General features: G+C 36.8%; 2 long non-coding RNA genes and 1 pseudogene across 2 annotated transcripts in view; 2 read left to right on the top strand and 1 right to left on the bottom strand.

Annotated features, from left to right (window-relative positions):
* The first annotated feature begins 13589 nt into the window (after positions 1-13589).
* LOC140525463 (uncharacterized) lies at positions 13590-36551 on the top strand. Its single transcript, XR_011974043.1, has 3 exons — positions 13590-13877; positions 14411-14481; positions 36085-36551. It is a non-coding gene; the product is annotated as an uncharacterized lncRNA (long non-coding RNA).
* A 19370-nt stretch (positions 36552-55921) lies between these two features.
* Positions 55922-58796, top strand: LOC140517936 (transcription factor SPT20 homolog pseudogene; annotated as a pseudogene).
* Positions 58797-65446: 6650 nt separating this feature from the next.
* Positions 65447-72089, bottom strand: part of LOC140517941 (uncharacterized) — a 20789-nt gene continuing 14146 nt past the window's right edge. Inside the window, exons 3-4 of the long non-coding RNA XR_011971790.1 lie at positions 68090-68303; positions 65447-66192 (exon numbers count right to left, since the gene is read on the bottom strand). This is a non-coding gene — a long non-coding RNA (uncharacterized lncRNA). The remainder of the gene's footprint in view (positions 66193-68089; positions 68304-72089) is intronic.

Raw genomic sequence — 72089 nt, 5'->3', positions numbered from 1 at the left:
TGGCATTAAAGGGCCAGGTTCCTGAATAAATGAGGGACTGTTTTAGAGAACATGACAACAAAAAGAAATGAATACTGTCATTAAAATCATCAATCTTGTTCCTGAAGAAGGTTAAAAAATAGACCTTTCCCTTTGCTGGAAAAGTAGAGCTATAGCTTTGGTACATTCTGTGTTTATGTGTTATTTCATTGTGCTGAACTGCATTTTCACCTTCTCCTTTATACACATGTGCATATATGTATGTAGTGCCATAGACATAGAGTTATATCATATCTATATAGATATATATCAATATACACATAGCCACATGGAGACATGTCTATAGACATATACATATAATATATATACACACATTTATACATGTGCAAATATATATGTTTTTATATACATATATACACATTTGTATTTGTATATATGTATATATTTGTATTGCTGAGTAGGGGAGAGTAGAAAAACATTTTCAAAAATGATGTGAAACCAAAAGTCATCAATAAAAATTATGGAGATAAAATAAATTGAAAGTCTCTACTATCTTCAGTAAATTCACTTTGGAATATTTAGGGCAAGACAAAGAATATTAGGTTGTGTCCTTTCAGTTTTAGTGGAGAAAATACTCGTATCAACAACATCCTTAGTCCACTAACACGTTTTGTTTTGCATTCCACTATCATATTCCACAGCCTTCCTTTACGGTACGAATAGGGGGGAAATTTCTGACTTTTTTTTAACATTGTTGGCTTTTAAATTTGTTATATTCAGATACAACAGATTTAAAACAGCCTTTTCATTCTCCATTTTTGTGTTTTCATGTGTCCTTTTATCAAATACCTTTTTATTGATATTTTGTCATCTATATTACCTATTATATTCCACTCATTCTTTCTCACAGGGTCATTTCTAATGAAATATCAAGGAAAGGAAACAAATTTTGCAAAGCTAAAGAACATATCAAAAAAATTATGTTATATGCTGTAAGCTATACCCATAGTCCCTCCTTTATATAATGAAGTAAGGAGATTCACTTGTATTTTTAATGATTTGGTTTTTTTAATTCTTTTAATATTTACTCATGTATCTATTCTATGCTATAGCTAGAAATAGGATAATTCTTGGAGTTCAGGTGCATTGAAATATCCTATATGAAATTCAGAGAATTAAATAGGAATCTATTTCATCTTTACATCGTTTTTCTTTAAACACTTCTGACTTCTACCTTTTCAAACTATTAAGGATCATTTATATGTGGAGCACTATACTGGGAATACAATAATAAAGCAAAACCAAAACTAAACAAAAAAAAAACCCTGACTTTATGGGTCTCATATTTCATATACATAATAAAATGAAGTAAGTTTATATAGCTATTTGAGGTTTACCAAATACTTTCCTCACAATGATTCTATATTATGAATGCAAGTTACCACCAAGTTACCAGCTAGTAAATGTTTAACTACTGGCTCTCCAAACAAACAAACAAAAATGAATATGAACTCTTTTAGCTTCAATTTGCATTATAGTCCTGCTTTGCATCAATTTCTTAAGTCTAGACAGTCACCGACCAAGAAACCAAGACCTGATTTATCTGCAGCATTTGCTCATTTCTGAAATGTATATGCTCACAATCAGATCACCCTGGTTCTAATCCTAGTCTTGGCACATTCTAGTTATGTGAACATATTCAAGGTATTTAATCTCTTTAATTCTCAATATGCTCATGAAAAAAGCATGAATCACAGTTGTACTGGAACCACTTCAAATTGGCTTATACTAACCAGTCTTTTAAGTTTTCAGTGTGAAATCGTTGTAGCAAAATACCTTCCTACTCTATCTTGGATAAAACCAGATCTGAAAATGTGATGTAGAAGATACATGTCTAGTCTTTCTCTGTTGCACAGAATACTTTATGAAATGCCCCCGTGAAAACTACCATTAAGTGAACTATTAATGCTGTATTTCTCCAATATGAATCAGTTGATATAAAGCCATTTGTCTTGACTTTTCCAAAAGCACATCTATTCTTTGTGTCCACACTTATCTCAGATGAACTAAAACCTTGCCACAGTCATCACAGAGAATAAAGAAAAAGAGTCAAGTAAATTCACAATGAATTCTAGTAATAGTTTCCTTATTGTGTTTTAAAATATTTTTTTCTTTTTTTCCCTAATGATTTTTTTTGCCACTAGAGAGATAATGAAAAGGAAAGTTAATGGGAACAGTTGTAACAGCCCCACTATGAACTGGCCACCCTCAAAGAAAGATTCTCAGTTCCGTGTTGTCTGCAGTGATTATGCTTCTGGTTACAACTATGGTGTGAGGTCATGTGAAGGACGTAAGGCATTCTTTCTTAAATTTTTTATTTTATTTTTTTATTTTAAGTTTTCAACATTCATTTCCACAAAACTTTGAGTTTCAAATTTTCTCCCCATCTCTCCCCTCCCTCCACCCCAAAATGCCTTGCATTCTGATTGTGCCTTCCACTAATTTGCCCTCTTTTCTAACACCACTCCCTTCCCTTATCCCCATCTTCTCTCTTGTCCTGTAGGGCAAGATAAATTTCTTTACCTCATAACCTGTATTTCTTATTTCCCAGTTGTATGCAAAAGCAATTCTTAACATTTGTTCCTAAAACTTTGAGTTCCAACTTCTCTTCCTTCCACCCTCCCCACCCATCCCCACTGAGAAGGCAAGCAATTCAATATAGGCTATGTATGTGTAGTTTTGCAAATGACTTCCATAATTGTCATGTTGTGTAAGACTAACTATATTTTACTCCATCCAATGCTGCCCCTTATTTCTTCTGTTCTCTCTTTTGACCTTGTCCCTCCCCAAGAGTGCTTACTTCTAATTGCTACCTCTTCCCATTTTCCCTCCCTTCCATCATCCCCCCACCCTGCTTATCCTCTTCTCCCCTAATTTCATGTAGTGTAAGATAGATTTTCATACCAAACTGAGTGTGCATGTTATTCCTTCCTTGAGCCAAAGGTGATGAGAGTAAGCTTCACTTATTCCCTCTCATCTCCCCCCCTTTCCCCTACATTGTAAAAGCTTTTTTTTCCCTCTTCTATGAGAGATAATTTGACCCATTCCATTTCTCCCTTCCTCCTCCCAATATATTCTTCTCTTATGCCTTAATTTTATTTTTTTAGATATGATCCCTTCCTATTCAACTCACCCTGTGTTCTCTGTCTGTCTGTCTGTCTGTCTGTTTGTCTGTCTGTCTGTCTGTCTATCTGTCTCTCTCTCTATATATATATATATGTGTGTGTATATATATATATGTATATATATATATACATATATATATATATATACATGTATGTGTATAATCCCTCCAACTACCCAGATACTGAGAAAAGTTTCAAGAGTTACACATATTATCTCACATTATCTTTCCATGTAGGAATGTAAACAGTTCAACTTTAGTAAGTTCCTTATGATTTCTCTTTCCTGTTTACCTTTTCAGGCTTCTCTTGATTCTTATGTTTGAAAGTCAAATTTTCTATTCAGCTCTGGTCTTTTCATCAGGAATGCTTGAAAGTCCTCTATTTCATTGAATGATCATTTTTTCCCCTGAAGTATTATACTCAGTTTTGCTGGGTAGGTGATTCTTGGTTTTAATCCTAGTTCCTTTGACTTCTGGAATATCATTTCCCAAGTCCTTTGATCCCTTAATGTAGAAGCTGCTAGATTTTGTGTCATCCTGATTGTATTTCCACAATACTCACATTGTTTCTTTCTGACTGCCTGCTATATTTTCTCCTTGACCTGGGAACTCTGGAATTTGGCTACAATATTCCTAGGAGTTTCTCTTTTTGGATGTCTTTCAGGAGGTGATCAGTGGATTGTTTCAATATTTATTTTGCCCTCTGGTTCTAGAATATCAGGGCAGTTAAGTCATTCTTTCAAGGGAGCATTCAAGGTAGGAAAGTGTCATTGGCTACATATTTTTTTGTTTTGGTTTTGTTCACTTTTTTTTTTGCAGAATTTGCCTAAAGTTTTGCAGAGGTGATGTCATAAAATCTTTGAAATAAGTCTTTATGGACCAGAAAAGCAAGAGATGGAGTTTAGTAAGTTTCAGCTCAGGCTGGTCAGATTTGATATTATGTTATGTCAAAAGAGGTGTTTAATGTGAAAGATGAAAAATATCTGCAATTTTGATGCTGAGATATGACAATTATAGAGGTAATTTTTCCTCCTAGGAAAATGAAATATAATCTGCAAAAAGAAAGCTTTATTTCAAATCTGAGTCAAAGAGAGTTAGGCTCATTTTCTTTGGGATGCCCTGATTTGAGGAAGGAAGAAAACAAGAATTTATGAAATACTGTTTTGTGCCTTGTAAATACACTAGTATATTTTCCCACATGATTGTGATTTTGTGACAATTTTTGCCCAAAATGTGGGGTGCAACCATTCTGTGAAACATTTAAAAATGTGCCAGTATTACTGGAGGAACTCAGAAATGGTTGGGGATGGGGTGAGCCCTGTGGAAGAATATTTCCTGGTGAGCAGGTAACAGAGGTGATAAGATGTTGCTGAGTGAAGAGTTCCCAGTCACTAAGTAAACTTCCAGGATGGAAAAGCAGAGCTATTATTTTCATGCCCAGAAGACCATGAACAAGGCCAAGAGGATCTGAAAACATAGCATGATTCTCCTTGAGGCAATTTTTAGAATAATAAACAAGAATTAGACCCATAAATTTCATCCTAACAGAATACTTATAGGAAATGTTCATTTTTTTGGAAATAAAGTCAGAGTTTCCACAAACAGGGCAGCATTCAGTGCTTTAAAAGGAAAATATTTAGCCAAGAAAAATTTTGGCCATTGGGTAGAGATATTTTGCTCCATTTTCCAGATTACCATTTACTAATTCTTCCTTTACTATCTTTATTATTTACATCTGCCTCACCTATCTGCTTGTTTTTGAGACACCATTTGTTCCCCTCAAAATCCAGGGGCAGTCCTTCTAGCATTTTTATTTCAACTTTAAACATTGTACAGCTGTTTTCAATCTTAGTGCCAGTCATCTTCTATATCATCTATCTATTCCTTTTTTATTTAATATGTTCATTTATTTTTAGTTTTCACCATTCATTACCGTAAGATTTTGAATTCTAAATTTTTTCCCACTTACTTCCCTCTCTCCACCCCAAAATGGCACATAATCTGACATAGGTTCTACATATACATTCACATTAATTATATTTTCACATTAGTCATGTTGTAAAGAGGAATTAGAACTAATGGGAGAAACCACAAGAAAGAAGAAACAAAAAACAGAGAGAATAAATAGTATGCGTTAATCTGTATTCAAACGCCGTAGTTGCTTTTATTTTTGCTCGATGTTGATAGCATTTTTCATCATGAATCTTTTGAAGTTGTCTTAGAAGAGCTAAATTTGTCAAAGTTAGTCATCTTGAAATGTGATTTTTACTGTGTCTAGTGTTCTCCTGGTTCTTCTAGCTTCACATAGCATTAGTTGATGTAAGTTTTTCCAGAATTTTCTGAAGCTTGAATTCTCATTATTTTTAAAAAATTTTATATTACTCATGTTGTAAAGAAGAATTAGAATCAATGTGAGTAACCATGAGAAGGAGCACCCTCCCACCCCAAAAAGAGAGAGAGAAAGAGTGCAAATAGTATACTTTGATCAGCGTTCAGACACCCTAGATCTTTTTCTGGATGTGGATAGCACTTTCTGTCATGAGTCTTTTGGAGTTGTCTTAGACTTTTATATTACTAAAAAGAGGCAAGTCCAACCAAAGGACAAATGAAGGTTAAGATCTGAATATAGAAAAAAGCTGATCTGACACATGGAAAAAGCCAAATTGAAATATTAAACTATTTATTTTCTTTGCTTAGAAACCTAAGATTTTTAAAAGAACTGTTTATGTGCACACAGAATTTACAAGGAAATGTAAAAAGGTAAAAATCATAAAGACTTACTTTATGAACAAAACATAATAAAATAGGAAACATAATGCAGAAAGTATAGTAGACTTAAATGGAAACTAAATGATGATTATTTAAATAATGAATGGTTAAAAATAAACCATAATGATAACGAAAATATAGCATAATGACAATAATTTTTACATATCAAAAAGTGATGGTTTGCCACTGAAACTTTTCTCAGAGGCAGATTTATATCTGTTAATGTATGTGTGTTTGTGTGTGTATGTGTATATATACATATATATATTTAAAAAGTGAAAGAGAAGATAAATTAACTGAATATACAGTTTAACAAATTAGAAAAGCAACAAATTATCCCAAAACAAATGCAAAAAAGAGAAAGTTTGAAATTAAAGTTGATATAAACACAATTGAAAACACAAAATAAAACCCTGATCAACACTTAACAACACTTGCTGAATTGTCTTCCCACTTTGCACTTGCTATTTGTTTTTCATCTGTTTTTCCTATATTTTGAGGTAGCAAAGAATTAAGAAAAGAGCTTGAAAGTAATGTAAAGATAAGTACAATGCACAGAAGTTAGTGGTACTTTTAAAAGGAATCTCTCATTCTCTTTTTCTCTTTTCCTGTCTCTCTTTCTTTGTCTCTGTCTCTATCTTTGTTTCTCTCTGTCTCTGTCTCTCTCTGTTTCTGTCTTTCTGCGTCCTTCTGTATCTACTCTCTCTCATATGTAACACAATAGAAAAGTATTATATACCAATACCAAGTAGAGTAGAGGGGAAAGAAGTTAATTGACAGAACTCAAGCAGGGGTTTTCCCTGGAAGGAGACCATGTGCTCAAGTAACAGTCCTTCCTTTAAGCAGCAAATTGTGGAAGCCAAGAAAGTTGACCCCATCCCCTTATCTTTGAGACAAACTTTCCTGGGGGGCTGCAGGAATGTTTTGATGTAAAATTGGAAGTCTACCTCTGACTTCAAGGCAAAACCTGCTCAACTGAATCATCTCTGGATGATTTCAGGGATTATATTTGTTCAATATTCTTTTCCTTCTGCAGATAAATAAATTGCTTCTTCTGAACTGTTGAGTGATGTGAATGTCTCATTTTGTTCTAGTATTGAACTGAAACCACCAAAGGACTTGTTCAAATCAAGCACAGCCCAAAACAACACTCAACTCTTTCTATGAAATAAGTGTGATCTTGAGGTCAAATTCAGGGTGGATAAGGTCAAGGAAAAGAATTACAGATAATATCACTAATGAACATTGATGAAAAGCTACTAAAATGTACATTATATCAATGTCTTTAAAAGATTACTTATTTTGACCAAAGTGCATTAATTCAGTAATATAAAAACAATAAGGTTAGTAGTAAATGGTCCAACAATAATAAAACTATTAATACTGGAAACAATATCAATAAGAAAAATCTCAGTAAAATTCTCATTTGTATTAAAAATACTAAAATGTATAAGAATGGATGGATTTTACTTAACACTGATAAAAACATTAATTAAAAGAAAAAAGCTAATTTTGTTCATCATGAAAAAATACTAGTCATTTTCCCCAAAAAATCAACTGTGAATGAAGCAAGGATGACCACTCTCACAACAATTATTTGACATCACTCCAAAAATGTTGCCTCTGACTCTAGCAACAAAATAATAAAAATAGGGGCAGGGCCAAGATGGCGGAGTAGAAAGACACACATACGCTAGCTCCGAACCCGCAGCCCATAAAAATATGTGTAAAAAAGAACTCCCAACAAATTCTGGAGCAGCAGAAGCCACAGAACAACAGAGCAGATGAGATTTCTGTTCCAGAGAGCCCTAAAAACCTCTCGCAAAAGGTCCTTTGCACTGCGGACCCGGAGCCCAGCCCTGCCTTGGCTGCTCGGCACTGAGAGGAGCAGATCCGAGCAGGCTTCAGGGACAAAATCTCCAGCGGCCACACGGGTCCCTCCACCCACAAGTGACAAGGGTCAGTGAGAGGGTCTCTTTGGCAGGTTGAGAGGGGAGTGGGGAGCCCCCATAACTCAGGCCCCCTCGGGAGGCAGCAGCAGAAGCAGCAGCAGACAAGGGCTCCCAAAGCAGGCAGGAGCTCAAATCCATTGTTGAAGGTCTCCAAGTAAACCCCCTGAGAGAACTGAGCCCCTGAGAGGCAGCCCTGCCCCCACCTGAGCAGCTGAACTTAATCTCACACTGAATAGCAGCCCCGCCCCCACCGAAGCCCTGAGGCTGGGAAGCTGCATTTGAATCTCAGACCCCAAGTGCTGGCTGGGAGGATCTGGAGGCAAAGTGGGTGTGAAGATAATACCTAGAAGTCAAGTCACTGGCTGGGAAAATGCCCAGAAAAGGGGAAAAAAATAAGACTATAGGAAGTCACTTTCTTGGTGAACAGGTATTTCCTCCCTTTCTTTCTGATGAGGAAGAACAATGCTTACCATCAGGGAAAGACACAGAAGTCAAGGCTTCTGTATCCCAGCCCACTCAATGGGCTCAGACCATGGAAGAGCTCAAAAAGGATTTTGAAAATCAAGTAAGAGAGGTGGAGGAAAAACTGGGAGAGAAATGAGACCGATGCAAGAAAAGCATGAAAAGCAGGTTCACACCCTGCTAAAGGAGACCCAAAAAAATGCTGAAGAAAATAACACCTTGAAAAATAGGCTAACTCAATTGGCAAAAGAGGTTCAAAAAGCCAATGAGGAGAAGAATGCTTTCAAAAGCAGAATTAGCCAAATGGAAAAGGAGGTTCAAAAGCTCACTGAAGAAAATAGTTCTTTCAAAATTAGAATGGAACAGATGGAGGCTAATGACTTTATGAGAAACCAAGAAATCACATAACAAAACCAAAAGAATGAAAAAATGGAAGATAATGTAAAATATTTCATTGGAAAAACAACTGACCTGGAAAATAGATCCAGGAGAGACAATTTAAAAATTATGGGACTACCTGAAAGCCATGATCAAAAAAAGAGCCTAGACATCATCTTTAATGAAATTATCAAGAAAACTGCCCTGATATTCTAGAACCAAGGGGCAAAATAAATATTGAAAGAATCCACCCATCACCTCCTGAAAGATATCCAAAAAGAGAAACTCCTAGGAACATTGTGGCCAAATTCCAGAGTTCCCAGGTCAAGGAGAAAATATTGCAAGCAGCTAGAAAGAAACAATTCAAGTATTGTGGAAATACAATCAGGATAACACAAGATCTAGCAGCTGCTACATTAAGGGATAGAAGGGCATGGAATAGGATATTCCAGAAGTCAAAGGAACTAGGACTAAAACCAAGAATCACCTACCCAGAAAAACTGAGTATAATACTTCAGGGGAAAAATTGGTCTTTCAATGAAATAGAGGACTTTCAAGCATTCTTGATGAAAAGACCAGAGCTGAAAAGAAAATTTGACTTTCAAACACAAGAATGAAGAGAAGCATGCAAAGGTAAACAGCAAAGAGAAGTCATAAGGGACTTATAAAAGTTGAACTGTTTACATTCCTACATGGAAAGACAATATTTGTAACTCTTGAAACTATTCAGTATCTGGGTACTGGGTGGGATTACACACACACACATGCACACGCACACGCACACACATAGAGACAGAGTGCACAGAGTGAATTGAAGAAGATGGGATCATATCTTAAAAAAATGAAATCAAGCAGTGAGAGAGAAATATATTGGGAGGAGAAAGGGAGAAATGGAATGGGGCAAATTATCTCTCATAAAAGAGGGAAGCAAAAGACTTATTAGTGGAGGGATAAAGAGGGGAGGTGAGAGAAAAACATGAAGTTTACTCTCATCACATTCCACTAAAGGAAGGAATATAATGCACACTCATTTTGGTATGAAAACCTTTCTTACAATACAGGAAAGTGGGGGATAAGGGGATAAGCAGGGTTGGGGGGAAGATGGAAGGGAGGGCATGGGGAGGAGAGAGCAATTTGAGGTCGACACTCATGGGGAGGGACAGGATCAAAAGAGAGAATAGAAGTAATGGGGGACAGGATAGGATGGAGGGAAATATAGTTAGTCTTATACAACACGACTATTATGGAAGTCATTTGCAAAACTACACAGATTTGGCTTATATTGAATTGCTTGCCTTCCAAAGGGAAGGGGTGGGGAGGGAGGGATGAAGAGAAGTTGGAACTCAAAGTTTTAGAAACAACTGTCGCGTACTGTTCTTGTCACTAGGAAATAAGAAATACAGGTAAAGGGGTATAGAAAGTTATTTGGCCCTACAGGACAAAAGAGAAGATGGAGACAAGGGTAGAGAGGGATGATAGAAGAGAGGGCAGATTGGTGATAGGGGCAATTAGAATGCTTGGTGTTTTGGGGTGGGGGGAGGGGACAAAAGGGGAGAAAATTTGGAACCCAAAATTTTGTGAAAATGAATGCTAAAAGTTTAATTAATTAATTAATTTAAAAAATAAAATAATAAAAATAAATTACATGAAAAAATACTAGGAAAGAAGATATTAAAATATAGCAACAGATGATAGGATGGTCTATGTGAAAAACACAAGAATCAACAAGAAAAGCTAATGCAGTAATGAATAGTATGAGAACAAGATATAAAATAGAGTTAAATATTTAAAAATTAATCAACATACAGAGAAACAAATGATTATGGAAATATCATCTCAATTTTTTTTTGCAAAACTGAATCAAGATGTAAATGACTGGAGAGGTATTCAATGTTAATGGCTTAGCCAGGATATATTATAGTAAAAGTGGCAAAAGATAAGTAGGATAATATCAATACATATGTAAATGGGATATTTTATGGAAGTAGACCAAATAATAAAAAAAATTAATATGGAAAAATATCAAGGATTTCAATGAATTTAATGCAAAAAAATATGAAGTTAGAATGGCAATGACAGATCCCAAGTAATACAAAACAGTTGTAATTATCAAAAAAGTTCTGTTATTAAAATAAAAATATGAGAATGGCCAGAGGGATAGATTAGATAATGAAAATGTAGAACAAAATGTACTGAAAAGTGCAACTTTCAATAAATCCTCAAACATACTACTTCTGAACAAAATTCATTATTCAACCAAAACTGAGGGTAAACTTGGGTTGCAGTTTGATGAAAAATGTAATTGACCCCACATCTGATTCTCTATGGGATAGTTACAACCCTGCTTTACTGAAGTCTTTGGTTTCTCTTCACTAGGTGAGATACCACTCAGTGAAGAAACAAGACCTGAAATACTTAATCCCTGCATGGCTATAGGCACTGTGTACTCAGTGGTTGTTTAAATGGCTCCCTACATCTAGGTCTGGCTCCAGACATGCTCTACTTGAATTTTCAGTCATCTCACCACCTGTAAATGATGTTAAGTGGAGTGATTTCTGCAAAATGTTCTCAGGCAGTCATTCAGTTAGCAAGCATTTATGAAGCACCTAATAAATGTTAGGCACTGTCCTAAGCAATGATAGAAAGAAAAACAAAAGACAATCTCTGCCCTCAAGGAGTTCACACTCTTATGGAAGAAATAATATGCAAACTATTACATACAAATGAGATATAAACAGGATAAATTGAAGACAATCAACAGAGGAAGGGCATTAGAATTAAGGGCAGCCAGCAAAGGAAGATTAAGAAAGACTTTCTGTAGAAGTTGAGGTTTTATCTAAGACTTGAAGGAAGACAAGAGATACATACAGAGATGAAGGAGAAGAGAATTATAGTCAGTGAAAATGCCATATATTGGAAGAAAGGCTGATTAGCATGGTGGGTCTGTTAAAGGAGAGAAGGGGATCTATAGGAGATGTTTCAGAAGTAGAACCACCAGGTTGTGGCAACTGGTTACATATGGAAGTGTGAGTGAAAGAGAATTAAGAGCATGGGTTTCAAAATTGGATGAGTAGAAGGATAGTGTTGACTGTATCTTTATTTCTTTAAGTATTGAAATGGCAATTAAGTACAGTATTGTTATTTGGAAATGTATGTATAATTGCTATGAAGTATATTATTGCTTATGATGTGTGATGCAATCATATTTAAATATAAATGTGACACAGTCTATACTTTATGATAGGGCTTCAGCAGAGAGAGGGAATGAATTCAATTCTGTACATTTTAAATTTAAGATGTCTTTGGGACAGAGAATCTGAGGTGTCCAGTTGATGGCTGAGTCTGAATCTTGAGAGAGAAGTTGTGGATGTCCTTGTGAAGGAGGTTAGCAGCAAAAGAGAGGAGAGATATATGATATTAACTAGGGGGAATGGAGGTATCAGGGCACTATCCCCAGAAGCATTCTATGTCTGAAGGGGACACAAGAGTCATACCTGGTAGTACAGAAATTTTAAACTTCATTGCTCAGAGACTTGAGATCTGAAATATCTGTTGCTTAGTTTCATAGTTATCTTTAATTCCTTTGGAGTAAATTAGATGTCATGACGTTGTCTCCTATATTAATTATCTGTTAATATTCAATTTTTAATCTTATTGTTTCTAAGCATTTGCTTTGTGGTGGAGGAAAGCAAAATCTGTCTTGTATTTTATAACTGCTTCTCACATTAAGTGTCTTTCCTAGATGGAACCATTCCCTTGAGGAAACAGTAGACAATGCCATATTTAAGAATCGAGATTTTCAAAGTTGATGGCGTGATGAGCCACAGAGAATGAGGAAAAGTCTAATGATTTCTCTTGGCCTCAGATCTCCCCCAGAAAAGGATAAAAGAGTGATTGTACACTGATGCCTACTAAATAAAAGGAGAAAATACTAAACAGCTTCAATAACAGTATTCAATAACCAAACAGCTTCCTAATAACAAGGGAGAATATTAGTGCTTCCTTGTTAATTTGTGTGCTCTTCATTTCTTTTGTTATTTTATAAATAATGCAACAGTGAGTGCTCATGTACAACAATTTGTAGTTTGTTGCACTAAGGGCTCGGGTGTATTGTTCTTTATATTATTTTATTTGTTTTTTATGGAAAAATATTTTAGGAAAGATAGAAATATCCAGAATATAATTTTCACCTTTTCTTATGTTTCAATTTTAATTTGTTAGTTAGATGCTTTTTTAAAGGAACAGTTTATTGAGATGTGTTTAATTTCATTACATGAAAAGCCATTGTATCTGACTGATATTCTTCCCATCCTTCCAAATTCAAATTCCACTTCCTCTTAGAAGACTTCCTTGATCCCCTCTAAGTTGACATAATCCCTCTCTTCTTTAAACAAGTGTAGCACCTCGTTTTTAACTGTCTTTGGCACATTATATTATATGTTATAGACATTTGTGTATTGATCTTATTTTACCTTACTTGATTGCAGTTCCCTTGACGGGAAAGAGAGTTAAGTACAGAACCTGAAGCTAGAAGAGGTTCCAAGCATATTCTACTCTGTTCTCATTTTACAGATGAAGAAAACTCAGAGGAAAAAGTAATGCAGTAACATGTTCCTGTTCACACATGTAACAGTCAGCCATAGTTCGAATCCAGATCCTAAGTGCTTTCTTCAATTTGGTATGCCTAGCCACAGAATAGGCAGTCAATTAATATTTGCTGGATTGAATTGAGTTGAAATTGTTACAAGTTTCCTGACCATTGATCCTTGTGATGTCATCACTCAGCTACCATGCCTTTAAAATGCCAACATTCTACTGGCATAACAGTGATGTCATCACTCAGCAACCATTTCTTTGAAATGTATCATTCTACTGGCAAAGCAGCATAGCCATTTAATAAGACAGGATCTTTCTAGGGATTGGTGTTGGATTTGCATTTTTGTCTTTTACAGGATAGGGTAAAATTGTCGAACTTTATCTTCTCGATAAATTATTATACATCATATACTTCTACTTACATCTCTTTACAACATTTTAAGACTACATTGGAAGAAGAAAAGAGACATATAACCATCAAAATTACAACTGAGTGGTCTGATCTTCTAGCAGCTTCCTCTTTTATAGTACTTACAATCAGTTCTATAAGAATATAGGTGTGTGTGTGTGTCTGTGTGATAGGATGTGTTTTTGTGTATGTATTTGTCCATTGTGAATATATGTATGTATTTATTTCTGTAACACGTACTTGTTTATGTGTTTTATGTGTATATGTATATTATGAGTGTTTATATATATTTATATATGTATGTTTATGCTTTTTATATATAATTTGTTTGTGTACACAAACAAATAATGAACTACAATTTGAATCCATATCCTAAGTGTTTTACTTATTTCTCTATCCCAAGCTGCCTACTAGTCAATTAATAAATATTTGTCCCTTTGAATTGAGTTGAAATCACTGCAAGTGAACTGACTGTTGGTACTTGTGATATCATCACACAGAAGCACTCAACAGGCAGAGCAGTGATGTCATCAATCAGCAACCATTTTTGGAAATATCAACATTCTACTGGCGTATCAGTGCAGCCATTTAGTAAGACACAGAATCTTTCTGGTTGGTTTTAGATTTGCATTTTTCTCTTTTACTGGATAGGGTAAAAACTTTGACTTCTTTATCTTCTAGATACAGCATAGTATGTCATATACTTCTACTTACAAGACATCATATCATTTGTAAGACTACACTGGAAAAAGGTAAGAGATGTATCCATCAAAATCACACCTGGGTGATCTGATCTTAAAGCAACTTTTTAGTTTATAGTTCTTATAGTAAGTCACATTATATGTGTGTATGTGTGTATATATGTGTGTAGTTGTATACATACAAACATATATGTGTACATATGTATATGTGTATGAATATATATGCATATTTTCCCAAGTTAATTGCAACCTTCTTCCATGTGAGATGGGGAGAAATGAGGAAAAAAGATAAAGTAAAATGTGCACAGCAGAGAATAAAAGAAAACTAAGAAGAAAAGATATACTGGCCTCAGCACAAAGAGCAATATTTATTGTATGCATTTTCTTTAAATGGAAATTTATTTCTGTATATTTTGAATGCTCTCCCATATCGTAGGTTGCACATGACTAGTTTTTTTTGTTTTGTTTTGTTATTTTTGTATTATTTTAGTTTTATTATTTAAGTTTATTTCTTTTTGGTTTTCTTATTTTGTATTTAAGTTTAATTATTAAAAATATCACAACTGAAAATAGTCACAGTAGTATGTTCTAGATATTATATTTCAAAGGCTACAAAAAATGTTCAGTTACAATTTTGTGAACATTTTATAGAGATAGGACTAAAACCTGTCATATAAGACAACAGAGTTACACTGAGACTTTTCTGATATATTCAATATATTTTACTGGACATAATATATCCACATCTTGGTTTTTTTTCTTTTTCAGAAAAAAAAATCAATGACATTCTCATTAAGAAAGTTTTCCCTTTGCACCAGAAATATTCATAAAATGAGAACATAGAAAACATCACCATCTATAGAGTCAGAGCTAAATAGACAGGTTAGGAAAATGTGTGATATGATTAAATAATCTTGGGGAATGTAATAACTTTTGAGGCCCAGTTTCCTCAGCCAAACAAATGAGAAGTAAAAATTGCTTTCATCTCTGAATCACAACAGTATGATGAGGATCAAATTGGACAAGATGATAATAACTTTGAAGGGATTCTGTGAACATCAAAAGATTAAACACTAGAAAGGTATTTTTATTATTAAGTTATCAGTATTTGAGGGGCAGGCACCAGAAGACCACACATGTCTCAGTCTATCACACCTCCCATACCCTTCACTCACTGAAGAGTACTTGAATCATCCCTGTTGGGTTCATCTTGCAAATTCCTTAGGTTGAGAACAGTAATGCATTAATAGTCATTAGGATACTATTAGACTCACATTGCTTTTGGTTACAGCAGGGATCTATTAGAACCTATGAGTCTGAGCAAGGTTTTGAGTAAAAGTTGGAAGGGACATAATTTGGAGAGAGTAGGACAAACTGGGGCCTGGCAATGAGGGTATTCTGGGGCACTTGGTACCCCTGGGAAGTATGGTAAAAGGGAAATAAGAGGGCACCGAAAACATACATTCCTTAATTACAGCACAAAATTTCCTAGGGATAATCTACTCTTTTGTCCTCTTTGAAGTCAGTCCCATTAAAGGAACACAAACTTTCACACTTCTCAATTTTACCTTAATCAAGAATGTCCACTTAAAGGAACACTTAGAACAAAGAATCTTTCTTGGGACCATCCCAAGGGGGCAGCACAAAGTCCTCTCCAGAATTAAAATGAGATGTCTCAGTTGGTGCAATCTTATCCTGAAATATAAATGAGTACTCACATTTTAAACACAGATGGTCCTGTTCTAAGTTGTGAGGGAGGTAAAGTTTGTTTTCAGGAAACCTCTTCTTTCTGTTCCTTCCTCCCACCTACATTACTTTGTCATCTTCCTTCTTTTTGAAAGTGATAGTCAGTTGTTCTCTACCAACCAGCTCAGGGACTGCTATTAGCTTCATACCCAAGTCTGCCCTCCTAGACCAAAACCCATTCTAGATTATATAATCCCCAGACTGGATTATACATTTCTCCCTTCTCATCCTGCATATTTTATGTGACTTGCAAAATTTTGTTCTCAGAAACTGATTAATTAGAACAAAGATATGAATGACCAAAGGGTTGTGGCCAGACATTCTGAGAGTCATCTCCACCCAAGTTGGATTCTTTTTTGAAGGCATAGTGGGCCATCTTTTGCCTCACTGCTTAACTAGCCTTAATGACTGAATTGAGGTTGCCTTAGAGAAACTGAGACCAAGGAGTACCTTAACTTAAAAAGGTCAACATCTCCCACTGGATCAGGGGCCACCTATAGGGATCCTAACCTATGTCTTGCCTGGAATTCTGATGACTCTGGAGCAGGGAGTGGGATTGATGACTTTGCACAGCTCTGTCTCACTTTAATTCAATTCACTTGCAAGTCAAAACATCAGACTCCTGATATCACTGTTCCTCTTTGATAATGAAGGATGAACAACACTCAATGCCTATAGCACAATTGCATAGGATAATATAGCAATTTAATATATATGATTCATATATTATATATTTTATATCTTTTGACATGTGCAGGTAGATGGCACAGTATATATATATATACACACCTATACATATACACATACATATGTAAATATGCATACACGATATACACACATATATATGTTATATATGTGTATGTGTATAAACATAAGTTACTGGAACAGTTACAATCTACAAATTGTCTTTTGATCATCTTTTTAGATACAAAGCCCACTTTCTTGGCTCTTAGCACCATAGGTAGCAAAGTTCAACTGGGACAACTCCTGGGAGAACTTACTAAATAGTGAGAAGGATATTGAAGTGGAACCTCTCTGAATACTTTGCTGTCATCTCTACATGGACCTTGTGGCATCCTCCCTATTGATATAGATATTGTCTCCTCAGATAACCAGCTGCATCAATGATAGATCCATTTCAGGCTTCTTCAACCTCTGGCATGGTAGACAGGTTGAAAAGTCAATCAGAATCCAAGAAAACTGTTGGTAAACAACGAAAAGTGCTATATCACACCTTCATCTCAAAAATGAGGTGCCTCTTCTCTGGCAAATCACAGAGAAACAGCTCAGCAGTGGGTCAGGTATTCTGGCATTTTTTCCACCTACTTTCTACACCTATGCAAGATATAACATTATGCAATAGTTTTCTACAAACTTGGTTTGGGTTTTAGTATATGATCTCATTGAAAATGAAAAGAAAATATTCTGTTGGATGTCCATCTCCCCATAACTGAAGAGACAGTGGGTTTCACAACCCTTTTCCTTCATACTTACTAGTAAAAACCATGAGAGTTAAGATTCTTTGAATCATTTCCCCCAATATAATCCTTGATTTCCTTACTTACAACTCTGATGCAATTAATAATGAAATATTTTCTTCCAATGAAAATTAGAGATTTAATTTTGTTTCAATAATGATGACTCATTTTATGACTGCCTCTAACTAGAGATATATTCAGTTAATACTGATTTAATTCACCCCACCAATGTATTTTATAGTTCATATTCTAAAAAACATGGCCTACAACTGAATAACAAAATGGCCCCTTGGATAAGACAGTGAACATCCTACTTTAAAGTTACCATTTTATCTGATATACTGTGTACATGTATTCGTTTACAAAAATTTTAAGTCAACCTAAAGTATTTTACTCCTCTTATTAAATCAAGGACTGTTTTAGAAGGAAGCATATTAGGTATTAATCTTAGTGACCAGGTAGAGATATCATACAAATTTTATTCCTTACCTCTTGAAAAAGGATTGGGTTAAGATTCAAGAAGACTGAGGTTTAAGTTCTGGTCCTGTTAGTAACTTTCTGTGTGACTTTGAATACTTGCTTCCAGAAGAGACAATTTAGGAGTGATTTTTTTGTTGGCTAATTCAAATATTTCAATGTTGTCATAATAAACAGATGTTCTACTTAGTGTCAAAGGGAAGAATTAGGTAGGTGCAAGAAAATATATTTTTGACCCACTGTAAAGAGGTATTTCCTGATAATCAGAGCTTTCAAAAGAATAATGGGCTGCCTTTAAGGTAGCAAGCTCTCCGGCATTAGAAATTTTCAGGCAAAGTATAGATGAACCTTTGGCAAGAATCTTCTTAAAGGAATTCATGCTTGAAATAGGAATTAGACTTAATACCCTCTGAGGTCTGAATAATTTAATGTTTTTGGATGGTTCTTCACTTCACTACTAATGTCAAGGAAAGAAAACATTCCCGTCTTACTGGTACAAGACCTAGTTTCACAGTTCTGCTACTGTGTGACTGTTTCTTTGTCCACAGCATAATGATCTCTAAGATTCCCAAATATCTACTCTTCAGTGACATTTGTTCAGGGTCATATATGAAGCATTTTTCAATTCTCTCTCTCTCTCTCTCTCTCTCTCTCTCTCTCTCTCTCTCTCTCTCTCTCTCTCTCTCTCTTTCTTTCTCTCTCTCTCTTCCTCCCTCCCTCCCTCCCTCTCTCTCTTTCTCTCATGTTGATATAAGAACCTAGGTATAAACAGGTTAGATTTAGGATATGTTTGAAACAACCAATAGAAGGAATGCACTAGAATTAGGGAAATTACAGGAGATTTTTGGTGAATGTAGAAATGTAGGTGGGAATTTAAGAGATCAAGGAAAACCAGGATATGATACGAGGAGTAGGGAATTCTGACCATGTGATGCAATGAGTGAAATTGCCTGGAACTGAGGGATAAAGTTTCTTGTCTGAGGATCAATAAGGAGGCCAATGTCATAAGAACTCAGAATACAGGGAGAACCCTCCATAGTAACTTCTTTTCTTCCTTCCTCTCTTCCTCCCTTCCTCCCTCCCTCCTCCTCTCATCTCTAAAATGAGGATACACTGAAGAAGGAAATAACAAGCCACTCTAGCATCTTTGTCAAGAGATCTCCATGGACAAAGTCCATGGAGTCAATTAGTATTGGACATGACTGAATGAGTAAACACCAGCTGCAGCACCCAAAACAGATGACTGAGTTTTCTAAGAAGTTGGGGTAATTCAGGTCAGAGTGTTACAAAGAGCACTTAGAGCATTCCAGATTGATTTGTAACAAACAAAACTATTTAAGGTAAATCAACCATAACTGCAACCAATCTGATAATACAATCTCTACTCTGTTTTTGTGCTACCTTACCTGCCTAAGACAATTATTGATTTTCTGTTTTCTGGTGCCAATGTTTGTCATTACAATTTCATTAGGTTTTAATAGGACTGCAATTTGAAAAGTGATTACTGTACTGAAATATATTTTGGAGTTTGAAATTTTTGTTTCACCAAGTTTCTTATGATCAATTTATCTTCTTCTGATGGCTATTTAACTGAGAGTAGAATATATTTTCTTGTTGCATTTTAGTTACAAAAACATTCATTCAAAAAATATTATTGTGACACTTTAGAAATTGTTCTTCTCTTTATTTGACACTAGAGGGAGCTCTTGTAATAAAGGAAAAATAAGTATCTCAGCAACTTAGAGAAATACAAAACTGTGGATCATAACAATGATGGCAGTGGTGGTGGTGGTGGTGATGATGATGATGATGATAACCAAGACCTAAAGTAAATATTCCCAATTAAAATAGATGTAAATTGAACAACATGAGCAAGCCACTTCATGTCTCTGGGACTCAGTTTTCTCACAGATTCTCCCACTTTTTCCCTTCCTAAAGTCCTCTTCAGTTTCAGAGCCTATCATGCTCTGGAATTAAATGAGATATGTCCTAGTAACCAATAGTATAAGAAATCTTGTGTCAGTGAACACGTGGCTTAATGTTATTGCAAAATTTTATTGGATATTAGACAAATTTTCCTTATAAATATTTTACTGAAATTTTCATTTCCGTTGTTCCTCATAGATCTATCAAGGTAGACAATTTCACTTGTAGGTCATATTAAGTCAAGCAGTGGTCATTAAGTGTCAACTATTTGTCAGTCACTTACTAAGCATGGGAGATTTAAAGAAAGGAATAATACAGTCCCTGCCCTCAAGGAGCTCTCATTTTAATGGAGGCTAAAACAAGCAAATAACCATTTACATATAAAATAAATGTTCAATAGTGTTTCTCAAAAAGAAAGTAAGGACTGTTTGCTAAAAGTTATGATAGGGCTGTTTTGGGGGACTGTTAATAATGTGTGCTAGGTTAGTAAGAATATTGATGTTACTTGCTTCCCATCTGAGTGGCAGTGGTGGAATGGTTGTTTTTTAGTTCTGTACAACAGGCTTGTGCTAAAGGCTGAAATACTTAGGCTGCAGTTTCTCTTTTCAGTCTCCTTTTGACCCACCTCTTGAGGCAGTTTCCTCTCCAAAACATATGGAGCACTTCCAAAGGGGAGCCGACCCAGTCCATACAGACCACGTAGACCTGCTAGAGAAAGATAAGAAAACATATCAGATAGAGGTTTGTGGATCATTTACAGAGTTCTCAGGGGAAATTCTTTCTCAGTAAGTGGGGAGGAAAAACAAGCTGGTTATTGGCTGTCCCACAACGTACTAATCATTTATTTATTCTGCTACCTGCAGTGATGGTGGTGATGATGATAACAATAAAAACAAAAATAGTAACAACAATAACAATAAATCCATATAACTCAAGTCTCACTTTGTAATCCAAAGAATTTGAATTTTGTGAATGGCAAGGTGTCCTTCAGGCAGGATACCACATGCTGGACAATGAGGAAGTTGCTTCTTGGCAGGCATGAACCAAATACAACCAACAATTGCATTTGGCTTTAATTTTTTAGGGTGTCCCCCAAACTATTAAAATTTAAAACAGCATTAAGTCTTTTGGGACATCCTGTATGAAACACTTTATAACTGTCAGAGTGATCACTTCATCTGACAACAGAAGTCATAAAAGTATTGCTTCAGCTGCCAAATGAAGTAGTTGAAACACCCCAACATCAACTAAGTAAAAGGTTGGTTTCATGCTCACAAGACCTACTGTTAGGTGCCTTTAACAAATTAAAGCAAAAATATCAACCATAAAAAGTTATGGCTTAGATGGAAATATGACTTTTCTGCTACAAAGTCCTTCACCTATATTATACAATCTGTTCTTCACAATATCTCTGTGGGGAGTACATGGGTTTTGATTCCAATTTTAGAGAAGAGGAAACTGAGGGCTAGAAAATTGAGATGAACCATGGACTCAAAACCCAGGCCTTCTTATCCCTTGTCTATTGCTCTACATAGTTTAAATCTGAATTTGATGCAGATTATACTTGTTAATGATTTTAACTTGGATTTAAAAGAGTGACTTAGTAATCAAACATGGCTTGGGTATGGGTAAACCCAGAACCTTTAAGTATTAACCATTGATCTTCTCCCCATCCCCCAGTTTATTAATTAATTTATTTTTAGTTGTTTTTTATTATTACATTTTCATTATCAACAATTATATTAATTTATTTATATTTAGTTTTCAACATTCACTTCCATAAGTTTTTAATTTTCTCCCTCTCCTTCATCACTCCATCTCCAAGACGGCATGCAATCTTATATGGGTTTTACACATTCATTCCTATTCCACACACTTTCACATTAGTCCTTTTACCTGAGACAATTATAACCAATGGGAGAAACCAGGAGAAACAAAATAATACAAAAAAAAAGAAAAGAAAATAGTCTGCTTTACTCTATATTCAGAGTCCATGGTTCTTTCTCTAGATGTGGATGATATTTTCCATCATGAGTCCTTTGAATAGTTTTTGTCCTTGCATTGTTGAGAAGGGTTAAGTCTATCAAAATCAGTCATCATGGGGGTGCAGCCAAGATGACAGAGTAGAAGCATGAATCTGCTTGAGTTTTCCCCTCAAACCCTTAAAATATCTGTAAAAGTTGATTTTAACCAAATTCTAAAGCAGTAGAAACCTCAAAACGACGGAGTAAAACAGATTTCCAAACCAAGATAACCTGGAAGGCTGACAGGAAGGATCTATTGCACTGGACTTGGAATGAAGCACAGCCCAGTGTGGGATACACCTGTACAGACAGGAATTCATGGTGCTGAATCAAGGGCAGCTGTTGTGATTTCCAGATTTCTCAACCCACAAATGCCAAAGACATCTTCAAAGATCAGTGAGCAAGCTTTTTCACCTGAATAAAAGGGGACTATGGGTGGTGGCAGCTGCTGCCTCAGCAGCAGACTTTTCTGGAGCTCTCAGCCTAGAGATGGTGGGGGAATCTTGAAGCTGATTGGGCTCTCAGTACTGAGTGACAGTCCTAGAGTTAGGAGGAGTGCTGTTGTGGCAGAGCAGTTGGCATCCATGAAAAAGGAATCTTACTCGCAGTTCAAGAACAGAAAAGAATATTTGCAGTTGCTCACAGATCAGAGTGGAGGGCAGAAGAGGAGTAAACAACTCTTCCATGACTATATCACTTTGGAGGAACTGAGAATTTACAGTTGCCTGGAGATATATCAGAGAACAGCTGCACAAAACCTCTGAAGCCTGAGGTAGTATGCCTTCCACTTGACAAAGCACTCAAAAGCGAAGTAATTGACTGAGAAAATTCTAAAAAGGAGGAAAAAAATAAGATGATAGAAAGTTAGTTTCATGAAGAAAAGGTATTTTTGTCCATCCTTTCAGATGAGTGAAATCAAAGCAGACAACCAGAGGAAGACCAAAGCATACAACTAGAAGAAGACAGCAAGTTCAAGACTCCTACATCCAAAGCCTCCAAAAAACATGACAAATGGTTTCAGATCATGGAAGGGTGCAAAAAAGATTTTGAAAATCAAGTAAGTGAGGTGGTGGAAAAACTGGGAAGAGAAATGAGAGTGATACAAGAAAATCATGACAAATGAGTCAACAGCTTGCAAAATGGTACCAAAAATAATGCTGAAGAAAATAGCACCTATAAAAATAGACTAACTAAAATGGCAAATAAAGTCCAAAAAGCCCATGAGAAGAAGAATGTCTTAAATGCCAGAATGGACCAAATGGAAAAGGAGGTCCAAAAGCTCACTAAACAAAATGCTTCTTTAAAAATTAGAATAGAGCAGATGGAAGTTAATGACTTTATGAGAAATCAAGAAATTATAAAGCAAACCAAAAGAGTGATCAAATAGGAGAAAATGTAAAGTATCTCATTGGAAAAACATTTGACCTGGAAAATAGATCCAGAAGATATAACTTAAAAATTATTGGTTTACTTGAAAGCCATGATCAAAAAAAAGAATAAAGACATCATCTTTCAAGAAAATATCAAGGAAAACTGCCCTGATATTCTAGAACCAGAGGGTAAAATGCAAGTGGAAAGAATTCACCCATAACCTCCTGAAAGAGACCCCAAAAGGAAAACTCCTAGGAATGTTGCAGCTTGGATTTATAGTCGCCAAGTCAAGGAGAAAATATTTAGGGCAGCCAGAAAGAAACAATTCAAGTATTATGGAAATACAATCAGAATACCATAGTTTTTAGCAGCTTCTACACTAATGGACAGAAGGGCTTGGAATATGGTATTCCAGAGGTCAAAGAAGGTAGGATTAAAACCCAGAATCATTTACCCAGCAAAACTGAGTATAATACTTCAAGTGAAAAAAATAGAATTTCGAAGAAATACAGGATTTCCAAGCATCCTTGTTCAAAAGACCTTAGCTAAATAGAAAACTTGACTTTCAAATAGAAGAATCAAGAGAAGCATGAAAAGGTTAACAGGAAAGAATTCTTAAGGAGCTTATTAACATTGAACTGTTTACATTCCAACATGGAAAGATGATATTTGTAACTCATGAAACAATTTTCAGTATTAGGGTAATTAGGGGAATACATATATATATATATATATATGTATGCATGTATATATATATGTATGTATGTATGTATGTATATATATGTATACACACATATATACATACATATGTTTATATGCCTACACATACATATATATGTACATACATATATGTGTGTGTATGTATGTATAGTATGTATGTAGACATAGGGCACAGAGTGAGTTGAATATGGAGAGAAAATACCTAAAAAATAAAATTTACTGTTGAATGGAATGTACTAAGAGTAAGAGAATGGGAGAGGTAGCATGTAGCAAATCATTTCACATAAAAGAGGCAAGAAAGAACTTTTACAATGGAGAGGGAAAGGAGGAAGATAAAAGGAAATAAGAGCATTACTCTCATGGGATTTGGGTTAAGGAAGGAATAACACACTCAGTTGGATGTACAAATCTATTTTACTCTTCAGGAATATGGGGGAAAGGGAACAGGAGAGGGAAGGTAATAGAAGGGACAGCAAATCTGGTAAAGGGACAATGAGAAGGAAACACTATTATGGGAGGACAGGTCAATGCAGAGAATGAAATAAATGGAGGGCAGGATGGTACAGAGGGAAATATAGTTAGTCTTACACAACATAACTATTACGGAAAAGTTTTGCATTGCTACACAAGCATGACCTATATTGAACTGCTTGCTTTCATAATGAGGGGGGTTGAGAGGGAGGAAGGGAGAGAATACTGAACTCAAAGCTTTAATAATGAATGTTAAAAACTATTTTGCATCCCCCTGGGAACTAAAATGTGGAGACAATGGGGTATAGAAATGGATTTTGCCCTGCAGAAAAATAGAAGGGAGCAGAATGGAATAAGCAGGGTAATAACAGGGAGGACAGACTGGAGGAAGGGGTGAATGGAGTGCATGCTGTTCTGGGGTGGAGGTAGAGAGAGATGAGGGAAAATTTTCTAATTCAAATTCTTGTGGAAGTGAATGTTAAAAACTGAAAAGTAAATAAAATATATATCTGAAAAAATATCATCTTCCCATGTAGGGATGTAAATGGTTTGTATTATTGAGCAAAATTTTTTAATTGATTTTTTCTGTTCACCATTTTATGCATTTCTTGAGTATTTTATTTGAATATCAAATTTTACATTGAGCTCTGGCCTTTTTTTTTCATTTTTTTATTATTTTATTTGTTTTCAGTGTTCTACAATCACTTCCTTATAACTTAGATTTTTTCCCTTCCCTCTCCCTCCTTCCCCCCTACCTTCCCACTCCCTCCCTGAGATAGCATACAATTTTATATAGGTTCTACACATCCATTCCTATTAAATACATTTTCACCTTAGTCATGTTGCATAGAAGAATTAAAATGAATGGGAGAAATCATAAAACAAACCAAAATGTAATATAAAAGAAAATGATTTGCTACATTCTGAGATCAAATTCCATAGTTCTTTATCTGGATATGGAAGGCATTTTGCCTTAAGAGACCATTGGGAATTTTTTAAGTCCTTGAATTGCAATGAAGTACTAAGTCGACCAGAAAAAAATTCTACCACACTGTGGTTGCTGCTGTGTTACAAAGTTCTCCTGGTCTGCTCCTTTCTCTCAGCATCAGTTTATATAAGTCTTTCCAGGCCTCTCTGAAGTCTTCCTGTTCATCATTTCTTATAGTACAATAGTATTCCATTGCATTCATATACCACAATTTATTCAGCCATTCCCCAATTGATGGTCATCCTCTTGATTTCCAGTTTTTGGCCACCACAAAGAGAGCTGCTATAAATATTTTTGTGCTTGTGGAATCTTTTCCCATTTTTATGATCTCTTGGGTATACAGTCCTAGAAGCAATATTGCTGAGTCAAAGGGTATGCACATTTTTGCAGCCCTTTGGGCATAGTTCCAAACTGCTCTCCAGAATGGTTGGATCAGCTCACAGCTCCATCTGTTCACACAGCCAGGGCAATCAGCAGACACTAGTGTGGATAGGCATTGACCAGAGGCTGAGCCTACCCATGCTCTAATACAGCCCTCAGGGAGGAGGAGACCTCCAGCAGTCAGCCCACCCTTCCCCTACACTGCACCCTGAGAGCTTCAGTATATCCCCAGGGAAACACAGAAAGAATGCTACTGGTCTCCACAGATACTAGCCAGCCCTAGTTCTGGTGAACACCAGGTAAGCTACATCATTTTACAGCTTCCAGCAGCCAGAACCAGAGAACAAAACACACTAAGCCAATAGGCAGGTCCCTAGTCCCTAGCACAAGAAGCCTGGGAAAGAGCCTCCAGTACTCCAGAAGCAGATACTCTTTTTTAAGAAATGTTTATTTATTTATTTTTCATTTTCAACATTCATTTCCACATAGTTTTGAGTTCCAAATTTTCTCCAAATCTTCTCTCTCCTGCCTCCACCCCAAAATGCCACGCATTCTGATTACCCCTTCCCCCAATCTACCCTCCCTTCTATCATGTCGCTCTCTTCCCTTATCCCAATCTTCTCTCTTGTCTTGTGGGGCAAGATAAATTTCTATACCCCATTACCTATATTTCTTATTTCCCAGTTGTATGCAAAAACAATTCTCAACATTTGTTCCTAAAACTTTGAGTTCCAACTTCTCTTCCCTCCTCCCTCCCCACCCATCCCCACTGTGAAGGCAAGAAATTCAATATAGGTTATACATGTGTAGTGATGGAAAAGACTTCCATAATAGTCATGTTGTGAAAGATTAACTATATTTCTCTCCATCCTATCATGCCCCCCATTTATTCTATTCTTTCTTTTGACCTTGTCCCTCCCCAAAAATGTTTATTTTTAATTACTACCTTCTCCCATTTGTTCTCCCTTCTATTATCTCACACACACACACACACACACACACACACACACACACACACACACACCTCACTTATCCCCTTGATTTTCATACCAAATTGAGTATGCATGTTATTCCCTCCATAAGTCAAATGTGATGAGAGGAAGCTTCACTTTTTCCCTCTCACCTCCCTCTTTTTTCCTCCATTGAAAAAGTTTTTTCTTGCCTCTTTTATGAGAGATAATTTGTCCCATTCCATTTCTGCCTTTCTCCTCCCAATATATTCCTCTCTCACCCCTTAATTTTATTTCTTTAGATGTGTGTGTATGTTCATCCTTTGTTACCTAAGAAGACCATGCCATCAGAGAAATAATGACATGACTTGCATTTGACTTTTTTGTTTTTGAGTGAGGACTGTGCAGGTCACCAGCCTCACTTCTCCTCCAGAGCCATCTGAATCCAGTGACCAGATATTCATCAGGATGACTGGAGATGACCCAGCATGAGGCAATTGGGGTTAAGTGACTTGCTCAAGGTCATATAGCTAGTGAGTGTCAAGTGTCCAAGGTGACATTTGAACTTAGATCCTCCTGACTCCTGCACTGGTGCTCTATCCATTGTACCACCCAGCTGCCCCTATTTCTTTAAATATCATTCCTTCCTATTCAACTCACCCTGTGCTCTCTGTCTATACATATATACATACATACATATACATATAAATATATATACATATATGTATATATTTATGCTTATGTATATATAACATTATATATAACATATATATTTATATGTGTATGTATGTATGTATATATATGTATGTGTATAATCCCTCCAACTACCCAAACTCTTTTTCCAATTGAGTTAACCTATTTTTAAAGGTGCTATTTTCTTCAGCATTTTTTTGAATCTCCTTTCCAAGCTGCTGACTCAATTTTTATGATTTTCTTGTATCACTCTTCATTTCTCTTCCCAGTTTTTTTTCCACCTCTTTTGATTTTCAAAATCCTTTTTGAGGTCTTCCATGGCCTGAGGTGACTGCAGATTTATTTTTGAGGCTTTGGATGTAGAAGACTTGACTTTTGTGTCTGATGGTACTCTTATGGTAAGCATTTTCTTTCCTCATCTGAAAGGATGGAAGAAAATACCTGTTCACCAAGAAAATTACCTTCTATAATTCTATTGTAGTTCTCTTTTCTGGCCTTTTTTCCTAGCCAGTTACTTGACTTTTGAAACCTTTTTCAAGAGGGAGGTATACTCTGGGGACCTGCAAGTTCTCAGCTCCTCCAAAGTGGCACAATCAAGGGAAAGGAGTTTACTCCTCTCCTGACTTGCACTGTGGTCTGGGAACTACCAAAGCTTTTCTGCCCAGGATCTGCAATTAGAATTCCCTTTCCAGAGCCTTCACTAGCTCCAACACACCAACCATCACTCTTCCTCAGCCCAGGGCCACCACTCAGAATTGAGACCCAAGATCAGCAGCTCAATTCCCCCAGGGGCTTTTGACTGAGTGCTCCAAAAATGGGTGCTGCTGCTGCTGACACCGCTACCTGGGGCCAATGCTAGAGGAGGACCCTGCTCCCTTCTCACCCAGGTGAAAAAGCTTTCTCACTGACCTTTGGAGCTGTCTCTGGCATTTGTGGGTTGAGGGATCTGAGAACTGCACCTGCTGCCGGGGATTCCACCCTTCAGGCCTGTTATGGTCCTGTTCCTGCTGGTGTCGTATGGTCAAGGCTAAGCTGGGCTCCATGGACCACACTCCACTCTGCGCCTCATGCAATAGACATTTCCTGTTGGCCTTCCAGGCTACCTTGGCCTAGAAATCTCTTTCGCTCTGTTGTTTTGTGGCTTCTGCTGCCTAGAATTTGTTTAGAGTCATCTTTTACAGGTATTTTATGGGCTATAGGGAAAGATCTAGAGTATGTGCATCTTTCTACTCCACCATCTTGGCTCTGCCCTGTAGACATCTACTTTAAAAGCAATGAAAAAGGCAATCACAATGAGCAAGAAACAAATGAGAAGAGCCATAGATTCCTACTAGGGGGAAGATTAAAATATAAATTCAGAAGAAAACTATATTGACAGTATATCCATACATGAAAACTCAAAAGGGAATAAGAACTGGTTTCAAGCCCAAAAAGCATTCTTGGAAGAATTCAAGAAGGATTTTCAAAATGAAATTAGAGAGGTAGAAGAAAAACTGATCAATTCTTATAAAAATATAATAGGCAAAATGAAAAAAAAATCATGGAAGAAAACTACTTTTTTGAAAAGCAAAATGGACCAAATGGATAAAGATATACAAAACCAAACTGGAGAAAATAACTCCTTAAAAAGTAAAATTCACCAAATAGAAAGGGAGGTACAAAAGCTAACTGAAGAAAACAATTACTAAAAAAAATTAGAATTGGGAGAGTGGAAGCTAATGACTACATGAGAAATCAGAAAACAGTCAAATAAAATCTGAAGAATGAAGAAATAGAAGAAAATGTAAATTACCTCACTGGAAAAAAATGAATTGGAAAATAAATACAGAAAAGTTAATTTCAGAGTTAGTGGTCTGCTGGAAATTATTAGTGATGAAGAAAAAAAGAGCCTGAAAAGTATCTTGAAGAAATTATCAAGGAAATCTACCTTGAGGTCCTGGAACTAGAGGATAAACTGGTCACCAAAAGAATCCTCAGATCATCTCCTGAAAGAGATCTCAAATAGAAAACATCAAGGAATATTGTAGTCAAATTTCAAAATTTTCAAGTCAAGGAGGAAATACTGCAAGTAGACAGAAAGAAACAATTCAAATATCATGGAAGTAGAGTAAGGATCACACATAAACCTTGTAGCAACTTCTACAAGGTTTGGAAGAATTGAAATATGATATTCTGTAAGGCAAAGAAGCTGCAAAACTGAGCATAAAATTTCAGGCAAGGAGATGGATATTGAATGAAATAAGGGATTTCCAGCTATTCCTGATAAAAAGGCCAGAGCTCACACCAAGTGGTTTTGATAATTGCTGCTTTATACCAGTTTGAGATCCGGTAGGGCTAGGCCACCTTCCCTAGCATTTCTTTTCATTAGTTCCTTTGATGTTCTGACCTTTTGTTCTTCCAGATAAATTTTGATAAACCCAAGGATTTCAGCTTCTGGGATAAGAACTCACTGTTCAACAAAAATTGCTGGAAAACTGTGGCAGACAGCCTGCATCCCCATGTGGCTCAGTGACAGTGGTGAAGAAGAAAGACACATGGGCAGATGGGAGAAGATAGACCAACTCCGTTTATTGATCTGCGGGTCAGAGTATATATAGACAGAAACTGCAAGTCCACGTGACATTCTTCTCCTCTCCTGTCCTAGTGATTTGGCCAGTCTTATTGTCTTAAAGACTGTTAGCCTAGAGGGCATCTATTTTACATATCTCTTGTATTCTGTAGTTCTCTTGTTTGTCTCATGGAGACAGCAACATCCAAGGGGCATGGAGAGCCATTCCAGATGATAGTGAGCACAGTCTCAAAGAACAGTTTTCCCAAAGGTCTATCCTGAACTTGTCAACTGCACTCCATCCTGGCCCTCAACAGGAAACTGGATAACAGTGTGGAGGAAACTAGGCATAGACCAATCCCTGACATTATACATAAGAATAAAGTCCAAATGGGTACATGATCTAGGCATAAAGATTGATTTTATAAACATATTAGTGGAGCAAGGAATCATGTACTTATCAGATTTATGGAGAAGGGAAGAATTTTTGACTAAACAAGACATAGAAAACATTATGAAGTGCAAAATGGATAGTTTTGATGACATTAAACTAAAATCTTTTGCACAACCAAACCCAATGCAACCAGGATTAGGAGGGAAGCAGAAAACTGGGAAAGAATTTTTGCAGCTAGTGTCTGTGATGAACATCTCATTTCTAAAATGAGTAGTGAATCAAATGTACAAGAACACAAGTCACTCCCCTACTGATAAATGATCAAAGGATATGAACAGACAGTTTTCAGAGGAAGAAATCAAAGCTATCTATAGTCATATGAAAAAATGCTTTAAATCACTATTGATTAGATAAACACAAATCAAAACAGCTCTGAGATATTACATCAAACCTATCAGATTGACTAACGTGACAAACAGAATGATGAAAAATGGTGAAGATGTGAGAGTTGGAACACTAATTCATTATTGGCGGAGCCATGAGCTGATCCAACTATTCTGGAGAGCAATTTGGAATTATGCCCAAAATGCTACAAAAATGTGTATACCCTTTGACCCAGCACTATCACTTCTAGGTCTATGTCCCCAAGAAATCCTAAAAATGGGAAAAGGTCTCACATGTACAAAAATATTTATAGCACCTCTTTTTGTGGTGACTGAGAACTGGAAATTGAGGGAATACCCATCAATTGAGTAATGGCTGAACAAGTTGTGGTAAACAAATGAAATGAAATACTATTGTGCTATTAAAAATGATGAACAGGTGGACTTCAGAAAATCTTGGAAGACATATGAACTGATGCTGAGTGAAATGAGCAGAACCAGGAGAACATTACACACAGTAACAGCCACATTGTTCAAGGACTATTTCTGCTGGACTTAACCCTTCACAGTAATGCAAGGACCTAAAACAATCTCAAAGGACTCTTGATGCAAAATGCTATCCACATCCACTAAAGAACTATAGAATCAGAACATAGAATGAAAGAGTATTTTCTCTTCGGTTATGTTTTGTTTTGTTTTTTCTCATGGTTTTTCCCATTTTAATTCTTCAATGCCACAGGGCTAATGTTTTTACATTAGTCACATGTGTTTAATAAGAATGTATGTGTAGAACCCATATAAGATTGTATGCCATCTCAGGGAGTGAGGGGAAGAAAATTTAAAACTTATGGAAGTGGTTGTTGAAAAGTGAAAACAAATTAATTAAATAAAAAAAGAAAGTGGCACACTCTGGAGATACTGTCCACATATGACATGGAAGGGCTATCTATAAATGTGTGGACTACTTTAAAAAAATCAGAGCATTATTTAGGGATTTAGCACCTTATCCCATACCCCATTACTCCCAGGGATTTTGAGGACACGTATAATATGCACTTGTATAGTGGGTAGAAATCTGGTAAGCTCTTCTAGGCTGTAATCCTTATAGATGATCTTGTGTGGATTAGGCCCATAGAATCTCAAGGGGGGGAGAGGTCTTTAGACTAGACCTTAGACGAATAGCAAGTGAAAGAAAACATTTTTTTTATATTCATTGTGCTTTTAAATTAGGGACTAAACCTAAAAAGTCAGATGGTAATTGGAGTGGCCATAGAAAAGGAAATTAATTGGGAGAAGTAAAAGTAATTATTTCTGAAGATCAAATATTTTAATGACAGAGATTTAAAAAATGACTGAATTGAGCAAGAAAAAGAGAGAAGGGTAGAAATAAAAGAGAAAGAAAAGGAAGGTAAGAAAGGAAAAGGAAAAAGGATCTAGTAAGAAACATTTGAGGAGAGGTGTACAGGAAATTCAGGTCTGACTAATAATGACTAACATGGGATGTCCAGTCATCTCTGGGTTAGGAAGGTGGCTAATTCCTTAGTTGTGTTCAAAGTTCATAGTCCTCTTTATGTAAGGATCATAGAATGCCATAGCATGGCTGGGTTAACTTATACTTTAAGCTTACATTATGGAAGTCATCTGTAAGTCTAGTATCAGTATTCTTTTATCTCTTTATATAGCCATTGTGACATAGTGGTCATTGATGTAAACTCACTGTGTTTAAGGATTGGTCCAATCAACTATGCCCAAAGGTCTACAAAAATGTGCAAATGCACAAAATGTGCAAAAAATTTGACTCAGCAATATCATTTCTAGATCTGTGTCCCCAAGAGATCATTAAAAAGGGAAAAGTTCCCACATGTATAAAAATATTTATAACAGCTCTATTTGTGATGGCCAAGAACTGGAAACAGAGGGAATGCCTATCAATTGAGAAATGGTTGAATGAGTTGTGGTATATGAATGTAATGGAATACTATTGTGCTATAAGAAATGATTTACAATTGGACTTCAGAAAAACCTGGAAAGACGTATTTGAACTGATGTTGAGTGAAATGAGCAGAACCAAGAAAACATTATTCATAATAATAACCACAGTGTGCGAGGACTGTTTCTGATAGACTTAGTTAGCCCTTCTCAACAATGCAAGAACCTAAAACAATACCAAAGGACTCTTCATGCAAAATGCTATCCATATCCAAAGAAAGAAGTGTGGAATTGGAATGGAGAATGAAGCAGACCATTTTCTCTTGCTTTATATATTATGGTTTTGTCTGTTTTTTCTCATGGTCTCTCCTATTCATTTTAATTCTTCTGTGCAAAATGTCTAATGTGAAAATGTGTTTAATAAGAATACACATGCGGAACACATATAAGGTTATATGCCTTCTCAGGAAGTGAGGGGGAGAAAATGTAAAACTTATGGAAGTGATTGTTGAAAACTGAAAACAAATGGATTAATTAAATTTATATATAAAGGATGTTCCAAACTTTGTTCCTAGTACGCTCAGTGCCAAGCACGTATCTGACAATTAATAAATACTTTTTTGATTGATTTATTCATCTTGAAGTTAAAAAAAAAGACCTAGGTCAAAGTCTTATTTCTGAAAAATAGTAGTTCTGTGACAACCTTATGTGTTACAGGCAAGTTGAAGAGAAGGTATTGATCTTCACTGGTAGATAAAATGTCTTGCTGTGAATTCCTAATATCAATGAAGTTACAGGTTTGGCAAAACAAATGTAACTAATAATTCCTAGACATTTATTAACTACTTCTCGTTGTTTAAATGGATTGTGAGAGCAGTAGTCTGAGTCTATGTCCATTTGAACATATTTAATAACTGTACGTATTTTACTATAGACAGTGTTTCATAAAATTTATTTCTGAATACATTTTGGGATTATACTTACACAGCACACAACTACTAAGGATTTTAAGGCAATTCATTTGTGTAATATTGAGTTTAGGAATGAAAAAAGCACCTACTTAGCTTGAGTACTAGTTATATCAAGCTATAATTTTTCATGATGAATCTCTTACTGTTACCAAAGTGAGATTATAGTCAATACTTGTTATCTAGGATACATGATCCCTGAGAACTGAAGATTGTTGGAATTTGCTACTAAAGACCTTATGGGACTATAAAATGATATTATTCTGAGTCTGATTCCAGGCATGTTCATCAAGAAATGCTACTAAGCCAGTGATCCATGATGCCAACAACCCTCTGGGTTTTATATGTGTGAATTGTAGGTGGAGTTCTCATGGAAAAAGATTGGGAGGACAACTCTCAGTATGGGCTAAGGTAGGATTCTCCTGACTCAATTTCCCCAGTATAACCTTTCCTCTTGAATGGTGCAGTGGATAGAGCACCAGTGCAGGAGTCAGGAGGATCTTAGTTCAAATCTCACCTCAGACACTTGACACTCACTTGATCTTGGGCAAGTCACTTAACCCCATTTGCCTCATCCTGGGTCATCTCCAGTCATCCTGATAAATATCTGGTCATTGGATTCAGATGGCTCTGGAGGAGAAGAGAGTGACTTGCATGGCCCTCCCTCACTCAAAACAAAGTCAAGTGCAAGTCATGTCGTATTTCTCTGATGGCATGGTCTTTGACAACGAAAGATGAACACACATCCCACCTGGCTGACTTTGATGCTGACTCAATGCAATTGGCCATCTGTATGAATTTGGCCTGAAGAGTCATCAGCGTAAGGAAACACTTTTGATTATGTCCTTATTCTTCCTTTATGACAAATTTATGAAATCATATGAGATGATCAGTATTAACACAATATTAAATCTTTAACTCATAGGCTAATACTGGACAACATCAGAGTTACTGCAACAAGATGTGGGTATAGGATTTGAGCTATTTGGTCTAGAATTTTAGTTGTTCCTATAATCCAAGCATATAAATGACTAAGTTTCTAGCCTTACCATTTGCTGTTATTAGTCATATATGGATTTGTGAAAGATTTGCGAAACCAGGATAAGATTCTGTTATTTAGTGAATATCATAACTGTCTCAATTCTATGCTAAGGAAAGGAGAGATATCAGTATACTTGGTTATCTCAAGGACAAGAATGGTTTGTTTTCTATCTTATAAATGTCTTAAAGAGATATTTTTCTTAGTTCTTATTCATTTGAACATGACTAGAAGTTGAAAGTGTTTTACTTTAAATAACTCGTTTTATATGCACTGTTTTAAAATGGATTACTCAATATATTTATGTATTTCATCCCTGAATCTTTTATTACAGTGGTAGTTAATCTGCAAACTTTTAAATGAATTCATTTTTCTATTAGAATCTGTGTCCTTATAGAAAAGTATTCTGTTAATAATTCCTTAGCGGAATCTCATACTACTAATGTGGGAATGAATGTTGCCAAGTAGAAAAGCTGGGTTCTAATTTTCCTGTTTTTGTATTTGAGTTTCTTCTATATATCAATATTACATTTGGCTAACCTAAAAATGTAAATTGTTTGCCCCTGATCTAAAGGGTTCCAAATTTGATTTTCTAGTAATCAACATAAGGTTTGAGCTATTTTTCATTATCTGACCTGGTTATTTGAAAATTAAATTTAAAAATTGTGTTGAGACCAATTTTATAGAAAAGTTTTAGCAGAGAAGAGGATTTCTACAAGGTGACATGAATCTAAGATGGCAGTTAGTTGGAAACTATTCTGATATCACACCCAGACAACAGAGCAAAATCAGATGGCATCCTGAGAATCAGACAACTGTATGAGGTAAAACTTCAGAGTTTTAAAAGAACAATTTCATTTTTTTTACTGTTTACTTTTCCCCTTTGCTGCATCTTTTATCTGTAAGGTCTGCTCACTAAAAGGGACTGCCCACTTTGATCTTGACAATGCAACGACCAGTTTCTCCCTTTTTTCTAATCACATTGTTACCCATCAAAAACTTAATAGTAAAGAACTCTTAATTACTTGTTTTTTCATGATTTATTTAGGAGACTTCATCTCTTAATTATTATCAAGTATGGGAAGGTAAGAAATGAATATTTCTCTCTTATATTTGATAACTAATTATAATATGTACCAAAGTTTTTCTCCTTTCCTACTTCATCTAGAATTCAACCAGTGTGGGAAATCTCTCTACTGAAGCCAGGATCCTATCAGACAGTTAAAGCTAAAGAAATTCGAAGTTTGGAATAATGGGTGTATTCCTGCTAGTTGCAATTGCTGAGGAAAGTCTGGGAAAATGTTGATTCTCCCTATTATCAAAACGTATGATATGGAAATTGATGTCTCTTTGATCAAGATCTGAATGACCTAAGTCACATACCCTAAGAACTTCATTTTAATACAGCCCACACCTCCCTTTGTGTTAGCCAATCTGACATCCCTCAGGAATACCTTCTCTTCAAGGGCATGCAAACTCTGACTGCACAGCCATTATGGGTCTTTGGTCTAAGAAAGAGGGCCAAATGATCATCCTTTTATTAATTACCTGCTAACCTTATTAGTAAATTATTAAATTACCTGGAAAATATGTCTGTTGAACCTTTTTAATTGTCATAGTCCTTCATATTTGTAAATAAACCACAATTTTTAAGCCATTTCCTTAGTGATAGAAATGCATTTTTCTTTTTCTTCTTTTTTTCCACACTACCGCAAAAGATACTATTTAGAAGTATTTTAGTAAATGAGATCTTCCTACCACTTCTCTGGGAAATGAGTAAAGTACTGGATATCAGTATCACACCTCATTTAATAATCATAATCAAAGAATTCATGTCTTATTTTTATCACTTTTTGAATGAGTAAACTGAGGGTCAGTGACTTGTCCAGATTATGCAGTGGCAGAATGAGGACTTAACTCTTCTGACAATAAGTCCTGTCTGCTTCCTCCTATATTGTTCTGCCTATTATCCTCCTGCCTTACCTTTGGGGTCTATTACCTTGCAAATAACATAACAGTAAATACATATTTGTATGTATTTCTTCTAAGGTTCAATCCAAGCCTCCCTCTTTGTGGAGACTTAGGGCCAGAAGGAATCTTAGATATCATTCCGTCCAATCTCTCATTTTACACAGAAGAACATTGAGGCCAAGATGTGAAGTGAAGTGATTTGTCCAAGGTCATTGAAGGAGGAGATAGCAGAGCTGGAATTTAAATTTAGACAATCTAAATTGATTATTATTGCTCACTCCATTATACCATATTGCCTTTTAACTTAAATATAATTTTTTGAATGATCTTCCTATTTGTTTTTTCCCTGCTTTTTCTACCAAGAAGTTTTCCCTGACTCTTCAGGAACAAAATTGCTTTTTTTTATAATTATACAATTTTTAATTATACAATTTTGTATTTTATCTTTTTAGTTCACCTTTACCTATCAACCATTACTGAGTTCATTCTAAAAAAGACAAAATTAGGCTGCATGTGGATGTTTATTTCTTTCCAAGCTAGTTGAACATGCATTGTGGAAATTGAGCCCAATGAAGGATAGACAAAGGAGACCTTATGTCTTCAGAGCAACTCCATCTCACTCCTCCCTTCCTTCCTCAGGATGTCTGTGTCAGCCAAAAATAATCATTTCCAAATGTGTTAACAATAATACTGGAAAGGAACTTCTTAATTGGGTAGATTGTAAATTCAATAAGATAAGAGAATGTCAGGGTGTCAACTTAAACACACACACATATGAATGTATGTTTGTATGCATATATGTATCATAACATGTGTCTATAAAATGCCAAGCTAAGAAAAAATCCCATTATTCAAGACAGTGTCTGATTCAGGCTTTCCTGCCTTGAACAGTCAAAAAGAGAAGAAAGTTCTTGATCAGATTCTTCTGGTCTTGTCGTTGTTGACATAGGAAGGAGCATTTTGGGTTCACTCAGAAAGCAAACATGTCTGTTGTGCCAGTGTGCACATTGAATTTTGGTAGGTTAAGCTGAGAGTGGGCTCAAATGTCTTTTTCCTGATTATCCAATCCATATTTTGGGGCATTTTTCAGGTCTTAGGGTTCAAAATTATTTGGGAAGGGGTTCACATACCTTATACGTTATTTGTATAAATTTCTTACTATACTGTACACTTCATGAGGGTAGGGCTACATCTTCCTTGCATTGTTCTCCTGCATTTCCTAGCACAGTACTTTGCATTTAGTAAGCATGTATTACATATTTGTTGATGTTGTCCTCTATTCATGCACATTATTCCCACCTTCACCTTTCAGTTCTGCCTCTTTGCATTATGCTCACACCAAGAGATTGTTACTCTTAAAGATCACCTTCTGCATTAACTTCTAAACTTGGTGATCACTCTCTGATAGGACACCTGGATTAGTATTATTCTGTTATGACAAGGTGCCAGGAAATTGTAAACCAAGGCAGACACTCTCTATAGGGTATTTAGATCTTTCCTCCCCAAAGGGGAAAGATACCCAGAGAACACAAAGGTCAGTTCTGGAGATCCAAAACCCCCTTTTCCTCAAAGGAAAGAAAACCAGAGGAAGCCAATGCCTGTGAAATTAAAGGATTTTATTAAGCAGAGAAGCAAAATTTATGCATGGAGACTGTCAGCCTGTGCCTATTGTCCACCAAATAACAAATGGGGAGAGTTTATATATCTTTTAAACAAAAGAAGGTAAGAAATTTTAGGGGAAAGGTTGATTTAGAAGGGAATGAGTGAGTGAGCCCTATCCCCAAGATAGGAGGGAGGAGTGAGGAAATCCAGGTTTCAGAGCTGTGGCCCTTTGATATGCAAATCATAGATATACAAATCAGAATGCTTTCTTGGTGATAAGCAGTCCGTAGTTCAAAGCTTGAACAGAGACATTAAAATAGAAAGATGTAAAACAGGATCTATCCAAGAATGCCAACAGGAATTAGGGAAGTCTCTGAAGATAAGGTTGCAGACAAAGAAATCTCTTGAAGGTCCATCAACCACCAGAAGGCTCAGGGACTGCTTCAAAGCTGGGAAGAGCTTGCAGTTGAGTTTGCTCTTGGTCGCCAAATAGGAGAGTTGATCTATCAGGTTACTTGGTATCTTAGCTAACACAGCCAATCATCATATACCCTTCTCTTTTTTCCCCCATGAAGAAAGCATTCATACAATAGCTTTAATTACAATGTCAGATTACAAGCAAGATTTATATAGCATGGTGCCCCCTGGAAAATCTGGATTGTAAATCTCCTTCCCATTAATCTGGCAGAAAAAAATTTTATTCCATTGTCAGTTCAGCATGGAGAAATCAAATCTTCCCTCCCCCCATTAAAAAAAAATAACTTAGAAACCTCAACTTCTACTGTAGTAGGCAAAAGTCATTTGTAATAATTGCAGGAGGGACATGAACCTGAGAACTGAAAGCTCATCTGAGGATTTAGAGTAAGTGGACAGTCACTGATTTCATTTTAGATTCTCCCTTTCTTTCCCTTCCAGATTACTTGGCCCTAGGCAGCCCAGTACTTAGACTATTCCTTCTGGAATTCCCTCTTCCCCACCCTGAGATGAGTTAGAGCCTGAGGGTACCAGACTAATTTTTATATATAGTTATATCACCAAACAGCTCTCCTGATGTTGGCTTCATTTATGAATAACTGGACATGTCCTCCTAAGAAAGGGTAATAGATATAACCCATCATTAAGTAAACCCAGAGATTTTCTTATGTCTTATAGTATAATGCCAGTGTGATACCCAGAGCTGCCAAGGTAAATTTGCAAAATATAATAAACTCTCTTCCTCAAAAGCAAAACCAAAATATTTATTTAGGTTGTCATTTGAGTACCAGGAGGTAAGATTTAACAGGGTACTTATCAGTAATCCAGGGAGCACCTTAAAGTTTTCTGTCTGGCCACCCCACAAAAACAAGTTTCCTGAGACAAATTCCTCCCTGAGCTCACTCATAGCTTGTTCTCTCTCTTGGTGCTCCTTGGGCCAACTATTCCCACTCACAATTTGCTTCTCTTTCTCTGCTCTGCCTGCTCTCACTCTCTGCTCATGCTCTCTCTCTCCTCCTTGGGCAAGCTCCTCTCAGTCTGAGCTCCATGTGATCCAGTCTCCCTGTGATAACAGACTCCATGTGTTAGGCCTATTAATGGGTGAGGAAGATCTTCCTATTCTATTAACATTACATATGGTGAGTAGAATCTGCCTCTGGATTTGAAATCACTCTTTTCTGTGGCCTTTTAAAAGTCATTCAAGACTCCAGTTTCTGAAACTCCTGCATCTTGTTTTGGGATCCTTTTCCAGTGTTTTGTAAAGATTCTGCTCTGAAACTGCTCCTGTGCTTTGGCCTGCTGTTTCTCAAGATGAGGGCTGGAAGGGGGGTATGAGACCCCCACAAACAGGGGCAGGTTGCCTGAATTGAATTTGCAGACTCAAGCATTGTTGAGGTCAAGGTAAGGATTAATTATACCTTTCAGCAGCCAAGAGTTCTTATGACATCTGCAACCTTAAAGGTATACAAATAAAGCTTATATAGGATATTCTGTAGTGAAACATGTGCCAAATATGCTAATTGTGCATTTTGGGGTGGCATTAGGGAGTGGTTAGTTCTTAAAGAATATGCACTTTTGGTATCTACTGTGCAGGCATTTTGCCCAGAGTTCATCGGGAATTTGGGGGGGGGGGGGGGGGGATGACACTGGAGGTGTGGTTTTAGGCCTGAAAGGTCACTAAATCAACTAGAGGTCAGGGCTCACTGAGGAATACCAGGCTGCTCTCATCAGTATCTTGTTAGACAAGATAAATGTAAGGGAGTATGCATATGTCTAAGTCTGGGACACATATGATTGGTCAGTGAGTAGTAAATGTTGTTATGACCCAGTGCACACCCCATTCAGCCAGTACACAGCTGGTTCAGACTAATAAGTTCTACAAGTGCAGCTGGCTACTATAGCAGGAAGGGAGATAAGAGTTTTGATAGGTCAGGCTGAGTCCCCGGGCTGGGGAGAAACTGCCTGGGATAGTGTTTTGAGGCTAGGAAGAAATGTGATTTTTAAAGAGAAAGGTGGTTTTAGAGGGGGGCTCAAGCACTTGCACCCAAGCATCCCATCACTCACACCAGGGGGCAGCCTATAGCTCCCTCTGCCCTCTGCAATCTGATTTCTGATCTGAGACTGCCAGAAACGTCTGCTCTTCACTTGTTCCAGAAGTGCAAAATGCCTTTTAGAGGCTTTCCACAAAGTCCTCACACGGACCTGGATAATTGGGGAGCTGAAGCACAGATTCCCTTGTACAAAATGTTCCATTTAATCTAATTGCACCAATTAACTGAAGGGAAAGGTTGCAGTGCAAAAGGGTAGAGAATTAGAGGACTAGAAGTCAAAAGACTTGGGGATTCTAATCCTAGCTGTGTGACTAGAAAAGTAACCTCTGAGCTGCATATTCCTCATCTGGTAAGTGAGGATAACACTTGCAGTATTTGTTAATGACATAGTCTGGTAGAGAAAATGCTTTGTGAACTCCAAATGTTATAGGAGGACGCACTTGGTACTTTGCAGAGATAGCCTAGAATGAAGGGGTGGTGGTGGCAGTAGCTACTCCCTGCTCCTCCCTGTCTGTCTCTACGTCCCACCCTCCCAGGTGACTGGAGGGGGAAGGGGGTAGTGGGAGGAACAGCAGGAGGAGGAGACTAGGGCCAGGGAGGACCCTGATAAGGCAAATGACTAGTGGAGACAGTGGATGGGAAGGGCCGTGAGATGCAGCCAAAGTGGTGACCACCCAAGGCTGGGATCCAAGGAGGGTGGGCTTGCAGAGGGAGGGTCAGCGGCAGAGCCAGCGGAGGATCCCGGAGGGAAGTGTAGGCGGCGAGTGGAGAAGGGGCCCCTTCCGAGAGCACAGCGAGACTGCCCAGCGGTTCCTTCCAGATGCGGCGGAGGCGGCGGCTCGTGGGCTCCCGGTGCCAAGCTGCCCGAATACGGGCGGAGGACCACTTCTGTGAGGCAGGGGAGCAGCTTCTGGCCCGCGCTCTCCCTGTTCGCTCTCTGTAGCTCCTGCGCTGGTCAGGAGGCTTTCAGTGCCGAAGAAGGCGACTGGTGTCGCGTAACCCTGCAGTGGCTGAGCCTCCTCCACACAGCTGGTTCGCACAGACCAGACTCATCTTCTTTCCCTCCCTTCTCTCTCTTCCCTTTTTGCCTCCCTTCCCCCTCTTCAACTCGAGGGGACCAGTACGCGAGGAACCCAAGCCCACACTTGTGGACCCCGGGTTGGGGTCGGGGAGATCCCGTCCGCTGCGCAGGGTTGGGGTAGTTGCGTTTGGAAGGACTTGGGAGACGGGGAGCAAGGCTAGTGTCACTGCAGGCCAGACGAAGCTTCCAGCTGCGGCGATCAGGGACGGAGGAGTCTGGATCCTTCCCCGCAGGCCCAGATGGAGGAGGAGCCAATGTTCAGACTCACTGCCTTCAGGTCCAGCTCTCTTTCGGTAGCTTCTGAACTTGGACGCGTGGAATTTCCTCTTCACTTGCGGGCGATGGGTGCCCTTTCTTCCCCTCTTTTTCCGATGGTGGTTGCTATCAGTCCTCCTGGGTGCCCGGGGCGAGTCGTGGCCCGAAAAAATAGTGCGCCTCCGGATTCCGAGGCGCTGTCCAGCTAACAACAGTATCTATCATCGGCAATAACCCCATCGCGGGCTGCGGGAGGAAGGGACGAAGTTCCTCCGTGTGCTGGCGGACGTTCTCCCAGTTGTCCAGGCTTAGGGAGAGCTCCGCAAGTCCTTCCGAAGCCCTTAAAGTGTAGGATTTTTAACTGGTGACATGAGCTGTCAGGCAGGAAAACAAGTCTCATCCCGACATCATGACTTTAGTTACCTTGTTTTTAGTGTGAACTTTGTTTTGCGAGGAAGAGATGAGGTTCTCAAACTTTTTGGAGTTTGATGTCCTATTCTTCTGTCATTCTCCCCGTGTCTTCTAAATGTGCTTTGTGCCATGGAATTCCTTCAAGTGAAAATGAATCCAATTCTTCTTTGGGAACTTGTTGAGAATTTCCTTATGTCTCATGAGATAATGGCACCCTGATGTGTTGGGAACTGATGACTGTAAATAAGAGCAACTATATTTTCGGGGAAACTCCAGAAAAAGAAGAATTTTATTAACCCTCGTGAGGTTTTTTTTTTTTTAAAAAAAGAAAATTCATATTAAATCGCCAACAGCTAAAGAGATTTCCAAATTCATGGTCAAATGTTATTTCTTTTCATGCAAATTCACCTTAGTGAACTTTTGGTCTCTTACTTAAAATCAAGCTAATTTAAATGTAAAACCAGCCAAGTTAGAATTGCTAGGCTGTTACTAGTAATGCTTCTAGAGAGGAATTTTTGTTGTTTTGTATTCTCATAGCCTAGTACCTAGCATAGTTATGCTCTTTGAACTGGTTCCATGACTGCAAGTTGGTAGAGTTGGCTTGGAAGTTTGAATGATAGAAAATGATTAGCAGTTATGTAAGCCAGCCATAGTTAGCTAAAAAGAGGGTGGCTGCCACTGGACTGGTTGCCATTTTCCTTCCAATCTGGAGGAGTCATGAAGAACCATCTAAAGGAAAGATAGAACAGGGGTGACAGAAGGCACAGAAGTGTAGAATAAAGTTTTTAGAGTTTTCTTTAAGCATATAACATTAAGACATTTTTTTCCCCTTTAGGTCTGAACTAACCTTTTTTCTTCTGATTTGTATAGCTCTTTATTAATTTGTCTGTTTTGTATTAAGATAGTGTGCTCCCCACTATACCCTAATATCCTGTTCATGGTAAGGGGTTCAGTAAACATTTGTTGTTCTTGATCACAAAACAAATGATAACGTAGATACTTTGGTTTTAATTCTAGAGCACTGCAGTTGGAATTTCACTTCTGAAATTCCACACACCTGTTGTGTTGCTTTCTGACTGAAGAACTGCTCCTGTTTTCTTTGAAAACTTGCCTTTGACTATCCTTTGGAGAGGAGAAGGGGAGGGGGAGACAGACAGTAGAGCAGGAGCTGAATCTGCTCACAGAGTTGTGTACATCCTTCTTGCTGAAGAAGATCATGCCATCAGAGAAATGATGACATGACTTGCACTTGACTTTCTTTTGAGTGAGGGAGGGCTGTGCAAGGTCATCAGCCTCACTGCTCCTCCAGAGCCATCTGAATCCAGTGACCTGATATTCATCAGCATGACTGGAGATGACCCAGGATGCACTGGGAGACCTTGGACCCATTAGGCCAAGGTCTATGCAGGTACTCACTTAGGGTGAGGTAATGCCCATTCATTGAAGTAGCCAGGACATGGCCCCTTTAATGAGGCAAAGAAAAGGAAAGACATCAACCTGGGAGGGAAACAACAGTTACTACTGATAATCACTCTTAAGCCAGGAGGGTCCAGTAGAGTATTTAGGCAGGGGCCCAGTGGTGTTTGTGCTTCAGAGTGCAGTAGGTCTAAGGTTTTTGGAGAGGGGAGGGGAGGGGATGGGAACGGAGGGGAAAAGGGAGGAGAGGAGGGGAGGGGAGGAATATAGCCAGTAAAACCCAAGTCAACTGGGCATCTTTGGGACGTCCAAACTACACCTGTTTTCTTTGAAAAGTTACCTTTGACCATCCTTTGGAGAGGAGAAGGAAGGGGAGGGGGAGGCAGACAGGAGAAGAGGAGCTGAATTACCCAGCTAGCTGTTTCCCCATTCAGGTGGCTGCATCTACTCACAGGGCTGTGTTTGTCCTTCATGGCCAAAGACCATGCCATCAGAGAAATGATAATACAGGTAGTATAAAACAGAGTTCCCAGAGACCAGATCACCCTCCTCTCATTTTGATAGGTGTGTCTTTTACATTTTTCCAAAGAAGTCTTACAAATGATATAAAGATTGTGAAGTAGCAATATATGGTGTATAGTGCATTATATGTGTGCATGTATATACTGGCACGTATATATGTATATATAAATTCATGCATATGTATATAAATATATACATATGTATATAATACTTATATAGACACTCAAATATAATATGACTATGTAAACTGTTAAACTGGAAGCTGCTACAAGTCGAGATCTCCTAACTGTGACTTTGATGGCTATATGTGTTTTACATTTTCCAAAGTAGTGTTACAAATTGTACAGACTTGTAAGTACAAATAGATAATGCACTATGATGTATCTGGAAGATAAAGAAGTCCAAAGGTTTTACCCTAACTTTTCCAAAAGAAAAATACTAATCTAAGACCAATCCTTAGAAGGATCCCCTATCTGATTAAATGACTGCACTGCTTTGCCAATAGAATGTTGACTTTTTTTTTTTGAAAATGGTTGCAGAATGATCACATCACTACTCTGCTTTTAGAATGTTGGCATTCTCCTCTTCTCTCCCCTCCCTTCCATTCTCCTCCCCTCATCTCCTCTCCCCAAAACCTTAGACCTACTGCTCTCGGAAGCTCAGACACCACTGGGCCACTCCTTAAGGGCTCTTCTGCCCCCTCCTAACTTCAGAGTGATTATCAATAGTAACTGTTGCTGTTTCCCTCCCAGACTGATTATCTTTCTTTCTCTTTGCCTCATTAAAAGGGCCATACCCTGACTACTTCTTAAACAGGCTTATTCAATGAATGGGCATTACCTCACCCTAAGTGAGCCTAATGAGGCCAAGTTCTCCCAGTGCATCCTGGGTCATCTCCAGTAATCCTGATGAATATCAGATGGCTTTGGAGGAGCAGTGAGGCTGGTGACTGTACAGCCCTCCCTCACTCAAAACAAAGTCAAGTGCAAGTCATGTCATCATTTCTCTGATGGCATGGTTCTTTCTCTGAACGTGGTAAGCATTTTCCATAATGAGTATTTTGGAATTCTCTTGTTCTGGTCATTTTACTTAGTAAAGGTTCCTGTAAGTCTTTCCTGGTATTTCTGATATCCACCCACTCATCATCTCATAAGGAGTAATAGAATCCCATTACATTCATATATCACAATTTGTTCAGCCATTCCATGATGGATGGGCATCCCCTTAATTTCTGATTCTTGAGCACCATAAAAAGAGCTGCTACAAATATTTTTGTACATCTGAGTCATTTTCCCTTTTTTATGATCTGTTTGGGATATAGTCCTAGTAATGATATCACTGTATCAATGGGTTTGCACATTTTATATACATTTGGGCATAGTTCCAAATTGCTTTCCTGAATGGCTGGATCAGTTCACAACTCCACGAACAATTCCTTAGTGTCCAATTTTTCTCACATCTTCTTCAACGTTTATCTATATAAGCATGGTTTTATAAATCACTAGGAGGCTCTTAGGGATTCTGAGGCAGTTAGTGGCTCCGTTTCCAAATCTTGCCCTAGTCACAGATTTCTAGAAATTTATAACAAACAAATAAAAATTAACAACTGTATGAGTAATGAGCAATCTTAGGACAAACATGAAAGGTTAAAAAATAGAAGAAAACGTAAGGTGCCTCATGTCAAATGCAACTGACCTAGAAAATAAAACATGGAGACATCATTTAAAAATCATTCAACTTACCTGCAAGCCATACTCAAAAAATGAGCCTAGAATTAGTTCAATAAATTGTGAAAGAAAACTTGAGCTCTCTTAATACCAGAGGTCAAGGTGAAAATAGAATCCATTGATCATCTCCTGAAAAAAACTCAAAATAAAAACCCCAAGGAATATAAGATCCCAAATACAGAGCTTCCAGATCAAAGAAAACATTTTTAAGCAAGTGATCAGAAAGAAAAAAATTCAAGTAGCAAGTTTGGCAGACTGGTGTTGGATTACATACATTGTTCTTCTGATTGTTCTTGCTATTCTGTTGTTTCAGCTGGGGTTGACTCTTCCCAGAACCCCATCTGAGGACTTCTTGGCAAAGACACTGGAGCTCATTTTGGAAATGAGAAAACTGAGGCAAATAGGGTTAAGGAACTTGGCCAGGATTATACATCTAGTAAGTGTATGAGCACAGTTTTGAATTCAGGTCCTTCTGACTCCAGGGCCAGTGGTCTTTTCCACTGCACCATCTAGCTGCCTTGCCTTGATATTAACAATCCTATGAAAAACTGCTGCACAAAACAAGACAGATTTTACAAAAAATAGAAATAGTCAATGCTGGAAGAGTTGTGGCAAGATTGGCACACTACTGCATTTTTCCTGGAACTGTATAACCATTTTGGAAAGAAATTTGGAATTATTGAAAACAAAGTGGCTAAAATTTGACCTAGAGATTCCATTGCTTATCTCCATAAGGCAATTAATAAGATATATCCACATGTACTGAAATATTTATAGTGGCTCTTTTTCTGGTAGCAAAGACTTGGAAATAGATGTCCCTTGACTGTATGGAAAAAATGCTATTTGTTGTTCAGTCATTTCAGTCACGTATAGTTCTTCACAACACCATTTGAGTTTTCTTGGCAAAGACTCTGGAGTACTTTCCCATTTCCTTCCCAGCTAATTTTACAGATGAATAAACTGAAGAAAACAGGGTTAAGTGACTGACCAAAGGTTACAAAGCTAGTATGTGTGGCTGAGTTGGAATTCCTCAGTGACTGGGGAATGGTTAAAGAAATTTTGGTACATAAATGTAATGGAATAATACCTTGTTATAAGAAACAACAAATGTGATGAATAGAGGGAAACATGGAAAAATCAAGCAAAACCAACAAAAACATATATGAAAATTATAAACATGCATATATAAATATGTACAAACACTCATACATATACACATAAAATATAAATAAGTATATACATGCAGAAATAAACACATACACATATTTGTAATATACATATCCATGTACATACACAAAAACACACCCAATCACACAGATACACACACGTATGTACTTATAGAACTGATTACAAGTGCTATAAAACAGGAAGCTGCTTGGAGATCAGACCACCCAGCCATGATTTTGATGGCTGTATGTGTCTTACCTTTTTCCAGTGTAGTCTTACAAATGATGTAAAGAGTTGTAAGTAGAAGTACAAAGTAATGTACAAAGATTTATCCAGAAGATAAATTCCAACAATCTTACCCTATCCTATAAAAAAGAAAAATGTAAATCCAAGAACAATTCTTAGAAGGATCCTGTCTTATTAAATGGCTGCACTGCTATTCCAGTAGAATGTTACATTTCAAAGAAATGACTGCTGAGTGATAACATCACTGCTATGCCAGTAGAATGCTGATATTTTAAAGGTTTAGTGGTTGACACATGATAATACAAGATCAATGGTTAGAAAACTTGCAATAATTTCAACTCAATTCAATTCAACAAATATTTATTAATTACCTATTCTGTGGCTAGGCATGCCAAATTGAAGAAAACATTTAGGATCTGGATTCAAACTATGACTGACTTTTACATGTGTGAAGATGAAAAACATTACCGCATCTGTCTTTCATCTGAGGTTTCCTCATGTGTAAAATGAGGAGTACAGAGTAGAATATGCTTGGAACCCCTTCTAGCTTCAAGTTCTATACTTTATCTGACGTCAAGGGAATTGCAATCAAGTAAGGTAAAATAAGATCAATACACAAATGGCTATAACATATAATATAACGTGCCAAAGACAGTTAAAAACAAGGTGCTACAGTTGTTTAAAGAAGAGAGGGATTATGTGAACTTGGAGAGGATCAAGGAAGCCTTCTCAGAGGAAGTGGAACTTGAGTTTTGAAGGAGTTTTGAGGAATATCAGACAGATATAATGGCTTTTCATGTAATGAAATTAAAACCCTAAGACATCTCAACAAATTGTTCCTTTAAAAAAGCATCTAACTAACAAACTAAAATCGAAACATAAGAAAAGGTGAAAATTATATTTTGGATGTTTCTATCTTTTAAAAAATATTTTCCATAAAAAACAAATAAAATAATATAAACAACAAAAACAAAACTGAGCCCTCAGTGCAGCAAACTAAAAATTGTTGTGCATGAGCACTCACCATTGCGTTGTTTATAAAATAACAGTAGAAATGAAAAGCACCCAAATTAAGAAGGAAGCATTAACATTGTCCCTTGTAACTGGGAGTTTTGAAACTGTTTGGTATTTTCTTTTATTTAGTAGGCAACAGTGTGTAATTGCTCTTTGGTCCTTTTTTAGGGGAGGTCTGAGCCTAAGAGAAATCATTAAGCTTTTCCTCATTATCTGGATCATCATGCCCTCAATTTTGAAAATCTCTCGATTCTTACATATGGCATTGTCTGCAATTTCCCCAAGGGAAGTGTTCCATCTAGGAAAGACACTTAATGTGAGAAGCAGTTATAAAATACAAGACAGCTTTTGCTTTAGTCCAACACAAAGCACATGCTCAAAACCAAGAAGTTTCAAAATTGAGCTTTAACAGATAATTAATAGGAGAAAATGATATAGCATCTAATTTACTCCAAAGGAATTAAAGATAACTATGAAATTAAGCAACAGATATTTCAGATTTGAACTCTCTGAGCAACGAAGCTTAAAATTTCTGTCCTATCAGGTATGACTCTTGTGTCCCCTTCAGACATAGAGTGTTCCTGAGAATAGTGCTCTGATACATTCACCACCCTAGCTAATATCACATATCTCTCCTCTCTTTTTGCAGCTAACCTCCTTGAAAAGGACATCCACAATCCCTCTCTCAAAATCCAGACTCAGTCACCTACCGGACATCTCAGATTGTCTGTGCCATAGACATCTCAAATTCAACATGCCCAAAACTGAATTCATTCTCTCCCTCTTCTGAAGCCCTATGATAAAGTATAGATTAAGTCATAACTATATTGCAATTTGATTGCATCACAAATCATAACAAATACTATACTTCATAACAATTATACAAACATCTCTAAATCATAAAACTGTACTTAACTACCACTTAAATTATTGAAAGAAATAAAGAAACAACACTATCCTTCCACTCATTCTAGGTGTCATCTAGGTGTCATCCTCAGCTCCTAATTCTCTTTCACCCACACTCCCATATGCAACCAATTGCCACAACCTGGTACTTCTACCTCTGAAACATCTGTCCTATAGATCCTTGTCTCTCCTTTAACAGAGTCACCATCCTAATCAGTTCCCTAATATATGACATTTTTACTGGCTATTCCCTGGCTATATTTCTCTTATCCTTCATCTCTGTCTCCTCCTTTCCTTGACTTCCTTCAAGTCTCAGCTAAAACCCCAATTTCTACAGACAACCCTTTTTAATCTTCCTTTCCTGGTCCCCGTTAATTCTAATGGCCCCCCTCTGTTGACTTTCTTCAATTTATCCTGCATATATTTCATCTGTATATAATGTTTTGCATATTATTTTTTCCATAAGACTGTGAATTCCTTGAGGACAGGGACTGTCTTTTGTTTTTCTTTCTATCCTTAGGACAGTGCCTAACATATATCAGGTGCTTCAGAAATGCTTGTGGACAGAATGACTGTCTGAGAACATTTTGTAGAAATAATTTTCTACTTACCATTATTTACAGGTGGTGAGATGATTGAAAATTCAAGTAGAGCATGGCTGGAGCCAATCCTAGATGTAGGGAACCATTTAAATAACCACACCGTGGATATAGCCATAGGGGGTTAAGTACTTCAGGACTTGTTTCTTCACTGAGAGGCATCTCACCTAGTGAAGAGAAACCAGGGACTTCAGTAAAGCAGGGTTGTAACCATCCCATAGAGCATTAGATGTGGGGTTAATTACATTTTCCATCAATCTGCAACTCAAGTTTTCCCTCACTTTTGGTTGAATATTGAATTTTGTTCACTAGTAATGTGTTTGGGGATTTATTGAATGTTAAGACATTTCAGTACATTTAGTTTTACAACTTCATTATCTAATCTATTGCTCTTACCGTTCTTCTATTTTCATTTTAATAACGGAACTTTTTTTAATTATTACTGATGTTTTGTATTATTTATGATCTGTCATTGCTACTCTAACTTCATAATTTTTTGGCATTAAATCTATTGTTATTCTTAACATTTTTCCATATTAATTTTGTTATTATTTGGTCCACTTCCATAAAATATCCCATTTATATATGGATTCATATTATGCTAATTACATTTTTTCCACCTTTTCTATACTATTTCCTGGCAAGACCATTAATATTGAATTCCTTTCCAGTTGTTTAGATCTTGATTCATTCTTGCAAAAAATTTTGTTATGGTATTTGTATCATCATTTGTCTCTGTTGATTAACTTTCAAACATTTAATTATATTTTATATCTTGCTACTTTCTCAAGCTATTTATTACTCCATTAGCTTTTCAAGTTGATTCTCTGGGGTTTTCCACATAGACCATCCTATCAGCTGCTGAGATATTTTAATATCTTCTTTCCCAGTATTGATTCATGTAATTTCTTTTTTCTTTTTTTACTGCTAGAGTTAGAGGTAACATTTCTAGAGTGATAACCAATAATTACAGTGAAAGTGGCCATCCTTGGTTCATTCACACTTGTTCTTTTGGGGAAAATGTCTAGTATTTTTCATGACAAACACAACTATCTTTTTTCTTTAGATTATGTTTTTTATCAGTGTTAAGAGTAATCCATTTGTTCTTATACTTTTTAGTATTTTTAATACAAATGAGAATTTTATTGAGATTTTCCTTATTGATATAATCACCTGACATTTTTTCCATTATTGCTAGTTTTATTATTGTTGGACCATCTATTACTAAATTTACTATTTTTATATTACTGAATTAATCCACTTTGGTCAAAATAAGTAATCTTTTTTAGACATTGCTATGATATATATTTTAATAGCTTTTCTTCAATGTTCATTAGTGTTATTATTTGTAATTCTTTTCCCTGACCTTATCTACCCTGAATTAGTCCTCAGGATCATACTTATTTCATAGAAAGAGTTGAGTGTTGTTTTGGGCTGGGCTTGATTCAAGCAAGTCATTTGGTAGTTTCTGTTCAGTACTAGAACAAAATGAGACACTCAAATCACTCAACAGTTAGAAGAAGGAAAAGAATATTCAACAAAGATAAACCTTGAAATCATCCAGAGGTGATTCAGCTGAGCAAGTTTCCCCTTGAAGTCACAGGTAGACTTCCAGCTTTGTATCATAGCTTTCCTGCAGCCCCCCAGGAAAGTTTGTCCAAAGATAAAGGGGATAGGGGTCAACTTTCTTGGCTTCCACAATTTGCTGCTTAAAGAAGGACTGTCACTTGAACACATGGTCATCCAGTAGGGAAGACCCCTGCTTGAGGTCTTTTAATTAACTTCTTTCCCCTCTACTCCCCTTGGGATTGCTATATGGTACTTTTGTACTGTGTTGCATATGGAGGAAATCAGAGACAGAGAGACACAGTGAGAAAGACAGAGAGAGACAGAGAGACAGAGACACAGAAAGAAATAGACAGAGACAGATAGAAACAGAGAAAAAGAGACAGAGATTCCTTTTAAAAGTACCACTACCTTCTGTGACACTGTAGTTATCTTTACATTACTTCCAAGCCACTCTATTCACTCTTTTCCCAATTCTTTGGCCCCTCAAAACATAGGAAAAACAAATAGCAAATGCAAAGTGAGAGGACATTCAGCAAGTGTTGTTAAATATTCATCAGAGTTTTATTTTTTGTTTTCAACTATTTTTATATAACCTTAAATTTCAAAATTTCTCTCTTTTGCATTTGCCTTGGAATAACTTGTTGCTTTTCTAATTTGTTAAACTGTATATTCAGTTCATTTATCTTCTCTTTTACTTTTTAAAAATATATATACATATACAGATATAAATCTGCCTCTGAGAAAAGTTTTATTGGCAAAGCATCAATTTTTGATATGTAAAAACTATTGTCATTATGCTATATTTTCATTTTCATTATGGTTTGTTTTTAAGCATTATTTAAGTAATCCTCATTTAGCTTCCATTTAAGTCTGCTATACTTTCTCCATCATGTTTCCTATTTTATCCTGTTTTGTTGGAAAAGTAATTCTTTATGATTTTTACCTTTTTGTGTTTCCTTGGAAATTCTGCATCCATTATGGGATGACCAGTTTTGTTAAAAATCCTAGCTTTCTTTGAAGAGAAAATAAATTGTTTCATATTTCTATTCAGCTTTTTCTATATGTCAAACTAGGGTTTTTTTCCTACATTCAGATCTTCAACTTCATTTGTCCTTTGGTTGGACTTACCACTTCTTAGCAATGCAAAAATCTAATACAACTCCAAAAGACTCATATTGGAAACTGCTATCCACATCCAGAAAAAGAACTAGAATGTCCAAATACAGAACAAAGTATACTATTTGCAGTCTCTCTCATTTGGGGGGTTGGGGTGTAGGGTGTTCCTTCTCAGGGTTCCTCCCATTGGTTTTATTTCTTCTTTACAACATGAGTAATACAAAAAAATTTTAAAATATGACGAGGAGGCAAACTTCAGAAAAATCTGAAAAAACTTACACGAACTAATGTTAAGTGAAGTGAGAAGAACCAGGAGAGCATTATACACAGTAAAAATAACATTTTGAGATGACTGACAGATTTCACTCTTCTAACACAACTTGAAAAGACTCATGATAGAAAATGCTATCAACATCGAGAAAAAACAAAAAACGACAATGGCGTCTGAATATAGATTAAAGCATACTATTTATTCTCTGTTTTTTGTTTCTTCTTTCTTGTGGTTTCTCCCGTTAGTTCTAATTTTTCTTCACAACATGACTAATGTGAAAATATATTTAATATGAATGTATATGTAGAGCCTATATCATATAATGTGCCATCTTGGGATGGAGAAAGGGAATTGAAGCGATGAAAATTTAGAACTCAAATGCTTAGTGAAATGAATGTTGAAAACTAAAAATAAATAAACATATTAAATAAAAAAGGAATAGATAATATAAAAGGTGATTGGCACTAAGCTTGAAAACAACAGTGCAGTGTTTAAAGTTGAAATAAAAATAATAGAAGGACTTCCTCTGGATTTTGAGGGGAACAAATGGTCTCTCAAAAACAAGCAGAAAAGTATGACAGAAGTAAATAGTAAAGATAGTAAAGGAAGAAATAGTAAATGCTGGCCTAGAAAATGGGGCAAAAATTCTCTAGCCCAATGCACAAAATGTTTCTTGGCTAAATATTTTCTTTTTAAGGTATTGAATGGTACCTTATTTGCTGAAAAGACTGACTTCCTCTCCAAATAATACACATTTCCTATCAGTATTCCATTAGGATCTAATCTATGGGTCTTATCCTTGTTTATTATTCTAAAAAAAATGTCTCAAGGAGAATTATGCCAAGTTAACAAGACCTCTTGGCCTTGTTCCTGATTTTCTGGGCTCGAAAATAATGGCTGTTTTTCCATCCTGGAAGTTTACTTAGTGGCTAGGAACTCTTCACTTAGGAACATCCTATCACCTGTGTGACCTGCTCACCATGAAATATTCCTCTACAGGGCTCACCCCATCCCCAACCATTTCTGAGTTCCTCCAAAAATAGTGGAACTTTTTTAAATGTTTCACATAATGATTGCACCCCACATTTTGCACAAAAATTCTCTTAAAATCTGTGACGATCACATGGGAAAATATAATAGTATATTTACAAGGAACAAAACAGTATTTCATAAACTTTTATTTCCTTCCTTCCTCAAATCAGGGCTTCCTAAAGAAAATGAGCCTCTCTTTGGCTCAGATTTGAAATAAAACTTTCTTTTAATAGATTATGTTTAATTTTCCCAGGAGGAAAAATTACCTCTATCATTGTCATATCTCAGCATCAAAATTGCAGAATTTTTCATCTTTCACATTGAACACCTCTCTTGACATAACATAATGTCAACTTTGGCTGGCCTGAGAGGAAACTTACTAAACTCCCTCTCTTGCATTTCTGGCCCATAAACACTTACTTCAAAGATTTTATAACACCCTCTCTGCAACACTTTAGGCAAGTTCTGCAAAAACAAAAGTGAACAGAACCAAAACAAAATAACATTTATCCAATGGCGCTTTCCTACCTTGAATACTCCTTTAAAAGAAAGCCTTACATCTTTCACATGACCACACACCATAACCAGAAGCATAATCACTGCAGACAACACAGGACTGGGAAACCATGTTTGAGACCGACCAGTTCATACTGGAATTTTTACAAATGTTCCCATTAACTTTCCTTTTCATTGTCTCCCTAGTGGCAAAGAAATCATTCAACAGGGAAAAGAAAAAAGAAAAAAAATGTATTTTTAAAGAAAATGAGGAAACTATTACTAGAATTCATTGTCTGTTTACTTGATTCTTCTTCTTTATTCCCTGGGGTTCATTATCATGGTTTTACAGTGATGACTGTGGCAAGTTTTAGTTCATTCAAGATCCTTGTGGACACAAAGAATAGATGTGCTCTTGAAGCAGTCAAAACACAATGGGTTTATAGCAACTAATTCATATTGGGGGAAAACAGCATTAATAGTTCACTTAATGGTAGTTTTCACTAGGGCATTTCATAAGGTGTCATTTTCCAACCTCTGCTCTCTACTATTCAATTGAGTTCTTCAGGCAGCCTTCTTTATATCAAACAGTATGAAATTAAGGTTAAAATTCCAGGTTTGCAGTGGGAACATTGAAATCAGGGAACAACAGAAGGCATAAAAATTTAACAAAGGAAAGATAATGATGTAAACAAAAGCAACTTTCATTCATTATTTATTTATTTAAAATCAATGTCCTAACAGGAATTTTCAACTCACAATGCCTTGAATGATAGGTGACATTTTTTTATAATGTTATTAGTAGCTTAAACATTTTCCCAAAGTTCATAATATTAAGCATTAATGGCTTAAATATTTTCTTTCAAAATTCATAATATTAGGAATCGGAAGTGCTAAGACCTGAACAGGCCGCCGGCCAGGCGGGCGGCGAGGAGGGAGGGAGCTGAGTGCGTTCGGCGGGGCCAGGCAGGGCTGGGCCGGGGGGAGCCGCCGGCTCACTCGCTGTGTGGATCTTCCTGCCAAGGCCGGAGCTGGCGGCGCCGTCATGAGGCCAAGCGCCCCAGCCGCCGCCGCCGCCACCGCAGGGGCAGTACTATGAAATTGATCTTGGACATGATTGTCATCACCCTTCATCTACGCACATAAATTATTTTCTTCTCCTTTTGAATAATTTTTTTATGCTACAATGCAACAAGCTTTAGAATTAGCTTTGGACCGTGCAGAGTATGTCATTGAAAGTGCCCGCCAGAGATCTCCTAAACGGAAATATTTGTCTAGTGGAAGGAAATCTGTATTTCAGAAGCGATATGACCTATATATAGAAGAATGTGAGAAAGAGCCTGAAATAAAGAAGCTGAGACGAAATGTGAACTTGTTAGAGAAACTTGTTATGCAAGAAACACTCTCCTGTCTGGTAGTCAACCTATACCCAGGAAATGAGGGCTATTCTCTGATGCTCAGGGGAAAGAATGGTTCAGATTCTGAAACCATTCGCCTGCCTTATGAAGAAGGAGAATTGCTTGAATATTTGGATGCTGAAGAACTACCACCTATTTTGGTTGATCTCCTGGAAAAATCTCAGGTTAATATTTTTCATTGTGGATGTGTCATAGCAGAAATACGTGACTACAGGCAGTCTGGGAATATGAAATCTCCAGGTTACCAGAGTAGACATATTCTCTTACGTCCAACAATGCAGACTTTAATCTGTGACGTTCATTCTATAACAAGTGATAACCATAAATGGACACAAGAAGACAAACTTCTCCTTGAGAGCCAGCTTATCTTAGCCACAGCAGAGCCATTGTGTCTTGATCCTTCTATAGCTGTGACCTGTACTGCAAACAGACTGCTCTACAATAAACAGAAGATGAATACCCGACCAATGAAACGATGTTTCAAGAGGTACTCCAGATCTTCCCTGAATCGGCAGCAGGATGTGTCCCACTCCACGTCTCCTCCACAGCTACGGTTGCTTGATTACTTGCAGAAACGAAAAGAGAGAAAAACAGCTCAGCAATATGACCTCAAAATTTCTAAAGCAGGAAATTGTGTGGATATGTGGAAACAGAACCCCTGTTTTTTGACTACACCTTCAGAAGTGGATGTGGAAAAGTATGCTAAAGTGGAAAAGTCTATCAAATCTGATGACTCACAGCCAACTGTCTGGCCAGCACATGAGATAAAAGAAGATTACGTGTTTGAATGTGAAGTTGGTAGTCTGTTTCAGAAAACAAAGCTAACCATTTTTCAGTCACTTGGTAATCCACTTTACTATGGGAAAATACAGACTTACAGAAGTGATGAAGAAACTGAGAGTCCGATGACACCAACCCAGTTCCTTATTGGATCAAAAACTGATGCTGAAAGAATAATAAATCAGTACCAAGAGTTGATTCAGAATGAAGCTAAATGTCCAGTGAAGATGTCCCACTCAAGTGGATCTGGCAATCTTAGTCAACTTTCTCCAGGGAAGGAAATGGAATTATCGACCAGCCAAGATGGTGGAGTAGAAGGAAGTAGTACAGCCGAGCTGTCTCCTACAACTACTCCACAAAGATCTAGAAAACGCATCAGACCAAGTCCTGATCGGGAAATTCAAGAAAAAATCACACCCGAGAGCTTATTGGTTCAGCCATCAGTGTTGGGAAAGGGAGTAAAACATCGGCCTCCACCTATTAAACTTCCTTCAAGTTCAGGAAGTAGCTCTTCAGGTAATATTTTTAGTTCACAGCAGTCAGGCAGCCATCATAAGTCCCCAACTCCTCCCCCCACTTCTAAGCCACCTGGTGTTTCTCGGAAACCTTCCATGGATATTAGTCAAGTTAACATGCTTTCTCCAGCTGCTCTGTCACCTGCCAGCTCATCACAAAGAACCACGTCTACCCAAGTCATGGCAAACCCTGCTGGACTTAACTTCATCAATGTAGTGGGCTCTGTATGTGGAGCACAAGCATTGATGAGCAGTTCAAATCCCATGCTTGGGTGTAATACTGGTGCCATAACCCCTGCGGGTTTAAATCTGAGTGGCATTTTACCCTCAGGAGGTCTGGTACCAGGTGCATTGCCAGCTGCAATGCAGTCAGCCTCTCAATCAGGTGTTCCCTTTGGTCTAAAAAATACTTCAAGTCTCAGGCCCTTAAATCTCCAGCTTCCAGGTGGTTCACTCATTTTCAATCCACTCCAGCAGCAGCAGCAACAGCAACAGCAGCTCTCTCCCTTTTCTCCACAGCCACAGTCTCAGCCCCCTACAACTTCTAGTCCTCAGCTGCCAGGAGAACAGAGTTCTGAACCAGGCACAGCCAGTCAAGACCAGGCCTTATCTGCTCAACAAGCGGCTGTTATTAACCTGACTGGAGTTGGGAGCTTTATGCAGTCCCAGGCAGCTGCAGTTGCGATTCTTACAGCATCAAATGGCTATGGCAGCAGCAGCAGCAGCACAAACAGCTCAGCTCCATCGGCATCAACATACAGGCAGCCAGTCAAAATGTAAAATGAAGAGAGGCACGCCAACCACTCCAAAATTCTGAGTCATGAATTATTTAGGGTTTTTTTTCTTTCAAAAAAGAGCATTGAATCAAAAGGTTTCTTCTGGGTTTTTATTTCACTTGCTTTTGTTTTGTTGGTTTTTTAAAGTGTCAGTATTTTACATGGCTAGAGTGGGGGCAGAAGTACCAAGTTAATATGGGAATCCAACCCTGAAATTTTAAAAATTAGGGAGTTCATCTAACAAATTAGGGTTGGTTTTCTTAAGTCACAGCCTTTTAAATAGTTGCTTTACTGTGCATTTTTTTTCCATTAAGGAATACTGTATATAATATAAGGAGGTGGCCTAAGAAATTCTAGGGGAAAAAAAGAACTTTGTAAATGTAGTATTGATATTTGTTTATTTAGTATAAAAGATTTGTGAGCGCTGTAACAAATACAATTTTTACAAATCCATTTTGAAAAATAAAAAAAATTCATAATATTAAAGCTTAAAATGTCATATTCAACACAAAAATAAAACTTTTTATCTTATGGACAGCAGCAGCAGAAAATATGAGCCCAGGATTGGTGAAATAAAGCTCTGAAGGGGTGACATTTCTTCAAACTAAAGTATCCTGAGAGCCTGACCCAGTCCAAAGGCTTGTTCTGTTTTTTAACTCTTGTTGATGCTCTACATATATATAACTTTCCCCATCCTTTTTTTCCATCAACTAAATTCTAAAACAACACAAACTTTCTTTTCAGAAAAAGGTAGGCTAATTTCCCCAGCTATTAATTTCTTTGTTACCAAAGTACACTAATTAGAAAGAATATGTTTAAGTGTTTACTAAGTGCCTGGCACTGTGCTAAGTGCTAATAAGAAAATAAGACTATTCCTAATTAAAGTATATGAGTTCAGTAAATATACAGTTAATCTTTGTGATCACATCAAGCATTCCCTTCACTACTACAAATCCCATCTCAAATATACAGGGTAAAAATAGATGTTTAACGATAGTTAAGAGTAATAATTTCTCCAAAAGATATCTTCTGAGGTTGCTAACTAAGATCTTAAGATACACATATGCATCTATCTGTCTGTCTTTCTTTCTGTCTATCAACCTTCACAGATAGATGTGGTTAAACATAAAACCAAGTAATTATACTACTCAGTAGCAAAGTAAATAAAGCTTCTTTAAAAAAAAATACGCCAAATGTCTCTCCTAAACTATGATATCCTTGTCTCAAGCAAAGAGCCAACTAGAGACCTCGTTTTCATTTTCCACAATAGAAAACATTTATTCACCTGAATGAAATTCTAACTCAATCCTTTTCACTCTCCCAGTAAGAAATGGACCACTGATAAATTCCCCAATTCCTTCTAAAGTTTGTCTTCCTTCTCAACTAGTAAAACAACCAGGTCTTGCTCAAACCTCTAAGATTAAAGGCCATTTACCTTACAAAGGAAATATCACTAATCAATTCGATTCACCCAGAACAACTGCCAGCTGACAGCCATCCCACTACCAATCTTCCAATCCCCAGTGAAAAAAATAAAGGTTTGTGTCCATTTTTTTATCTTAATTCAAGTGGGGAATCTCTGAAAAAGATACTGTAAAAAAAAAAAAAGAAGAGAATTTTTCAAAAACATTTTCTTGTGCACAAGACAGCACAAAAGTGTCCCTATTTCACAGATGGCACATACCAATAGAAGAGATTAACTTTTCTTTGCCATAAATGAACAGGTTGAGTAATGGCATAAAAGCAACAGTTATTAGTTTCCAAAATTTTTTATCTCTTTGTTTCTCTCTGCATGATAGTGCCTCTCCACTCCTTAACCACAAAAATTAATCCAAGCAATTAGATTCTGAATCAACTGTTGCACCTACCTGATCGGGAAATAATGTTTCTTCAAAACAATCTAGCCACACCAAGCAATCACATGATTATCTTGTAAGAATTCTTGATGTTTTAGGAATCTCAGTGTTATAAATAGGGACTGTTTCCAAGACCCTTTCCCATCTAGAGTAAGACTCACACCTGGGCCAGATAACAAAACTAAAGTCCTGAGTGGGACGCATTCCCTACTGTGAGAGAAGTGCACCTACAGAAGCAAAAGCAAGCTTTATGTTATTAATTTTTTGAAGTCCCTCCCATTCAGATCAGAAATGGTCTCCTTCAAACTTTTTTGCACATCGTTAACACTCCCTTACTCTTTTCTCATATGAATTTTTTCCCACATCTATCTCCCATTTAAGTAGGAGACAGTGAGACGCTGATTGATTCATTGACAAATTACAAGGAGACAGTTCCCTTCAAAAGTATAGATACAGATAAATCAATAGGAAAAGGAAAAGATAAATCAATAAATTGTCCATTTAGAAGGTTTATCTCATATAGCAATTATGGACAGGGGGAAGATAGGACATCATCTGATGCAGATTTCTGGTCTGGATGTTCATTCAAGTCATCTTCAGCAGAGTATCTTCTTGCTGTCTTTTGTATAAGTCCTCTTTCCTGTGTCCATTCTCCTACAAAATTGATCCTGACACAATTTCAGATTATTGTTCCAAAGCCTTATACCACTTGCCACCCTTACAAAATTAAAATTGTAAACTTTGGTCAATTGTCAATTATTTATTCACCCATGAAAAGGATGAGATTTCACTAAGGAATTAATAACAAGCTCCAGTACATACATAAATGCAATAAGTGATTAATTTTGAACATGGTACATATCAAGTCATAAAATATTTCCAAATTCTGGCCATGTTCTACTTCTTTAAAGCATTTACAATATACACTACAAAACATTTTTTTAACATTAACTAACTCAACCAATCAAACTATCAGATATTTTCTAGAGCTACAAAAAAATATCAAAATTCATCTGAAAGAACAAAAGGTCCAGAATATCAAGGGAACTAATGAAAAGAAATGCTAGGGAAGGTGGCCTAGCTCTATCAGATCTCAAATTGTATTATAAAGCAGCAATCACCAAAACCACTTGGTACTGGCTAAGAAATAGAGGGGCTAGACCAGTGGAATAGGTTAGGTACTCAAGAAACAGAAATCTATGAATATAGCAACCTATTGTTTGATAAACTCAAGGACCCCAACTTCTGGGATAAGAACTCACTGTTTAACAAAAACTGCTGGGAAAAATGGATAACAGTGAGATAGAAACTGGGCAGAGACCAATGCCTCACACAATACACAAGAATGAAGTCCAAATGGGTACATGATCTAGGTATATAGATTGATACTATAAACAAATTAGGAGAGCCAGGAATAATGTATTTGTCAGATTTATGAAGAATGGAGAAATTTATGACCAAACAAGAGATAGAAAACATCATGAAGTACAAAATGGATGATTTTAATTACATTACATTGAAAAGTTTCTGTACAAACTAATCAAATGCAAGCAAGATTAGGAGGGAAGCAGAAAACTGGGAAAGAACTTTTGCAACTAGTGTCTGTGATAAAGGCCTCATTTCTAAAATATATAGAGAACTGAGTCAAATGTACAAGAATACAAGTCATTCTCCAATTGATAAATGGTCAAAGGATATGAATAGGCAGTTTTCAGAGGAAGAAATTAAAGCTATCTATAGTCATATGAAAAAATGTTCTAAATCACTATTGATTAGAGAGATGCAAATCAAAACAACTCTGAGGCACCACATCACACTTTTCAGATTGGTTAACATGACAAAAGAGGAAGATGATAAATGCTGAAGAAGTGGGAGAGTTGAAACACTAATTCATTGTTGGTAGAGGTGTGAGCTGATCCAATCATTCTGAAGAGCAATTTGGACTATGCCCAAAGGGCTACAAAATTGAGCATACTCAACACTACAATATCATTTCTAGGACTGTAACCCCAAGAGATCATAAAAATGGGAAAGTGTCACATGTACAAAAATATTTATAGCAGCTTTTTTTGTGATGGCCAAGAAATGGAAATGGAGGGGATGCCCAGAAATTGGGGGAATGGCTGGACAAGTTGTGGTATATGAATGTAATGGAATACTATTGTCCTATGAGAAATGATGAACAGGAAGACTTCAGAGAGGCCTGGAAGGACTTATATGAAATGATGCTGAGTGAAAGGAGCAGAACCAGGAGAACATTGTATGCAGTAGCAACCACAGTGTGCAAGGGATTTTTCTGCTAGACTTAGCCCTTCACAGCAATACAAGGACCTAAAACATTACCCATGGATTCTTGAGGTAAAACCCATCCAGAGAAAGAACTATGGAATTGGATCACTGAATGAAGCAGAATATTTTCTCTCATGTTATGCTGTGTTTTGTTTTGGTTTTCTTATGGTTTCTCCAATTTATTTTAATTCTCCTATGCAACATGACCAATGTGAAAATAAAAAAAATATTTATAGTGACTTACAGACGACTTCCACAATGTAAGCCTAAATTGCAATTTAATCCAGCCATGCTATATGACATGCTATGGTCCTGAGCGATATATTTTCTTTCATTTTGAATAAAGATGACTATGAGTTTTCAACTCAAAAGCTAAAGAAATAACCACCTTCCTAACCCTGAGATGATTGACATCCCATATTAATCATTATTTGCCAGACCTGAATTTCCTGTACACATCTCCTCAATATTCCTTACCAGACCCTTCTTCCTTTTCCTTCCTTCCCTTCGTTTTCTTTCTAGCTCTTCATTCTTTCTTAACTAAAAGTCATATTTCTTTTTCTTTCTTTAAAATACATAATTTAATATTTTCAGATATAGGTACCTCAGTCTCTCCCAATTAATTTCTTCTTCTATGACCATCTCCATTGCCACCTGCCTTTCTTAGTTTTGGTCCCTAATCTATCCCAACAAGGAATAGAAAATGATGCTTTCTTCCACCTGTTAGTCTATGGTCTAGACTAACTTGACCTCTCCCACCCCTGGGATTCCCTGGATCCAATCCACACAAGACTATCTAGAATGATTACAGACTAGAGTACTTTACCTGATTTCTACTCAGTATCAAAGTGTAGATTATAAATATCCCCAAAATCACCAGGATTTAAGGGGTATGGAACAGGTTGGTGAAGTTATGCTCTATTTTTTTAAAGTAGTCCATACATTTACAGATAGCCCTGCCATGTCCTGTGTGGATAATATCTCCACTGTGTTCCAGCCTCATTGATGGGTACTCACATATATCACAGATAAAGCCTTCCTGCATTGCACCTATGAGGGGGATAACTTGCCTGACTTGCATTCTGAATATGGAGTCCCTAAAAAGCAGTTGCTACTTTAGGTTCTCATATAAGTTATTTATGTTTCATGTAAAGATCCCCACATGTAAATCAGTGCAAATATATAGGATTGTATTCATATGTGGAGTGGTTTCCTAAGTGTAACAAATGTTCAAAATGGGGATCCCAAATTTTGATTAATGGATGTCACCATATTTAAAGAATATAAGAGGAAGCAGAGATAAGTAGGTGGTGCAATGGAGAGAGTACCAGCCCTGGAGTCAGGAGGACTCATCAACCTGAGTTCAAATTTGAACTTAGACACTCATTAGATGTTTAATCCTGGGAAAGTCACTTAAACCTGATTGCCTCATTTCCTCATTTGCAAAATGAGCCAGAGGAGGCAATGGCAAATAACTGAAGTATCTTTGTTAAGAAAACCCTAAATGGGGAGACAGTCAGATATATCTGAAAAAATGACTGAATATCAACAACAAGGGGAAGTAAAGTAAGCATCCCCTTGTGTAGCATTTGCCAGGGTGCCCCACTTGGTTTTGAAGTGGGAGCACTGTATTGAGTTGCTTCCTCAAAACCTGGCTAGAATTAAGGTGGCTACACAATCTCTCACTTGCCCATGGGCCCTGGGAGCACATGACTGCATCTATCTCTGTATTGGATTTTTTCTTGATCCAAATAAGTGACTATTTTGAGATAAAACCATCCAGGTGGCTTGGTAAGTTCCCACAGATAGACAGAACTGAATAAAGACAATCATAACATCCTCAAAGTCAAAGGAAAAAGTGACATACAGTTTTCTCTGGGCTCACTCTCCCAACTCACACTGGTACTAAAAGATTGGCTCCCTAAGGAGTGACTAACTACTCTTCCCAGGGTTCCTTAGAAACAAAAATTTTCCTAAAGTACAAACCCAGTCAGGTCACTTCCTTACTCAATAAAGTTCAGTGGTTCCTTATCACCTCCAGTATCAAATACAAAATCCTTTATTGGATCTTCAAATATCTTTACAATATTGACCTGCTACCTTACCAGTCTTCTTACTGTCCACCACAATTCTATCCAATGACACTGGCCTTCTGACTATTCCACAAAATAGATACCCCATCTCTCAACTTCAGACATTTTCTCTGAAGCAATTCCATGCCTGGAATGCTTTCCTTTCTAATCTCTGCCTACTGCTCTTTCAGTCACAACAAAAAAGCTCTCATCTTCAATAGGAAGTCTTTTTCATTATCTTTTTGTTTGTTTATTTTTAAAGTCAATCAGAGTTAGATGACTTATCCAGGGTGACACAGCTAGTAAGTGGCTAAAATCTTACAAGCTTACAAGCTAAAATACAAATGTAAGCCAATACTGTAAACTACAGAATTGCTGGTAGGTGTGAATGGAATTCCCACGGTGATGAAATCTTAGGTTTTGAATATCTCAAAAAAATTACAGATGACAAGTCAAGGATAGTACATAGGAAATTCAATGAGAAACAAGGTGAAGGGGTGAAATAAGAGAGAAAAATGAAGTGATAAACACCACAGGACAAATTAAAATGCCAAATATATATTATTCATTCTCTAGCTATCTTCTACAGGTCTTATATACAAACAATTACAGAAAACAGTCTGAGATTTTAGGTCTGGTTGGTGACAGTGAAGAAGAAAATGAGTCAAATGCCTTTCTTCTCATTCATTTCTTGGCTTCTCTTACAATTACCATAATTCCGTGGTCTGTTCTCAGACCTAATTAAAGAAATTTCATAAGGTTGTATGGTGGTCTTGAGTTGTAAATGGTTTATTCACCTGGAATTTTGGTGATAATGCCTGCCATCTTTATCACAGATTCCTAAAATCCATGAGCTTCAAGGGAAGAAATGTCACACAAAAAGAAAAGAAAAAGTAGCATCAATAGCACAGGATTTTTAATATTCACTTGTTTAAGATAATTCCATAAGAGAGTCACTTAAACAATTCCTAGAAAAAAAGTGTTGTTTTCTGGTACGAAGTCTTCATGAAATGATATTGAATTTCCAAGTACATTTCTTGATGTCTAATTCAAAATTTGTTAGACATCTGCCCTCCCTGTTCAATAGCATAGGTTTTACAAGAGTAAATACAGCCTGTCTCAAAGGTGTTAGAGAAATGTTAGACTTTAATAATAAAAGTAATTATAACAAAGGCATTAGTATCTTTTTTCATTACATAATAGCTGGTAGTCATGAGTGGAGTTCCCACAGTGTTGAAATGTTAGTTTTAGACTTCCTCAAATAAAAGACACTAGACAAGTCAAGAAGCCACAGCAAAAGCAAAGAGAAACAAGGTGAAAGGGTAAAATAAGAAAGGGGAAAAAATGCCAAAAATTTTTTATTCATTCTCTAGCTATTTTCTATTTGTCTTAAATACAAACAATTACAAAACACAAATTAGGTCTGGTTGGTGACAGGTGACAGGAGAAATTAAAACATCAAATGTCTGTTGTGTCATTTGTTCTTGGCCAGTCAAACCATCAACAGCAACCTTTGATCTGTTCTTAGATTTCATAGAAGAAATTTCAAAAACTTGTGTGATAGGCTTGACTAGATTATTTCCTTGTCTGGAAATTCGATGTTGAAGTCCATCATCTTCATAAGGGATACTCTAAGATCCATGAGCTACAGTGGAGAAAAAGTCACACATCAAAAGAAAAGAAGTATCATGAGTGGCACAGGACTTTTGACATTCAGTTCTTCAAGACAACTCCATAAGAGAGTTACTTTTTTATGAACAATGGTAATCTAGAGTAACAAAGTAGATTTTTAAACAACATCCTAGAAAAGTGTTCTTTTCTGGTATGAAGTCTCCATGAACTGATATTGTATTTTCAAATATATTTCTTAATATTTATTCATAATATATTAGGCATCTACCTTTTCCACACAAGAGCAGAGTTTTTATTTGAGTAAACATAAAAGTAATAACAACAAAAATATCGGTATCTTCTTAAGATATTTTCCCCAATTACATGTAAAAATAACTTTTAACATTCATTTGTTCTTAAGTTCCAAATTTTCTCCCTCCCTTCTTCCCTCATCTCTAACCTCTCTGAGACAGAAAGCAATTAGGATATACAGGTTCAGTCATGGAAAATATATTGCCATGTTTGTCATGTTTTAAAAAAAGACAAGGACTGAAAGGAAAAAATATGAAAAAAGAAAGTGAAAAACATTATGCTTATTTCTGCATCCAGACTCTATCAGTTCTTTTTGAAGATAGATAGCATTTTTCATCATGAGTCCTTGGGAAATCCCTTGCGTTATTGTATTGCTAAGAATAAGCTTCAATATCTTAAAACTACACTCAGACTTTTGGGAAGCCTGTACATCACCTGTTCTCACCGAGTTTTCAATCTAGTAGAGGCTATATGAAACACACACAAGCAACTGTAATGTAACACTTTGTGAAGTTTTGTGGAGTCTGGCCTCAAATTTCTTTTGCATTCTCTTCTCTATATTCATACAAACAGTAACCTAAATCATTGCTAACCTCAATCCTGTAAAAGATTCTTAATTGGTCTCCTGCGTTCCATTCCTCTCTGCTCTAGTCTACACTTTAAATCAGTGCCAAAATAGTCTTTCTAAGACCAGGTATTGTCTCTATCACTCCTGTTCTCAAAAATCTTCAGATTCTTTTCTGAATCCCTGTATGGCACCTCCTACAAAACAATTTTTCTGTTCCTATTTGTTAATGTCACACTCTTCAAATTATCTTATATTTGCTCTTTATCTACAGGTGATATCCTATTAAAGAGTAAACAGTAGCTGAAGATTTATTTTAAAAAAAAAAAGCACTTGAAGACCTGATGAAATGCTATTCTTCAATCATTTCAATCATTTCCGAGTCTTCGTGACCTTGTTTGGGATTTTCTTGGCAAACATACTAGAGGGATTGGCCATGTCCTTCTTCAGTTTATTTTATAGAAAAGGAATTGAGACAAACAGGGCTAAGTGATGTGCCCAGGGTCACTAGTTTTGCACTTAGGAAGATAAATCTTCTTACTTCAGGCCTCTATCCACTGCACCACCTAGCTACTAAATATCCCCAGAGTAAACTCTAATGTGACTCCATAAAATATTGGATGAATGGTTTTTTTAGAACAAAATGAGTGCAGAAAAGAGGAGAAAGTGTAATGATATATCTTGAAATAAAGTACACTTCCTGCTGTTGTATTTACTCAGGAAAGAAATATTGGGCACAGATTATTGCTAGAAGATTTCTAATAAATATTTAAAGGGATATTAAGGAACATATTTGAAGACACAATCTTGATTTATGAAGATTTTTCATACTAAAAAATAAGAATTATTAAAAATAAGAATTGAGTCAAATGAGACATGACTAAACCAAAAAATCAAAAGGGATTTTCACAGTAATTGAATAAGACTACAACTCCCCAAAGCAACAAATATGAGATACTGATTTTTATTTGAAATCATGCTAAATTGTGACTAACCCTTAAGACATACCTCTCTAAAAACTGTTTCCTGTTAGAAAGTAGGGGCGAGGGAATACCTGTTTTTCTCATTTTATTCCTTCTTCAAGCACTCTACTATTCATAGTTAATTTCTGTTAGCTGCCTGGGTCTTCTAGGCCATTCTTTGTCTTCTGTGGTTTCCTGCTCAATGTAGTCTGATGTGTTTTTCTAATTGATCACTTTTTCATCTTCCTCCTCTGTTTCTAATACAAGCATCATTAAAGATTTGTGGAGTTTCTCAATGGTTTCATTCTGTGGGGGTTAGAAGAGAATGATTATGATGTTGACTCTCCTCTATATGATAGACCAGTTCATGTATTTTATCTCCAAAATGCTAGGCAAATGGAAAAGAGGGGAAGGGTAGAAGTAATTATCAAGTACCTACTAAAAGCAAGTCACTGAGCTAAGTCCTTTCCAAAGATCATCTCCTTTGATTCTCACAACAACCTTTGAAAGCAGGTTTGAATATGATCTCCATTTGGCAGTTGAGGAAACTGAGGTGGAAGAGAGGAGGGTACTGCCTGGGGTCACACAGCTAGGAATTGCCTAAGGCTAGATTTGTACTCTGGTCTGCTTGACTCCAGGGCCAGGGCTCTATTCACTGGTCCACCTAGCGACTCATATTGAGGAGTGAAGACACAATCACAAATATTAATATTATTGATAAATACCAAAAAAAATTGTCATTAAGTGTCTACTCACAGTGAAGCAAAAATACTGAGCATTGTTTCTCAGACTAGAAATTCAATACAGAATAAATAATGAGAGTTTGTAGTATGTGCTAACAGCACACAGAGAAACAACTGGGAAAGTCTAGTTAAACAGTAAACTGCAAATTTCAGTGATTAATCCCTAAGTGGACAATAATAGCCAGCATTTATATAGAACTTCATAATTGCTATCCACTTGAAGTCTCACAACAAAAATGATGGGACAGTAGTACAAGTCTGGCTGCCCCATTTTACAGGTGAGGGAATAGAGGTTTAGAGTCTTTCCCATGATCAAAGAACTGGTAATTCAAACAAAGGTCTGCTAACTCCAAATCTAGCCCTCAGTGAATTGTTCCAACTGTCTCTGAATTGAATGGTTATATCTGGTGAAATGTAGTTGATATAGGACACTCAGTGAAGACCTTGGAGAAGGTCCAGAGGAAAACAAGATGATTAATAGTTTGGAAAATGTCCTTTACATGAAGAGAAAAAGGAGATCTGTTTGTTTTGATGAAGTAGAGGAGCTTTGGGAAAAAGTGTCAAAGAGATTAGTTGAGATTCTGAAACAACCTCACATGTCAACTTACTCTGAGGTGGATGACTCTCCTCAGTTGAGTTTTAATGTTTTCATTTGACAGTTTAATTTCAATGAATTCTTTCTCAAGTTTCTCTACCTTTTCTTGCAGTCTTAGCATTGCAGTGTTCTGAAAGTTCTGCTCAATACTCAACCAAATCTCTTGATTTTTTTCTGTCTCTGACTCCTGGAATTTCTCATCTAACTCTGTTATCACCAAAGTCTTCATTTTGTATTGTTCCATTTTGTATTGAGTTTTTCCCTATATGGAAACAAAGGAGTTGGTCCCAAAAGTGCCTTAAAATATTAAATGGTTGGGTTTACCCATACCAGAGCCATATATGATTAGTAAGTCATTCTTTTAAATCAAAATTAAATTCATTAACAAATACAATCTGAATTCCATTCAGAAGCAAACTATGTAGTGTATGCAACAAAGTACTAGATGGCCTGGCTTTGGAGTCCATGAATTGTCTCTCAGTTTCCTCATCTGTAAAATGGGAATCAAAATCCTTGAAATCCTTATCCTACAGTTAATTGTGAGGATCAGTTTTGCAATACAGGTGCACTTCTTTGTAATGAAAAAGCTATATTTACATCTAAGTCATAACTTCTTGTTGTTAATGTTTTTGTTTCCATTTGTGAAGGGCACCTAAGGATTAGTCTTGTTAGCATGAAACCATCTGGCTTATTTGGGATGGGGTGGGAAGTTATTTCCAAATACTTCATCTGACAACAGAAGCAATGATTTTATGACTTCTCTTGTCAGATGACAAGTCACTATGACAGAGACAAAATCTAGGAGTCAAACTAAGCCCAGACTCATAAGTCTGAGCTCCAGGCTCTGTCTGGGCCTAAACAGACTAGATTCAATCTTAGGAACATCAAAAATCATTTTCTCTTTGGCTCAAATTGCTTCTCCTCCCATCTTGCATCCAAGGAAATCACAGAATGACTTTTGAATATAAAAAAAATCCAGGTTTCCACAGTTGTGTATAAAGACACTCAAGAAAAGAAATGTATAATTTAGGCACAGGATAACCTTTGTTCTATCCCTCAGGAAACATAGAAAGGACTCAAAGTAGTCCATTAACAAGATTTACCATTTTCTTCTCCCTTTGTTGAGTTCCACATTTCCCTAGACATTTAATGTCCTTGAGAAACCTTGGAGTTGGAACTCCATCAAAGGAGGAAATTAACTGGGAATGATCAGAGAGGAAATATACTGATATTATTTTTTCACAGAGTCCCAGTCTGAACTCCATGGTTATGGTACTAGCTGATGACTTCATTCTCTTGGAAGGTGATTCTAGACAGACCATTGTTACACTGGCCTAATAACATATGGCAATTTTAGGGATTGAAGTTCAGGTCTTTTGCTCCCCCATATTGTGATGTAGATTCAACTGCTGTTGTATGCATGACCCTCTTCTCCTATCAAGAGAACAAGAGAACCCTAAAGCCAGGAAATCACCTTCTCTTGATAAAAATTTGGATTGTGGGACCATGCTACACAGAGAATTCCTTCTCCTCCTTTTTGCCTTGGAAGTCTGGGGCCTTATCCTCAATCCATATGGTTGAGAGGCCAAAGAGCTCATGTACCTTTTCCTCAAGAAAGACATGAATGGATTCCTGGGGGAGTAGTATCCTCTCACCCTCCACACTGTTGCACTTCCCGGGACACCAACAAAATTCAAGTAATCTCAATTATTCCAGTAAATCCTCTGGAAAGGAGGAAAAATGGACAAGTTTGAAAAAAGGATTGAAACCTCCCTTGAAAAGCCAAGAAATGAGATGCTACTGACTCTTGGAACCCTGTGTTCTGATTGGGAAGCATCCGGTCCTCTCAACTGCATTCTACGAAAAACTGAACCACTAGATGGTGCTAGTGTTGTCAGCAGACTTACTCACACCCTCCATGAAATTGACAATCAGCTCCAAATAAAGGTTTTCCATCCTGTGCACTCATCAAGGTGAGTAACAGACCTGACATTTATATGATGTTTTAAGGTCTACAAAGAGTTGTACATAAAGTACCTTATGCAACAAAAAGTAGTCTAAATCTTTCCTTATGTAACCATACTAGAATAGACACTAGAATAATTATTTTTGATAAAACCTTTATTGATGCTGAATCCATTTGGTTTAGGGAGGGAAAGGGGAGAAAAAGAGGACTATGATATATATTGGCACTCCAAAAGTGTAGCACAAGCCAGCTTTCATTCACAATGGAATCAAAACTTTCATAGCTACTCAGATAAGGGTTTCCATTAAAAAAATTCTTTTGTGGTAAAACTAGACATTTTCAAAGCATAACATCTGATTTCCAAAACATAACTCCAGAATAATTTTTATTATTTGCAAATGTTATTTAGAAATGCACCTAGGTTATTTTAAAAAATCACTTTCAGGGGCTAAGATGGCAAAGTAGGCAGTAAGTTGGCCACACTTTCCCTTCTAGACCTTGAAAAAACAAGAAAATACAGGTGGAGGAAAAATCCTGGAACAGTGCCACCAGCAGAAACAAGCGGGTAGCAGGGTTTTAGCTCATTAGGCTAAGGAGATTAACAGGAAAGTTCCCTCTTGCTGTGACTGAAGGGGACCAGTACAGGAAGGGAGGCATCCTGGTAAGCTAGTGGCAAGTACCTACTCATCAAACCAGCATGACATTCTGAGCCCCAGGGTGGTGGATCTGCCAAGGGTCAACACCAGGAATCCCACTTACCTTCCCATAGTCAGGGAAACTAGTAGACA

Source organism: Notamacropus eugenii, chromosome 1, assembly GCF_028372415.1.
Source record: "Notamacropus eugenii isolate mMacEug1 chromosome 1, mMacEug1.pri_v2, whole genome shotgun sequence".
NCBI lineage: Eukaryota > Metazoa > Chordata > Mammalia > Diprotodontia > Macropodidae > Notamacropus > Notamacropus eugenii.
This window is presented reverse-complemented; position numbering and strand designations above follow the sequence as displayed.